This window comes from Anomaloglossus baeobatrachus, chromosome 2 (genome assembly GCF_048569485.1).
Source record: "Anomaloglossus baeobatrachus isolate aAnoBae1 chromosome 2, aAnoBae1.hap1, whole genome shotgun sequence".
NCBI lineage: Eukaryota > Metazoa > Chordata > Amphibia > Anura > Aromobatidae > Anomaloglossus > Anomaloglossus baeobatrachus.
Genome location: NC_134354.1, coordinates 653,144,427 through 653,216,329, shown reverse-complemented (window position 1 = coordinate 653,216,329; position 71,903 = coordinate 653,144,427). Strand labels below are relative to the sequence as shown.

General features: G+C 50.3%; 1 protein-coding gene across 1 annotated transcript; it reads left to right on the top strand.

Annotated features, from left to right (window-relative positions):
* The first annotated feature begins 16,590 nt into the window (after positions 1–16,590).
* PTGES3 (prostaglandin E synthase 3) lies at positions 16,591–62,280 on the top strand. Its single transcript, XM_075337016.1, has 8 exons — positions 16,591–16,713; positions 28,113–28,226; positions 53,907–53,976; positions 54,606–54,704; positions 54,827–54,916; positions 55,008–55,070; positions 60,642–60,666; positions 60,822–62,280. Coding segments are annotated over exons 1-8 (483 nt in total). The 5' UTR covers positions 16,591–16,711; the 3' UTR covers positions 60,842–62,280.
* Positions 62,281–71,903: the final 9,623 nt, after the last annotated feature.

The window sequence follows — 71,903 nt, the reverse complement described above, 5'->3', positions numbered from 1 at the left end:
GTAAGAAGCAGTTCACCCGCAAGTTCACCCCCAGGAATAGAAGTACCTGGTCGGACCGTAAGAAGGATGATAAGGGGTTCTTGTTCAAGGGCCCTTCCCAATCCAAGAAGTCTTCCCAATGACTCCCTTCCCCAGGTGGGGGGGAGATTGACCTACTTTCTTCCGGCCTGGGAACGTATTTCTTCTAGCCCGTGGATTCTCAATATCGTCCGCACAGGTCTGACATTTCCATTCCGCAATGTTCCTCCCAGGCGCTTTCTCCTGACATCCCCGAGGACGTCCCCGAGCGAACAACATGCCCTGGAGGGGGAAGTGACGTCCCTATTGCGCCGGGCGGTCCTGACTGACGTCCCATTGGCGGAAAGGGGAGAGGGGTTTTACTCCCCTCTCTTTTTGGTCGGGAAACCGGACGGCTCCTTTCGGGTCATCATAAACCGCAAAGGCCTGAACAGCCACCTGCAGGTCTTGTCCTTCAAGATGGAATCAATGAAGTCCACAATCAAGTCTCTCTACCCGAATTGTCATATGGCTGTCCTGGATCTGAAAGACGCGTATTATCATGTTCCCATCGCTCCTCCCTTCCAGAAATATCTCAGGGTGGCGGTGATGCTCGAGGGGTCAGTGCGTCATCTGCAGTTCAGGGCCTTACCATTCGGCCTGGCAATTGCGCCCTGTATCTTCACGAAGCTCGTCCTGGAAATCACTGCCCACCTGCGGGAACACAGAATTCTCATTATCCCGTATCTCGACGACTTTCTCGTGGTAGGGGATTCAGCGAACCATTGTACTGCCATGCTTCAGACTGTATGCTCAAAGCTGGAAAGTCTCGGCTGGATTTTGAACAGGGAGAAGTCACGGTTGCTTCCGGCCACGGTGCAAGTCTTTTTGGGGCTTACTTTGGACTCTCTCCTCCAAGAATGTCGTCTACCGCCTTCAAAAGTGGAGAAGATTCGCTCTCTGGTGCAGCAGGCGGCGGCGGTTGCGCACATGTCCCTGCGTCGGGCTATGTCTCTTCTGGGCTCCCTGACCTCTACTCTCCCTGCAGTGTTGTGGGCTCAAGGTCATACCAGAGCCCTCCAGTGGGACATTTTGGGACATCAGTCCTTTCTGGGGGACAGGTTGAACACTCGGATTACTCTGAGCTCCAGCTCCATCGCCTCCCTTCACTGGTGGCTGGTTCCTGCGCACCTCACACGGGGAGTCCCATGGTCTGTCCCGGTGTTCCGTATTGTGACCACGGATGCCAGTGTGTCCGGATGGGGGGCTCACCTGCTGGACCGTCCGATTCAGGGTCTCTGGTCGCCCAGGGAGGCGGCTTCCTCCTCCAATATCAGAGAGCTGCTGGCTGTGGAACGGGCCCTGTCTGGACTTCTCCCTTCACTGACTGGTCACCATACCCGGGTGTTGTCAGACAATCAGGTGACAGTGGCTTATCTGAACCATCAGGGGGGCACGAGATCCAGGTCTCTTATGTTGATAGCCGACAGGATTCTGCTACTGGCAGAAACTCACCTTCTGTCCCTCACTGCTGTTCACATCAGGGGAAAAGACAACCTAGCGGCGGATTTTCTGAGTCGCACTCGCCTGCGCGAGGGGGAGTGGGAGCTCAACCCATCTGTCTTCAACCTCGTCACGGCCAGGTGGGGGGTTCCGGCCATCGATCTTTTTTCCACCAAGCAGAACAGGAAGGTTCCTCAGTTCTGCTCTCTCAATCCCAAGGAACTTCCGTATGCTGTGGATGCCCTGTCAATCCCGTGGGACTTTCCCCTAGCTTATGCATTTCCCCCACTGGTCCTTCTCCCCGCAGTCCTGAAAAAAAATCAGGGACGACGGGGCCAGAGTCCTTCTGATTGCTCCCTTCTGGCCAAAGCGACCATGGTTTTTTTGGCTGGTTCGGATGTCTCTGACCGACCCGTGGGTCCTCCCGGAACTTCCGAATCTCCTGTCCCAGGGACCTGTGTGCCATCCTCCGACTGTCAAGTTGCACCTGATGGCATGGAATTTGAGAGGGCGTTACTGATCAGTAAGGGGTTTTCCCCCAATTTAGTTTCCACACTGTTAGGTTGTAGGAAGCCTGTGACGACAAAGATCTACTGTAGGACTTGGAAAAAGTTCTTATCTTCCTCGGGGCCTAGTGTAACTGGGGAGGTTCCCATCGGTCCCATCCAGGAGTTCCTACAGTGTGGGTTGGACAAGGGGTTGGCGGTTAGCACACTCAAGGTCCAGATCTCCGCGTTAGCAGCACTCTACAATTATGATGTCGCAGGGAACCCTTGGGTGGCTCGGTTTATCAAGGCTTGTTCGCGCCAGCGTCCTAGACGGGTAGTCTCCCTCCCCCCCTTGGGACCTTAACCTGGTTTTGGGGGCCCTAACGGATCCTCCGTTCGAGCCCCTTGACTCCATATCTGCTAAATGTCTTTCCCTTAAGACGGTCCTCCTGGTAGCCCTGACCTCAGCCCGTAGGTTTAGCGACATTCAGGCCCTTTCTATTGACCCGCCTTACACTCAAATACTGGACGATAGGGTACTTTTGCGCCCTGACCCTGCGTACCTCCCCAAGGTTGTTTCTCGGTTTCATACGTCCGAGGAGATTGTATTGCCATCATTTTGCACTAACCCAACGCGTGCGGAGGAACAGCGTTGGCATTGTCTGGATGTACGTCGTTGTCTCATCCAGTATCTTCTGGTCACCAGTTCCTGGAGGAGGGACAAGTCTCTGTTTGTCTCTTTCCAGGGGCCTCAAAAGGGGGTTAAGTGTTCCAAATCCACGCTGGCCAGGTGGATTAGGGACGCCATTGAGTTAGCTTACACGGCTAGGGGTGCTGCTGTTCCGGTAGGTCTGAAGGCACATTCCACGCGGGCTGTAGCATCATCTTGGGCAGAACGGGCGGATGTTTCCATTGCTCAAATTTGTAAAGCTGCCACATGGTCATCACACTCGACCTTTTATAAGCATTATAGGTTGGATCTTTCCTTCTCCAACCTCACCTTTGGGAGGCGTGTTCTACAGGCTGTGGTCCCTCCCTAATTTTTCTTTCGCTGTAATTCTCTCGTGGTGCCGTCATAGGGTGAGGGAAAAATACGTAATTACTTACCGGTAATGTGTTTTTTTCCGAACCCATGACGGCACCCTTATATTCCCACCCTGCACTGGGGATTGTTGGTTGGTTCACCTTCCTTTCTTCCTTCTTCCACAATTTTTTCTGGTGGTGGCCTTCTACTAACCTGTTGGTTTTTTTTGGAGGTCCTCTCATGCTCTGTAATCAAACTGAAGCGGCGAGAGGACCGCCCCTTTTTAACCTGAAGGTTTCCTGTCCTGGATGTGCGGATCCTCTCTCGTGGTGCCATCATGGGTTCGGAAAAAACACATTACCGGTAAGTATAACGTATTTCATGATCATTCCACACCTATAATGCTCAGGTAACATAATATACACCTGGTTATATGCCATATGCGTTCATTCTCCTATTATCTACAGATATTTCATGATCATTCCGCACCTATAATGCTCAGGTAACGTAATATACACCTGGTTATATGCCATATGCGTTCATTCTCCTGTAATCTACAGATATTTCATGATCATTCCACACCTATAATGCTCAGATAACATAATATACACCTGGTTATATGCCATATGCGTTCATTCTCCTATTATCTACAGATATTTCATGATCATTCCACACCTATAATGCTCAGGTAACATAACATATACCTGGTTATATGCCATATGCGTTTATTGTCCTGTAATCTACAGATATTTCATGATCATTCCACACCTATAATGCTCAGGTAACGTAATATACACCTGGTTATATGCCATATACGTTCATTTTCCTATTATCTACAGATATTTCATGATCATTCCACACCTATAATGCTCAGGTAACGTAATATACACCTGGTTATATGCCATATGCATTCATTCTCCTATTATCTACAGATATTTCATGATCATTCCGCACCTATAATGCTCAGGTAACGCAATATACACCTGGTTATATGCCATATGCGTTCATTCTCCTGTAATCTACAGATATTTCATGATCATTCCACACCTATAATGCTCAGGTAACGTAATATACACCTGGTTATATGCCATATGCGTTCATTCTTCTATTATCTACAGATATTTCATGATCATTCCACACCTATAATGCTCAGGTAACATAACATATACCTGGTTATATGCCATATGCGTTTATTGTCCTGTAATCTACAGATATTTCATGATCATTCCACACCTATAATGCTCAGGTAACATAATATACACCTGGTTATATGCCATATGTGTTCATTCTCCTATTATCTACAGATATTTCATGATCATTCCACACCTATAATGCTCATATATAATGTTCATTCCATGTCCAACTTGCCCAAGAAACCTTTTATACATCTACATAATATACACCTAATAAGTTATTATCTTCATTCTTTTTATTTATTCCTTTTCATCATTCTTTTTAGTATGTCCCCCATTTGTACATGCATAAAATACTTTGCAACCCATATATACACATGCTGACATTACTAGTAAACTGCAATGAATACTTCAAAAGTGCAGAAAACTACACTCTCCTGTTTGTGAGTCTCCAGTGTATCTCAAAATGAGTCAGGCCCATTAATACATGCCAAACAAACAATACAAATATCTTTATACTCTGCCTACAGAATGTGCGCATGTAGGTAAAGACAGAGGCAATGCAAATATCTGTACTCACCATATCTATTTTTCTTTCCAGGGGTACATTGAGACCATCCATTCCTAGGGTAGACTAGCTCTGCCACAGACATCCATGCTCGTTCCACCATTAACCTGTCATGATAGCCATTAACACGTGTGTCCCACAGCTCTGGATGCCTCTCCACTTCTCCAATCAGCCTCTCTGTATCGATTCTGGGCGCCATGCTCAGTACCTGTGTTGTTCTCTGTGCTCAAAGTTCCCCTGCAGTGAGAGGACAGGTGCCCAGCTGCTGTCTGGCGTGCAAATGAGACAGGAAATGTATGTTTGCCAGAATTAATGGCCTACAATTGACCTGATAGATTGGTAACAAGTGTTTCAAATTTTGTGATAAAAAACGGACACGGATGATACGTGCTGAACACGGACATACTCCGTGTGCGGTCCGTGCAGGCACGGACCCATAGACTAAAGCGGGTCTGTGCCTGCGTGTTGCCGTCCGTGTTAAAAAGTGCTCACATGTACTTATGACACGGACACACGTTCCGTGTGATTTTACGTACGTGTGCCATCTTCCATTGAATAACATGGGTCTCCGTGTGTACGTGTCACGCTCCCCGGGTCCTCGGCTCCCCTCCCCGGGTCCTCGGCTCCGCTCCCCGGGTCCTCTGCTCCGCTCCCCGGGTCCTCAGCTCCGCTCCCCGGCTCACCTGCCACGCTCCCCGCTCTCCAGCCTCCGGTGCCCGTCCTTCCCAGGCCCCCTGGTCTCCGATCCCGGCGCCCGACGGCTTCCCAGGTCCTGGCCGGCTCCCCTGCGTCCTCCTCTCAGCTTCCTTCCCTGGCTTCTGGCACCCGGGCCGCGCGCATGCGCATTAGGGCGCGCGCGCGGTCACTGACCCTTTCTTAAAGGGCCAGCGTCCATTAACAGGAAATGATGCAAAACAGGTACAGGGTATAAAGGGGTTTATTGTCCAAGGGGGCGGGGCCTGATCTTCGTGTTTCCTAAGCTAGGAGTCAGGTCTCCTGGTGTTTTTGTGATATACTCACCTATCTCTCTTGTAGAGCCGTGCCTGCCTCGCCATCCGGTCCTGACCGAATCCCGAACCCCGAACGCTGTCCATCTGCCATCCTGACAGTCCGTACCATCTCGGATCCCTGCGGTGACCCGTCATCTCGCTCCAAAGGTTCCGGACCCCGCTTGACATCATCTCGGCTTCCGAACCTGAGCTGCGTCACCCGGACTACCACCAGTGACTCCGTGGTCCCAGGGACTTCTCCGTTATCCTCGTGTGCACGGACTGTTCTGCTGTCTATAGTGCTCCAGCTACCGGACCCCTTACCACCATCTAGGAGTTCGGCCCAGTGGATCCACCTCCTGGGTCTGCCCGTCCACCTGGCCCTGACAGTACGTGTCTCCGGTACGTACAAATACGTACCGCACACGTACAAATTACACGGATGTGTGTTGCGGGTCTAACTCATCGTGGTCATGTACCCTTCAACTAGAAAATATGAAAACTTTAATTTTTCATATTTACTACATTAACACCTTCACCCCCGAGCCCGGTTTCGCCTTCATAACCCTGCCATTTTTTGCAATTCTGAACAGTGTCACTTTGACAGGTTAAATCTCTGGAACGCTTCAATGGATCCCAATGAATCTGAGATGTTTTATTTTGTGAAATATTGTACTTCGTGTTAGTTGTAAATTTAGACCAATATTTTTTGTGTTTATTTGTAAAAATATTGGAAATTTTACTGAAATTTCGCCATTTTTAAAATTTGAATTTTTATGCTCTTAAACCAGAAAATTATGTCACACAAAATAGTTACTAAACAACATTTGCAACATGTCTACTTTACATCAGCGCAATATTTGAAACATAATTTTTTTGTTTTCTGTAAGGAAGTTAGAAGGGTTCATCAGGGTTTATCAGCAGTTTCTCATTTTTCCAACAAAATGCAGTGTCGGGGTGTGTGCGGTGATGATGTGGGCGGTAATGTCGGGGTGTGTGCGGTGATGATGTGGGCGGTAATGTCGGGATATGTGCGGTGAAGATGAGGGCGGTAATGTCGGGGTGTGTGCGGTGATGATGTCGGTGGCAGTGTCGGGGTGTGTGCGGTGATGATGTCGGCGGCAGTGTCGGGATGTGTGCAGTGAAGATGAGGGCGGCAGTGTTGAGGTGTGTGCGAGGATGATGTCGGAGGCAGTGTCGGGGTGTGTGCGGTGATGATGTCGGCAGGAGTGTCGGGGTGTGTGCGGTGATGATGTCGGCGGCAGTGTCTGGGTGTGTGCGGTGATGATGTTGTGTCGCCCTGGGCAAGCCAGGGGACACAGATAACAACACCACTACACCCCACACTCCAGGTAGGCACACCTGCTAACCAGAAATCCTTGTTGCCTCCCTCCGGGAGTCTGTGATGCACACCAGGGGGTGGGCCAGGCGGTTGGCTCCGCCCACCAAGGAGCTCACAACTCTGGAGGCAGGAAGTTACCAGGCAGTTTAGCCCGGGGAGGGCAAGAGAGCAGATTAGCTCAGGAGGAGCTTGAGTGAAGAGCAGAGTAGCCCAGGCAGGGGCTAGAGGAAACAACCAGAAGTGAAAGTGAAAGAAAGGAAAGTGGAGAAGGAGGAAAGCAAGAAGTGGTGACAGAGCAGAGAGAAGGAGAAGCCTGAGAGCCCAGCTGTGTGTAGGGCTAGAACAGCAAGGTCAGCGACGGCGGTGACTGTCCGGAGTGGGACAGTTCGGAAGTTCCTGGAAGGACCCCGTTGGCTGTGTGCCCGGTGGTCTGGAGCAGTGTTCCGAAGGACAGTCAGCACCAGGGCAGGGGCCTCTCGGACCCCGGCAAGGCTAGGAGTCGCCCAATTTGCCGAATCCGTCAGTGAAGGGGACGCAGATCCCCCAGCAACAAAGTCCCGATTGACGGCAACAGCCCGACCATTAACGGGGAGACACCGCCAAGGCACCAGTTTCCCCAGGGCCAGCGCCTGCGGGCAAAGTGTAGAGCTCCTCCGGCCCAGATTGCAGTCGGGGAGCGGGTAACCGGAGGGAATCCACCGCTACCATCAGTCAAACAGGTGCAAGGAAGAGAGACGTCACCGTCACCTACCGGGAGTGCAGGTGCAACCGTCTGTGGGACCGTCCTACCAGCCGTTGGTTTACCGTACAAACTGTGTCCGTGTCTCAGGCTGAGTGAGTACCACAGTGCCGCAAGGCATAGCGCTGCCCCCGCGTCCCTGCGCCCTCCAGGCCCTACCCTTCACATCTCTTCACCGGGCCCCGGGAACACCAACCCCTACCCACGGAGGGGCAACACAACACCTGGCTGCTCCCATCACCATCCCCGGGACCCTCATACTGAGCAGCGGTGGTGCCATCACCACAACCGTGGGTGGCGTCACGAACTATAATCCCAACAAACACCCCCTTTTCACTCACGGGCGAGGAGTGTCGCTCGAGACACCCCGGGATCCGGCCCGCAGCTCGAGCCACCAGGAGCAACTGCCGGACCCGAGCAGAAGGGGTGAGCGCGGTGTGCTGACACCCTCCTCCCCGCCCGCGACAACTTGGCGTCACGAACAGGATCTTACCGCTCTGCCGTCAGGTAGAGGTGCGCCTTGTGACCGCCGGAGATATCCGTCAGAAAAATTTCAGAAGCCGCCATCTTTGGCGCGAAAAGTTCCCGCTCGAGCGTCTTCTCGAGCAGTAGAAGCGCGAAGGCCAAAACCCCGCCCCGAGAGAGGAGGGGCCGGAAAGAGCTAAGGGGGACGGAAACAAGATGTCTGCGCCCGACGGAGCCGCTGGAGGAGCGGTGGTCGCAGCCGCAGCGGCACCCGCGGATGGGAATGGGCCTGCCCAGGTCCCGGCCGTACTGGCGGGAGGTGCCGCGGCCCCCGCGCTTGCTCAGGTCATGCCGTTTTCCTTGCCCTATGCGCCCGGAGCTGCCTGGCTACCGCAGTATGACGGGAAACCGGATGCCCTACAGGCCTTCCGGAAAAAGCTTAACCCGTTGCTAGAGCTGTACCCCCTGACTGATAAGCAACGTGCAGCGATAGTGCTAGGCCAGTTAACCGGTGCGGCGGAACAGGAAGCGGAGACCTGGGCCGAGGGGGACCGGCTCTCTGTAGCCACCATCTTCGAGAAGCTACAGACTGCCTTCGAGACCCGGACAGAAGCTGAGCTGAGGATGCAGTTTTACCAGTGCCGGCAGCGAGCTGGGGATAGCATTCGGGACTATGCTCTACGTCTGCAGACCGCCCTCCGCACGCTGAAGCGGATGAACTCTATTAATGAGGCGGATAGCAACAAGATGTTAGTGGAGCAATTTGCGCAGGGGATGAGGTCCCCTGAGGATCGTAAACAACTCCGGCTGTGGGCCCTGGAACACCCTGATGTGGACTTTGCCGTGTTAAAGGAGCGGGCTATCAAAGCACTACAGCCCCCAGCTGCTGAAATTCTGGAACCCGTCCCGTGGCCCGTCGAAACAGCTCCCGTTGTGGCGGCCCCAGCCAAACCAACCTCCTTACTACCTGCAGCCTCGAGCAGTACAGTGGAAGAACTGGCAGCCCAGGTCCGTCGCCTGGACGGAGACCTTGCCAAAATCCTTGCTGCACTACAACCTCTGACCAGACCTCAACCCCCAGCACAGATACAGCTTGCTGACAGTCCCGAGGATGTTCCCTGGATGCAGCGGAAAAGCACTACCAACCCGCGGAGCAGACTTCCAATCTGCTACAAGTGCCGTAAGCCGGGCCATGTTTACCGACAGTGCCCGTTAAACGAGCAACCCCTGGGGCCCCGGGCCAATCCTCAGGAGTAGAACACCGTGGCCCCCCGGACTGGCGAGACCGATATGTCGGGGCCCGCCCTATCATCCCTGTGGCTGTGGACGGCATACCCGTGATGGCTCTCCTGGACACTGGATCACAGGTAACTACCATACCGTATACCTTGTACCAGCAGTATTGGGCCACAGACGAGCTGGCGCCTCCAGACCCTAGTATAAATTTGATTGCCGCTAATGGACTTCCATTGACCCAGGTGGGGTATAAAGAAGTGGCTATGACAGTGGGGCAAGCTGAACTGCAACATCAGGGCAAGATTGTGATCATGAATGAACCCAGTGATCATAACCCGAAAATAGTGCTGGGAACCAATGTGATGGAACACTGCATGGCTGATGTGTTGAACCTTTTGCAACGGCTAGCCGCCACGGCAGCGGGGAGCCGGCAGAGGGCTGTGCAGCGTGAGATCCGCGCTCTGATGTACCGCCAGCATGTAAGCTCAACCGGAGGGGAGATTGGTGGAGTGCGAGTGATGGATGCTGCTCCATTGACTGTGCCCCCTAGGAGTGAGATGATGATCTGGTGTAGGGCAGCGGTAGGGCCTCAGGGGCGTGACTACCCTGCGATGATGGAACCCATGCCTTCCGAGCACTGGCCCACTGTAGTGGCCGCCCGAGGGGTGGTAGATGTGAAGAAAGGGAGAGTGCCTGTGAGAGTGTTGAACTGTGGGGAGGAAGAAGTCAGGCTCCCCCGGTATGCCACCATTGCCAAACTGCTCACCCTAGACCCTCACACTATCCAGGAAGCCCGTCCATCCACACTCCCACCTACCACCAGCACTTCCCCACCCCAGGGGGACACCAAGGAGTGGCACCAACAGCTACATGTGGGCACTGATGATACCCCTACACATCACAGGGCAGGGGTACACAGGGTAGTGCAGGAGTACGAACAAGTTTTCAGTAAGCACCCCCTAGACTTTGGGCAGATCAAGGGGGTCCAACACCACATTCCCACGGGTGAACATCCCCCTATCAAAGAGAGGTATAGACCTATTCCCCCTGCACATTACCAGTGTGCCAAAGATATGTTGAAGAATATGAAGGAGGCAGGGGTTATTCGGGACAGTTGTAGTCCCTGGGCCGCTCCGTTGGTACTGGTCAAGAAGAAAGATGGTACCATGCAGATGTGTGTGGACTACCGGAAGATCAACCAGATAACCCATAAAGATGCCTATCCCTTGCCTCGTATCGAAGAATCTTTGGCTGCACTGAGAACTGCAAACTACTTCTCGACCCTTGACCTCACCAGCGGATACTGGCAAGTGGCCGTGGCCCCCGAGGACCGGGAGAAGACCGCCTTCACCACCCCGATGGGGCTCTGCGAATTCAATAGCATGCCGTTTGGGCTGTGCAATGCCCCCGGGACCTTCCAACGGCTGATGGAGTGCTGTTTGGGACATTTAAACTTCGAGACCGTCCTGCTGTATTTGGACGATGTGATTGTTTATTCCCAGACGTATGAAGCCCATCTGGAGCACCTGGCCGAGGTGTTCGCGTCCCTTGCCAAGTTCGGGATGAAGTTGAAGCCCTCGAAGTGCCATCTGCTGAAACCCAGGGTACAGTATCTAGGGCATGTGGTGAGTGCGGATGGTGTTGCCCCCGACCCTGAGAAGATCACTGCCATCCAGAGCTGGCCGAGACCAACCACAGTGAGGGAAGTAAGGCAGTTCCTGGGCCTGGTGGGGTACTATCGGCGTTTTATAAAGGGGTACACGAAGATGGCTGCCCCCATGCAAGATCTCCTCGTGGGACAGACCAAAGGTGGTAGACCCGTTGTAGCCCCACTGTTGTGGGAGGACCAGCATGAAGAGTCCTTTGGCCAGTTGAAAGCGGCCTTGACCGGAGAAGAGGTCTTGGCGTACCCCGACTATGGGCGCCCGTTCATTCTCCACACGGACGCCAGTAACGTGGGGCTAGGAGCGGTCTTGTCCCAGCTCCAGGATGGAAAGGAGAAGGTGATTGCCTACGCCAGCCGGAAACTCCGGCCGACCGAAAGGAACCCTGAGAACTATAGCTCCTTCAAGCTCGAGCTATTGGCGTTGGTGTGGGCTATCACCGAGCGGTTTCGCCACTACCTGGCGGCAGCAAAATTCACCGCGTTTACGGACAACAATCCGTTAACTCACCTGAACACGGCCAAGTTGGGCGCGCTGGAGCAGCGGTGGGTAGCTCGGTTAGCCAACTATGATTTCACCATAAAGTACCGAGCTGGTCGTGTCAACATCAATGCAGATGCACTCTCCCGGATGCCCCATTTGTCAGAAGAGGGGTGTGAGGACGACGACCTCGAGGAGATTGAGTTACCTGCGTTTCACCAGCCGCCTACTGAGAGGATACAGGTATGTCAGCAAAGGGTGGATCTGGACCCGCGGCCCAGTCAGGAGTGGCAGGACGCCCAGGACCAAGCGCCGGCTGTCCGCCTTGTCAAGACTCTGGTGGAACAAGGCGCCATGGGAATGGACCCCAGCGCTCCAGCCGAAGCCCAACGCTTGTGGAAAGAACGGAAACGGCTTTACCTACACCAAGGGAGGCTGTACCGTGAGATGATCAACCCGAAGACCCATGAGAAAATATGCCAGTTAATCGTTCCTCAGGCTGATGTCGCTACTGTACTGCGGGCATACCATGATGGTGCTGGCCACTTCGGGTGGAAGAAGCTGGAGATGCTGTTGAGGGAGCGGTTCTATTGGAGTGGGATGCGTGAATCGGTGGAAGCCTGGTGTCGAGAGTGCGGTCCTTGTACGCTGAGGAGAAAGGACGAGACTAGCCAGAGGGCGCCGTTACATCCCATCGTCACCCATCAGCCGCTGGAACTGGTCGCCCTAGACCATGTTAAGCTCACCCCTAGCCGAAGTGGGTACACCTACGCATTGACCATGGTAGACCACTACTCAAGGTTTATGGTGGTAGTCCCCGTCAAGGACCTGACTGGTCGAACTGCTGCTCGTGCGTTTCAGGCTTATTTCTGCCGACCTCATGGGTACCCCGAGAAGGTGCTGACTGACCAGGGCCCGGCTTTTGAAGCAGAGGTGTTTCACGAATTCTGCCAGTTGTACGGCTGCAAGAAGATCCGGACCACTCCGTACCATGCCCAAACTAACGGCATGTGCGAGAAAATGAATCACTTGGTCCTGGGGCTCCTCAAGACGCTACCGCTGGAAGAACGGAACATGTGGCCGGAAAAGTTACCCGACTTGGTCGACATGTACAATAACATCCCAACCAGCTCGACGAAGTGTACAGCAGCGTATCTGATGAGGGCTTGGCCTGGCCGCCTGCCGGTGGATCTGGAGATGGGGTTGGAAGCCCCGGAAGCACTCCCTTCAACAGCAGAGTGGGAAAGTCAGAGGAGGGCCCAGTACCGGCAAATCCAGGAGTATGTGGAGAAAAACCTCAGTCGAAGTCGAGAACAGCAAGAGCACCGGTTCAACCAGAAGGCGCCTGCAGGTCCTTTCCAGCCAGGAGATGTGGTGCTGAAACGGAAGAGAAAAGCCCACAAACTGGATGACCAGTGGGAGCAAGTCCCTTACGTCATACAACCCACTGAGTGGGACAATGGGAAGACCTACCTGATCAGTCGTGACCAAGGGGACACCCTGGCCACAGTTTCTCGGGACCATCTAAAGAAATGCCCCCCAGCGCTGAAGGCAGAGGCCGAAGTACCGGTTCCTCCACCAGTGGAAAAGGTAGCAGAGGTAATCCACACTGTAATGGGTGACTTCCCAGCAAACTGGCCTACACAGAACGGCGCGGTGATACTTCCAGTGATACTGTTCCCACAACCCGTGGATGAAGAAGTAGTGGAAGCGGTCAACCGTGAGCCAGAACTAGTGCCAGTGCCCAGGGATGAACCTGTACCCAGCTCCCCTGCACCTCCGCCTGCCCCACACTGTAGCAGGGAGGAGGAACCGATTGTTCCCTCTACCCCACTGTCTAGTACCACTGACACCGGGCCCCGAAGGTCCACCCGTTCCAACCTAGGTAGACCCCCACTTAGGTACAGGGAGACCGTTCTATGAATGAAAAGGGTCCGCGAATGTAAAAGAGTGTTGTTTGATGTTTGAAAGTTCTGCAATGATGAAAGATGATTACCCGAGTTTGTTACCTGATTTGCTGCAGTGATTTGCAACCGGCAGGAGCCGGCGCCGTTGTCCCCGTGGGGACCGTTTAAAATGCATGGGAACTATCCATGGACAAGCCCGTGAACTCTGCAGGGCAACCACAAACGTTAGTGGCTTGTAAAAATGTTGGGTACCGTTACCGTTTCCGCAGGCCGCCTCCGGAGAGGCAGGTTGGAGGGAGGGCCCTGAGCAGAGCAGGCCAGGGCCCAGCCACCAAAGGGACCGGTGGCTACCCTCTGGAGGGAAGGACAGATCCCGCTCGGGTGACTTGTGCTGGACTGTGGGTCAAGGGGTGCTGCCTGGGTTTTAGGGGCAGCATCAGGGCCAGGTTGCTTGGGTGGGAGAGAGCGGAAACCGTGACCGTACACCGTTGAAACGTTAAAAGAAAATGTGCCTCCCGTCTTGGGAAGAGTTGATTGAAAATGCTTATGTTATGTTTAACCCTGTTATCCCCTTTTTACAGAAAAATAAAACCGGTGTAGGACGGCAGCCCGCGGACGGTCTGCATTTTGCTAAGGGGGAATGTGTCGCCCTGGGCAAGCCAGGGGACACAGATAACACCACCACTACACCCCACACTCCAGGTAGGCACACCTGCTAACCAGAAATCCTTGTTGCCTCCCTCCGGGAGTCTGTGATGCACACCAGGGGGTGGGCCAGGCGGTTGGCTCCGCCCACCAAGGAGCTCACAACTCTGGAGGCAGGAAGTTACCAGGCAGTTTAGCCCGGGGAGGGCAAGAGAGCAGATTAGCTCAGGAGGAGCTTGAGTGAAGAGCAGAGTAGCCCAGGCAGGGGCTAGAGGAAACAACCAGAAGTGAAAGTGAAAGAAAGGAAAGTGGAGAAGGAGGAAAGCAAGAAGTGGTGACAGAGCAGAGAGAAGGAGAAGCCTGAGAGCCCAGCTGTGTGTAGGGCTAGAACAGCAAGGTCAGCGACGGCGGTGACTGTCCGGAGTGGGACAGTTCGGAAGTTCCTGGAAGGACCCCGTTGGCTGTGTGCCCGGTGGTCTGGAGCAGTGTTCCGAAGGACAGTCAGCACCAGGGCAGGGGCCTCTCGGACCCCGGCAAGGCTAGGAGTCGCCCAATTTGCCGAATCCGTCAGTGAAGGGGACGCAGATCCCCCAGCAACAAAGTCCCGATTGACGGCAACAGCCCGACCATTAACGGGGAGACACCGCCACCGCACCAGTTTCCTCAGGGCCAGCGCCTGCGGGCAAAGTGTAGAGCTCCTCCGGCCCAGATTGCAGTCGGGGAGCGGGTAACCGGAGGGAATCCACCGCTACCATCAGTCAAACAGGTGCAAGGAAGAGAGACGTCACCGTCACCTACCGGGAGTGCAGGTGCAACCGTCTGTGGGACCGTCCTACCAGCCGTTGGTTTACCGTACAAACTGTGTCCGTGTCTCAGGCTGAGTGAGTACCACAGTGCCGCAAGGCATAGCGCTGCCCCCGCGTCCCTGCGCCCTCCAGGCCCTACCCTTCACCGGGCCCCGGGAACACCAACCCCTACCCACGGAGGGGCAACACAACACCTGGCTGCTCCCATCACCATCCCCGGGACCCTCATACTGAGCAGCGGTGGTGCCATCACCACAACCGTGGGTGGCGTCACGAACTATAATCCCAACAAACACCCCCTTTTCACTCACGGGCGAGGAGTGTCGCTCGAGACACCCCGGGATCCGGCCCGCAGCTCGAGCCACCAGGAGCAACTGCCGGACCCGAGCAGAAGGGGTGAGCGCGGTGTGCTGACACCCTCCTCCCCGCCCGCGACAATGTCGGCGGCAGTGTCTGGGTGTGTGCGGTGATGATGTCGGCGGCAGTGTCGGGGTGTGTGCGGTGATGATGTCGGCGGCAGTGTCGGGGTGTGTGCGGTGATGATGTCGGCGGCAGTGTCGGGGTGTGTGCGGTGATGATGTCGGCGGCAGTGTCGGGGTGTGTGCGGTGATGATGTCGGCGGCAGTGTCGGGGTGTGTGCGGTGATGATGTCGGCGGCAGTGTCGGGGTGTGTGCGGTGATGATGTCGGCGGCAGTGTCGGGGTGTGTGCGGTGATGATGTCGGCGGCAGTGTCTGGGTGTGTGCGGTGATGATGTCGGCGGCAGTGTCGGGGTGTGTGCGGTGATGATGTCGGCGGCAGTGTCGGGGTGTGTGCGGTGATGATGTCGGCGGCAGTGTCGGGGTGTGTGCGGTGATGATGTCGGCGGCAGTGTCGGGGTGTGTGCGGTGATGATGTCGGCGGCAGTGTCTGGGTGTGTGCGGTGATGATGTCGGCGGCAGTGTCGGGGTGTGTGCGGTGATGATGTCGGCGGCAGTGTCGGGGTGTGTGCGGTGATGATGGGGGATCTCTCTCTCGGCTAAAGAAAACTTAACGGAACGTGTTATTTCTGAGGAATCCGTGGCCTTTCTTATCACACTATTTGCAAGGCATCCGTCACATGCGTTACACAATGCAAGTGTGAAACCGGCCTTACTGGACTAGTAGATGTAGAGCCTGGCTAGTATAAAGATTAATTCATGTGTACATGCGTCCCACTCCCCAGTAACTGTTATGCCCCCCCCAACACATGCTGTTTATTACCTTAATATTGTATTGTATTTTTTTTATTATTATTATTTAGGGGGGGGCATTCAGACTTTTGCTATGGGGCCCCATGATTTCTATGTACGCCCCTGGTCCACACCTCATACATTTACAGAGGCTTTTCCATCCGTCGAACGCTACACTACAGGCATCACCAGATAAAAACCTGTGCGCTGTGAGGAGACAATAGGGGCGACCTCAGCACACGGCATCATGAGGTAATTGCGCCCGTCACAGCCGTTAGCGGAGGAGGAGCTGCGGGGACGCGCGCGCCACCTCGCCCCGCCCCCTCTCCGCCTTTGTGTTGCCGCGAGATCACGCGCGCTTCCTCCTCCTCAGAGTGAGGCTGTAGCAGGCTCCACCCTCCGCCGGTGACGTCACGCAGCAGGCCCGGGAGAGCTGGAGGAGGAGCTGAGCGGCGTGTGGCGGACACGACGAGAGAAAGCAGCGTGGAGCGGAAAGCCGGGAGCAGCTTAGCAACATGTGAGTGGCCGGAGCGGGAGGGCGCGGAGGGGCTGGCGGCCTTCGACTGCTACATCCGAGGAGCCGGCGGACTTTAGCCGGGCGAGCCTTCCCAGCATGGCGGCCGCTCTCCAGACCTTTACCCGTTTGTGTCTCTCGCAGCTCGGTTACTGGAGGAGGCGCCTCCCCGGCAGACCCCGGCCCTGTGTCCAGAAGCCTCTGAGCCGCCGAGCTGTAATCCGCTTACTCCATTCATTGCAGTGCGCATCTCCCATTACTGCGCCGTCACCTGTGCTCTGTGCGTGCGGGGCAGGTGGGGGCAGCCGGGAGGCTCCGAGTCATTCCGGCCCGTCAGTGCCTTGTATTGGAGTGCCCCTGGGGTAGGTGTACGGGAGGGGAGGGAGGAGGGGTGGTCTTCTGGGGCCACCGGAGTTAAAGCCGTGTACAGGGAGGGGGGCTCCTGGGGCCTTCCGGGGTCTGGGCCGTGTACGGTTGAGGGGCTCTTTGGGCCTTCCGGGGTCTGGGCCGTGTACGGTTGAGGGGCTCTTTGGGCCTTCCGGGGTCTGGGCCGTGTACGGTTGAGGGGCTCTTTGGGCCGACGGGGTCTGGGCCGTGTACGGTTGAGGGGCTCTTTGGGCCTTCCGGGGTCTGGGCCGTGGACGGTTGAGGGGCTCTTTGGGCCTTCCGGGGTCTGGGCCGTGGACGGTTGAGGGGCTCTTTGGGCCGACGGGGTCTGGGCCGTGGACGGTTGAGGGGCTCTTTGGGCCGACGGGGTCTGGGCCGTGGACGGTTGAGGGGCTCTTTGGGCCGACGGGGTCTGGGCCGTGGACGGTTGAGGGGCTCTTTGGGCCGACGGGGTCTGGGCCGTGGACGGTTGAGGGGCTCTTTGGGCCGACGGGGTCTGGGCCGTGGACGGTTGAGGGGCTCTTTGGGCCGACGGGGTCTGGGCCGTGGACGGTTGAGGGGCTCTTTGGGCCGACGGGGTCTGGGCCGTGGACGGTTGAGGGGCTCTTTGGGCCGACGGGGTCTGGGCCGTGGACGGTTGAGGGGCTCTTTGGGCCGACGGGGTCTGGGCCGTGGACGGTTGAGGGGCTCTTTGGGCCGACGGGGTCTGGGCCGTGGACGGTTGAGGGGCTCTTTGGGCCGACGGGGTCTGGGCCGTGGACGGTTGAGGGGCTCTTTGGGCCGACGGGGTCTGGGCCGTGGACGGTTGAGGGGCTCTTTGGGCCGACGGGGTCTGGGCCGTGGACGGTTGAGGGGCTCTTTGGGCCGACGGGGTCTGGGCCGTGGACGGTTGAGGGGCTCTTTGGGCCGACGGGGTCTGGGCCGTGGACGGTTGAGGGGCTCTTTGGGCCGACGGGGTCTGGGCCGTGGACGGTTGAGGGGCTCTTTGGGCCGACGGGGTCTGGGCCGTGGACGGTTGAGGGGCTCTTTGGGCCGACGGGGTCTGGGCCGTGGACGGTTGAGGGGCTCTTTGGGCCGACGGGGTCTGGGCCGTGGACGGTTGAGGGGCTCTTTGGGCCGACGGGGTCTGGGCCGTGGACGGGTGAGGGGCTCTTTGGGCCGACGGGGTCTGGGCCGTGGACGGGTGAGGGGCTCTTTGGGCCGACGGGGTCTGGGCCGTGGACGGGTGAGGGGCTCTTTGGGCCGACGGGGTCTGGGCCGTGGACGGGTGAGGGGCTCTTTGGGCCGACGGGGTCTGGGCCGTGGACGGGTGAGGGGCTCTTTGGGCCGACGGGGTCTGGGCCGTGGACGGGTGAGGGGCTCTTTGGGCCGACGGGGTCTGGGCCGTGGACGGGTGAGGGGCTCTTTGGGCCGACGGGGTCTGGGCCGTGGACGGGTGAGGGGCTCTTTGGGCCGACGGGGTCTGGGCCGTGGACGGGTGAGGGGCTCTTTGGGCCGACGGGGTCTGGGCCGTGGACTGGGCGGACAGCTCCCGGGGCCACAGTCAGGTGATTAGTTCAGACTTCAGTACATCCTGAACCATCCCCCTACATCTGTCTGCCATGTAAATATTTGGTGATGGTAAATGCTGCATAACTCCTTCATGACCTGGCCATATTCAATCTGCTTTTTCTTTTTTCCCCTCCTTGTTCTAACGGCCAGGACTTTCTTTCTATTTGACAGTTAATATCGCCAACAGGGCTTTTGTTTGTTTTTTGTAAGACTGCTTGCTGTGAATGACACCATTCACTTTACTAAATAATAAAAAATGTGAACTTTGGTGAAGGGGCGGGGCAATTCTGCCTCTGCCAGGCATGGTGTGGCCTTCAGGTGCAGAGCTCACTCCATACACAACCATATGACGTAAATGTTTTGTGGTCACAGAAGGGATAATAAAGAGGCTGTAGAATAAGTACATACAACTCCTTTCCTTCAGTTTTCAAATTTTTCAGCTGGAGGCTCTCAGTAAGATCAACCCTCCTAAGCCGTCTATATGGACATGTAGGTCATGGGAAGGTGAATAAAATGGTACTTTATATGTAATGTCATCCAGACAAATCCTTAAAGGGGTCCTCTACTTGGACAACCCCCTATATCTGCCTTCAGTAATATTCCATCACACTCCCTTGCAGTGCAGACGCCGTACCTGTGTTGTCGGCTCTCTCCCGGTGATTGATAAATCACGCTATCTCTGCGGTCCATCAGCGCTGGCTTCACTTTCCGCGCCTTAGGACGAATCGAATATAACTGCTGCAGCTCTCTGAATATTCAGAAGCCGACATCGAAGCTCTGCAATGTGAATGCTTCCTCCAAGGGAACGATTATAATTTATGTAGGGAAAATGAGTGGTTTTCTTAATAAATTGCACGTCACCACCCTCATCTTTTAAAAAACATACCTTGTGTAAGTACTTTATTATAACATGTTTTAGTTTACCTAAAGTGGAGATGGTCATGTGTCAAACTCTTTTGTAGAAGGACCAGAGTCACTATGCATAGCGTAGCCTTAGGCTGCTTTCACACATCCGGTTTTTGCAGTGCGGCACAATCCGGCTCTTTGCAGAAAAATCGTAACCGTTTTTTTTTTTTTTTTTTGCCGCTGGTTGCGTTTTTCCCGCATAGACTTTCATTAGTGCCGGATTGTGCCGCATGGCCTTGCGTTCGGTCCGGTTTTTGCCGGATGCGGCATATTTAGCCCATGCGGCGGCCGGATGGAACGTTGCCTGGCACGGGTTTTTGTCCGGCAAAAAAAGCCAGATCCGGCCGATGCGGCGCTTTTTCCGATGCATGCCTATGGACGTCGGATGCGGCGCGATGCGGCAAAAAACGCATCCGGCCTCCGCATGTGATTTTTTTTTTTTTTTTGCACTGCGCATGCTCAGTAGCGTGCCGCAACCGGCAAAAACCGGACGGGCCGCATGTAAAAACTTATGCAAAGGATGCGGTTTTTTTTCGCCGCATCCGTTGCATTGGTTTTAGAGCCGGATTTAGCCGCACTGCAAAAACCGGATGTGTGAAAGCAGCCTTAAAGGAGTTGTCCGACATAAAATTTTTTGTTAAGCTAATCTGTGCTGTATTGTCATATAAATCCCCCCTACATTATTTTTTGTTTTCTAACTTTTGTTCCTCTTGAATTATCCCTTTATTCTCTGCAGCGCTCTGTTTACATTCAGCACAAGCAAACATGACCACTTCCTGTGCTAAACCTCCCAGTAACAGCTGGCACCGCCCGGCTTCAGTGTCCAGCCCCTCCCCAGTGTCCAGCCCTCACTGTCCAGCCTCGCCCCCTGCACACATTCCTTGTCTGTATTCTTCCCCAGCACCTGACCTGTTATCACTACAGCATTGCAAATAACAGCCCCACATCGGGCTCTGCACCGCGCACGCACACAGGGCTCTGCACCGCGCACGCACACAGGGCTCTGCACCGCGCACGCACACAGGGCTCTGCACCGCGCACGCACACAGGGCTCTGCACCGCGCACGCACACAGGGCTCTGCACCGCGCACGCACACAGGGCTCTGCACCGCGCACGCACACAGGGCTCTGCACCGCGCACGCACACAGGGCTCTGCACCGCGCACGCACACAGGGCTCTGCACCGCGCACGCACACAGGGCTCTGCACCGCGCACGCACACAGGGCTCTGCACCGCGCACGCACACAGGGCTCTGCACCGCGCACGCACACAGGGCTCTGCACCGCGCACGCACACAGGGCTCTGCACCGCGCACGCACACAGGGCTCTGCACCGCGCACGCACACAGGGCTCTGCACCGCGCACGCACACAGGGCTCTGCACCGCGCACGCACACAGGGCTCTGCACAGCGCACGCACACAGGGCTCTGCACAGCGCACGCACACAGGGCTCTGCACCGCGCACGCACACAGGGCTCTGCACCGACCCCCCCCCCCCCCCCCCATAGGGAACACATGTAGGGAATACATACTCACCCGTCCTCGGTCCCCGCCGCTCCTGCACGTTCGCACGCTGTCTGTGCTCTGGACATATCAGCACAGTAGTGACGTCACCGCTGTGCTGAAGAGAGCACAGACAGCGGGACAGTGATGAAAAGCAGCGCTGCTTCTCATCAGCGCTTTCAAATGTACCGTGATCTGTGATGCCGGTACATTTGAATGTGCGATCCTGAGCAGGGGCCCGGTGCTGGCGCTGACAGGCCCCTCCCCCAGGTGACGGATCCCACAGCAGTGCAGGGGGAGAGTGCGGGGGAATGTGTGGGAGGGGGCAGGGAAGGGGGCGGGGGAATGTGTGGGAGGGTGCAGGGAAGGGGGCGGGGCTCATCGCACTGCAGCCGCCCAGCCGGGACGCGACATGCTGTTCCAGATTTGCATGTCAACATGGTCCTGCCCATGTTGACATGAAATGACCGGAAGCAGCAAAATCGTGGCAGGAGCGGTCACATGACCACTCTGAGCCGGGGGAGAGGGGCTGACAGCAGGGCAGGTAAGTGCTCGCTATCTACTTACCTGCCCCAATGTAGCCCAATAGGGTAATAAAAAAAAAAAAAGTCAAAAGAAGCCGGATAACCCCTTTAATTATCTAGAATGTTCCAGAAAGTCAAACTTGGTTAATCAATGGTCATAGTATTTTGAGCTTTGAACAGCTTCCTGCAGTATCAAGTACATGTATGTTAGGGGAAGAGTCCCCTTGTTGCCTGAAGTGCATGTGATGGTGTTTGTGCCTTCACCATCATTTGCTACTAGAGTATGGCTGTGATTAATGTCCATGACTGAAATAAACTCTGAAGAAATTGTAAAATGGCAGCGATCAGACAGTTATTAATTTAGATTGCGTAGTTGACAAAGGAAAACGTGCTCTGTCCCTTCCCAGTTCCATTATTCTGATCTTCAGGGTTTTTGTTTCATACTGTCAGCTTGAAGCCTGTAAGAGATTCCCAAACTTGTATAGCATAGGACCCAGGGTGGCTGTAAGCACATTATACAATAAACGCTATTAATTTATTTTTTTAATCATTTAAAGTATTTGTCCAGATGTATCTTATGTTTTCAGTCACTCAGTGTGCCTCTGTAGAGACCAAGCAGTCATGTGACCACAAGCATCTGATATGCTTACCCCGCCACATTCCGACTAAACCTTCCCAGCCGCTCTCATTTTGCTTGCATTGAGCGATGCTTCGCATGTCTAGTCGAAATGTGGCTGGGAGACTGTATGGATATTGCATGCTTGCAGTCACATAACATCTGTCTCTCCATTGACAGTAGAGAATAAACCCAGCGCATGCTGTATTTGATGTGAGGATTCAAAGGTTTGCAGTAACATAGTGACTGCAGATTTTCATGAACAACCTGGCAACACCTTTTTAAGTGGTTATCCACCCTAGGTGATATATCTGACAATTGCTGCAGCTTGCAGAATCCTAAGTCTGTAATGCCCACACTGTTTAAATTCGGCTGCGCTTGACCGTTCCATTGGTTGCCACATGGTGCAAGTATGTAATATATTTGAGTCCACATACCGGCTGTTGTCTCACACGTTTCTCTTAATAGAACATTGCAAGATATGACTAAGGGTAGATGCCCACGATTAGGACCTGCTGAGTCCTGGATGTAAGCAGGTCCTGACCTGCGGGGCCACGCGTCTTCTCCGCAGGAGACCGCAGCTGCTCATGCCCACGATCAGTGTTCTGGGTGCTGCGGTCTCTCTCCTGTTCTCTCTGCGGACGATGCTTGTGACTCCGCTGCAAAGAATTGACATGCTTGCGGCTCGGAAAGCTGCACCGCAGGTCAGTTTTCGCTGCTGGCCATACACGCACAGTGGGCATGGGATTTTTAGAAATCCCATCCATTGTGCTTTTACTATACGACACAGCGTTTTGTACGCAGCTGAAACACTGCATCCGAAACACTGCCAACACTGATCGTGGGCACGCACCCTAAGACTCGTCGGTACATGATTGTAGGTGTGGAAATCTCACTTGTGGTTACGTGACAACCACTGGGACTGGCAAGGAGAGCAAAGACAGTGTGTGCATTATAAATCATTTGGCAAGTTGCAGCGCTTGCCAAAAATTTCACCGGGAAAGGATCTAGTGAACCCCGTAATGCTAATTGCATACCTGTATGTGATTGCAAGAGTGGAGAGCTCAGGAGACAGTATGGGCTGGCGCCTGATTCTTTGAGAGGTTAAAGAGGACCAACCACCAGGATTTTGCAATATGAACTTAAGGCAGTGCCATGCTGGCACTAAGATGCTGAATCTAGGCATATCTGTTGTAGAAAGATGGGATGCTTGGTTGATGAAATATTTTTAATCAAAGTTGCAGAAATGCACCTGCAGTAATTCTGTGTTCATTAAAATGGTACATGCGCGTACCACAATCTCCGGCTGTGTTTTCGTGAAGACTGAGAGGCATCGGCACTTGCGCAGATTTTTATTTTCATCTGCGTACTGGCCCCTGCCTCCTCAGCCTTCACTGCAGTGTCTTCAATAAAATGGCGCTGGAGATAATGGTTCGCACATGCGCGGACTCGGCTCCATTTTAATGAAGACAGAATAACTGTGGCAATGCTCATGCACTGCCAACAACAGCAATGATGGAGCGATATTCAATTCAACAAAAGGGGGCAAGCCAGGAGGATGCCTGAGGAGGAATAAATGCCGAGGACGTGACCCTCGAAGACCTGTCCCCATTGCACGTATCAAAGTGTAGTGCATTTCTGCAACTTTGATTAATGATATTTCAAGCATCAGATATATTACTACAACAGGTATGTCTCGATTGGCACTGCCTTTAGTTCATATAGCAAAATCCTGGTGTTTGGTTCTCTAATTATTACCCTACCTGTTTTATTACCTAAGCTAGTGTTTCTGCCGCATCTCCAGCTATTTGAGCTCATAATTGGTCAATGAGGTAACAGTTCTGGCTGTCACTAAGCTTAAGCTTATAGTGTGTCCACCCATGTACTGTCCACAGCCATTAACTTGAGAACGGCGGCACCTATAGGCATAGAAGTGATGTCTAGGTACAGGAAAGTAGTCATGCGCTACGCATTGGAACCACCTATAGCGCCATCTGGTGGAAAACAATGGAGTTAGCATTTTTATCGAAAGTGGAACCATATAGAGGGGGAAAAAAAGTGAATTAAAAAATTGTAGGACATCATCAATTCAATACGAATCGACATCTTGCATACAGAAATGCTATGATCTGAAACCCATGACACCCCCCCCCCCCCAACAATGCTGCAAGGTCAGTTTTACTATATAGTGACCGTAAGTGAAAAAGGAAAAAAAAATGTGGAATTGAACTTTGTTTTGCAATTTCACTGCACTTGGAATTTTTTTGTTTTTCCTATTGTCCAGTACACTATATGGTAAAACGAATGGTTCATTCAAAAATACTACTCCTCCTGCAGAAACAAGCCCTAATATGGCTATATTGACAGAAAAATAAAAAGTTGTGGCTCTTGGAAGAAGGGGAGGAAAAATGAAATAAAAAATATAAATGGAAAATGGCCATGATGTGAAATTTGTGATGCGCATTTGCATTCAGCCCCTTGTTGTCGAAGTAAAATAAAATCCTGAGTAACAAATTGACTCCAGAAGTCACCTACTTAGTATATATGAGTCAACATGTGTAATTTCTCAGTATAACTACAGCTGTTCTGTGAGGGACTCAAAAATGGTTGTAATGGCATCATGGTGTGGGGAGGCTTTTTTTTTTTGCACAGACTGTGAAGCTGGTCAGAGTTGATAGAAAGATGGATAGAGCTAAATACAGGGCAATCCTGAAGGTAAACATGCCATAACTGTAGAAAAAAACCGCACATCCAAAAATCATACATTGATCTAATCCCGCTATGTAAAAATTTATACAACTGAACATGAAGTTCTTAGTTTAACATTCTGATCACTCGGTACAAAGCCCACTGCCATGTCATGGCAAATCTCTACGTGGGTTCCTAATTTCTAATAGCCTTAAAGGTGCAGCACAATGTGCCAACCACAGCGACAGTGCATCAGCAGAGCAGGTGACCTGGTGCCCCACAACACCCATGCTGCAAGGCTGAGTACCCATGACTCTAGGCCAGTGTTCCCCCAACTCCGGTCCTCAGGGCCCACCAACATTGCATGTTTTCAGGATTTTCTTTGTATAATTTTATCACCTGCACAGGGGATGATTCCAACACCAGTGCAATGGTAAGGAAATCCTGAAAACCTGCACTGTTGGTGAGCTTGAGGACTGGAGTTATATATATATATATATATATATATATATATATAAGTGCACCGCTGGAGAGGTTCTTTAAATCGAAGTCCTCTGCATTATAATCTCCTTCTGGCAGCTGCACCTTCCATCGCCGCTGCTTCGGTCGGTCTCAGCAATTTGTGACCTGCTCCAGTGTTTGCTGAAACGCGCTGGAGATCACAAATCAATATGTCTGAGTCTCCTTCTGGATCCCATGGAGATGCATTGGGAGCTTGTGACGTAACGTCTGGACTTCCGGCTATCGGAGCTGCGTCAGAAAAGATAGACTCCGGACAGTGAGTAGTATAATACAAGAAACGAGGCTTACATTTAGAGCACGACTCCAGCGCATGAAACCTTAACCCTAACCCCCCCTTGCTGGAATGGTGCTTTAATGCTGCAATTTTTGAAGGCTGTATTCATTCAATGTTCTCATTTCGGTCTTGGCTCACATTGCTTAAAAAATAAACTTAATTGATCTGTAAGTAATTCTGTGACATTGTCTCAATCAAACCAATATGTTGTATTTCATGGGGAATATAATGAGCACATATGATCTGTAAAATCAACCTAATTATTTCTAAATGGCACCCACATAAAATGTTACTACTTAACCTCTTGCAAGGTCAAATGGGATCAGTTTTTCTTTGTCCCTCTGCTCTGCAGTTTTGTTTTTGTTTTGTTTTTTTATTTCAGAGATGAGATCTGTTTACTTAGTATTTTTTTTTTGGCCTTTTTTCATGGGCACGTTGCCATCTTGATTCTCTGGGACACTGTCCTTAAGGTACCTTCACACTAAGCGACGCTCCAGTGATCCCACCAGCGACCTGGCAGGGATTGCTGGAGCGTCGCTACACGGGTTGCTGGTGAGCTGTCAAACAGGCAGATCTCACCAGTGACCAGCTCCCAGCCAGCAGCGACGCGTGGAAGCGATGCTGCGCTTGGTGACTAAGGTAAATATCGGGTAACCAACCAGATATTTACCTTGGTTACCAGCGCACACCGCTTAGCGCTGGCTCCCTGCACTCCTAGCCACAGTACACATCGGGTTAATTACCCGATGTGTAGTCTGGCTACGTGTGTAGGGAGCCGGCACTGGCAGCGTGAGAGCGGCGGGCGCTGGTAACTAAGGTAAATATCGGGTAACCAAGGAAAGGGCTTCTTGGTTACCCGATATTTACATTGGTTACCAGCGTCCGCAGAAGCCGGCTCCCTGCTCACTGCACATTTAGTTGTTGCTCTGTCGCTGTCACACACAGCGATGTGCGCTTCACAGCGGGAGAGCAACGACTAAAAAATGGTCCAGGACATTCGGCAACAATCAGCGACTTCACAGCAGGGGCCAGGTTGTTGCTGGATGTCACACACAGCAACATCGCTGTTACGTCACAAAAGTTGTGCCTCAGCAGCGATGTTTATAGCGATGTTGCTTAGTGAGACGTGGCCTTTAGGCTTTTTTGCAGTAGTACCCCATGACCAACGCCCCCTTGTAAAGACCATAAAAATTTGTACAAAATAAAATATCTCACGTTTCTTAACCTGTATGGGTTATTTAAAAAATAAATAAAAAAAATGTAGTATATAAATGACAAAATCTAATTCTAATCCTTTTTGACCTGATGACAGGTGTTTTTAAAGGAGACAAACTATATATTAAAGGGAACCTTTCACCAGGATTTTCATCTATAACCTAAAGCCAGTGCTATACGTGCACTATCAGACTGATTCTCTACATATCTTTAGTGGTCAGCTGGGATGTATGGGTTTTGAAATCCAAGAAAGGAAAATTTTTATAAAATGAACTCAGCACAGGGTTCTGCAAGTCAAAGTAAATCGATGGATGATACTTTATGCTAATTCTAATGGAGGGAGGGGATATCTGAATACCCCCCATATTTGATCCTCAGCTGCTGTCACTCAAGAAGCTAATGATTTTATAAAAACTTTACTTTCTTGGATTTCAAAACCCAAACATCCGAGCTGACCACTAAAGACATGTAGAGAATCAGTCTGATAGTGCAAGTATAGCACTGGCATTAGGTTATATACGAAAATCCTGGTGATTGGTTTCCTTTAAAGGGGTTGTCCACTGCTTGAACAACCACTTTTCATTCCCCATATTTGACCCATTAACATAAAAGCGCTTATACTCTCCGCACCAGCGTCAATCCAGTAGTATCGGCGCTCGCATTCCTGGGGCTCACGTGAGATTGTGACTAGTTATAAGCAGTCACTAACATGCTCTGTACTCGTTACGAGCAGTTGGATACTCGGATGGACAAGACTCAAATACTCGATTTATAATAATGGAAGTTAATGGGAAACTAATATAATTTTTCCAGAAGATTTCCTGGAAAAATGCTGGTCTTCCATTATACTTGAGTAGTGTCCAATCGAGCATCCTCGTAACAAGCATATTAGTGCTTTCTCAGCACTAGTTCTAACGTCTTGTGAGCCCAGTGACCACTGGCTTCTCTCTCCCTGCCTTCAGACAAATGATTGATAATCAGGAAGTACACGGCAGCTGCAGCTCTCCCTTCCAAAGGCGGACAGAGAAGCCATTGGTGATTGGGCATGGGACTCGCAAGGAACGTCACTGGAGGGGAGAATAAGGTTTTTTATATATATATAATTTATTTATTGGGCCAACCCCTTTAATATTTACTACGGTGTTTATTTTATACCATTTTTATTATCATGCAATTGTTATAAATGTTTTTTAATTCATTTATTTATGTATACAGGCAACCAGCCTCTGCAAAGTGGTACGATAGGAGGGATTATGTCTTTATCGAATTCTGTGTTGAGGACAGCAAAGAAGTGAAAGTAGACTTTCAAAAAGATAAATTAGGCTTCAGGTAAGTGCTGTCATTAAAAACAAACTCTGAAAATTGTAATGTTCGGACATAATGACAAGAACCTTGCAATACTAAATGCCTCATTAACTGATTGGTTAAAGGAGTTGTCCGACATAAATGCCAACATTTTTTTAAGCTAATCTGTGCTGTATTGTCATATAAAATATCCCTACGTTATTTTTTTTTTTTTTTTCTGGTTTCTAACTTTTGGTCCTCTTGACTTATCACTTTCTCTGCAGCTCTTTGTTTACATGCAGCTCAACCAAACATGACATCTTCCTATGACTTCACAGTCAGAGCTGGCACTGCCCGACCTCACTGATCCAGCCCCGCCTTCTGCCCACCTTCTGCACACACATTCCCTGTCAGCATTCTGCCCCAGCACCTGATATAAATAAATGCTATGTAATGAAGACTATATATAGCCCCTAATGTGAGTCTATAGGATATATATATATATATATATATATACTCTTGCACCCACCCCCACACCTAGAGTTGTCCCCCCTCATGCACTCTTCTCTGCCGCCCCTCCCCCGCTCTCTCTCACCCGTGCACGGTGTTCTCTCCCCCTGCACTCTTCTCTGCCACCCCCCCTCCCCCTGCTTTTCTGTATCTCACCCATGCACTCTTTCTCACCATGCACTCTGTTCTCTGCCCCCCCTCTCTTACCCATGCTTTATCTTCTCCGTGCTGTGATGAGTGCAGCCTGCTTACAGCTAGGTGATGCAGAGTTCAGTGTCGTTGTTTGCTGGTGTCAGGTGACGTCTCTGCTCCTGGCTGTATTGAAAAGCCGGAGGCTGCCGTTTGCTGCATTCATCAGTGTGAGGAGAGTGACAGCGCACGGGGGAGGGGAGACACAGTTACCCGGGCACCATACATCACAATTACCTGTGGCAAACAGCGCTGACGGTGTCCTAGACAGAGAGGGCAACCCTGTTTGTCCAGACCCGGGCACATATAGAGCACAAATAACAGCACACAGGGAGCGGGGGAGAGTACAAAATGTGGGGAGGGGGCAAGAAATAAAATTGCCTCCATCAGATCCTCCTCCATAGATGACCTCAATTTAAGGCTATAGAACAACCTCTCTACACTAACTTGGGTTGGAGGCAAAGCCATAACCACATGGGCAACATCTCTAGCAATTTCTGGGTATAAAGGAATTGCCTCATGCACAGTCAGTTTTGATAAACCGTTGAATTTTTCTATTTCTTTAAGAGCCAGTGAAAAATTTTGCTGAAATATGGTCAATCTGCTTGCTATAGGAGACGGAGTGTAATCTTTTTCCTTGCGACAATGCTTTGCCTGCTCCATGTCATCTAAATACTTGTCAAAGTTAAACTCATCTGATGAGAATGACGATATGGCAGCAGTAGCACTGTCAGGACCCAAGTCCTCTTGTGCCTGGCAGTCCTGTAGGCCTCTCCTCCTAACTGCTACCTCAGTCAGAGCTTCTTTTCCTTTAGTAAGCTGTTGATCATCAAGCAGTATACGATGAATAGGGTTCACATAAACAGCTGCCAGAATAATTTTATTTTCCAATAGCTGTGTCTCCCTCTGTTTCATTGAAGCAGAAATGCCATCTGCGATTAAACCGCTCTGGGACAGGCAAAATAGCAAGTTCTTCCACTCCCTTATGAAAATGCCAGGGGTTAAATCCTCAACTTGTAAATTTTTAGTCACGGTAAATGGGTGATTAAGCAATTCCTTCAATTCAGCCACCTGTGTCCATTGACCTTCATTTAGGGTTACCTGAGGGTTCGTGATATTTGTAAGAAACAGATTTAGTTCAAGCAATCCCTCAATCATTAAATAATTGCTGCCCCACCGAGTGGCATGATCGACAATTGCCCCTTTCCCAGCATGTCTCTTCAAGATGGAATCAATTTTAGGAGTTCTGGTGGCAATAACTAATTTCCTCACTTTTCCAATCAGATTCCAGCATGTCCCTCTTGCAGACTATCTCTTATTGCCAGCTGCAGCGAGTGCACAACACAGCGCATGTGATGAATATGAAAGTGTTTTGAAGCAGCTTCAACAAGATCATCTAATTCTAAAGTATCATTTTGCTGTTCTTCTGTTGTAATATCTATTTGTTCCTCAGTTACATGAACAGCACTGTGGCCTTCCATCTCTAACATACTGAATCCTAAATTTTCTTCTAGCTGTTGTTCATTACTCTCATTCATCAGTTTAATTGTACTTATCATGTTTGAAGCTGTGAGGTAAATCCTGGGATATGAAGAGGAATTATGACTAGAAGTCATAATTGCTCTCATCACTCCCTGGCAGTGCCCCCCTCCCTTCTTGTGCTCAAATGTCCAGCATCTGTGAAGGTGTCACATCCCACTTACACCTCCAACAGCCATCTCCTCTGATATGGAGATGAGATGATGTGCGGACAATGGACACAGGATGGCTCCCTGCCGTCACCCTGTAACAAGAGTTGTATCTCATTAGCAAGGCTTGGAAGTAGCCAGACAGAACGACTCCAGTAAAAAATGGTTCATATCTCGCAAGCCATATCTCCGATAAATATGGCAACCATAAAAATGGTGTTTGCGCAGGCGGACGATGCTGGCACACCTTTTTTATGGAAGGGGGAGCTTGGGAAATACCCCAGGCGTGATATCAGCCATATGGGAACTCGTAGACAGGTCATGAGTCCCCTCGTTCTGTAGCTAAATTCATAACTGTCACAATGAGAGCATTGGCGTCTGCCTACGACGCTCCCAGGCAAAGTTATGGCCAATATCCCCTTTGCTGGATAATTCTGATCCATGCAGGGGGAGTGGCAGTGCTTCCCTGTGAGGTCACTAAGGTAGGAGGGGACCTGGATTGCCCAGGCTGATAACCCTACTTCGGCCATTTTCCAGTGTTCTTCTGCTCGGGGGCCTGGTTGGGAAAGACCTGTGAGAGAGTTCCTGGAAACCTGGTCTACAGCGCCCCCCTGTGGCCAGACACACAAGGTAACTGATGTAATTGTATACCTGTTTGTAACCCATGCTTTATCTGTAACTGTACTCTGACATATGTATATTCTGTAGATTCCCTATTGTATATATTGTAGTTTCTAGTGTGCTTTAGGCGATTAAATTATATAATTAATCTTGAGCTGTTCTGTTATCTCGATCTCGAATCCCACGTCCGTGTGTTCGGCTAATAGTTACCGTGAAGCGGTTGGTGGCAGCGAGTTGTGCCAAGGATTATTGTGGGGAGGCCAGTGAGATTCGGGAAGATATTATATATTCCGCCCGCGGAGGTCGGGGGAATATATACCTTACTCTCACCGGGGACCCTTCAATAATCGGCATAAGTAGTATAGCGGCCTCCTTGCTTATTGTCGGGCAATTCCATAATTGGCCTGACTATAAGAGGGGCGCTAGAGAGCGCGTCACGTGCTCTGTCTGTCGGTCGGGAGGTATAAAGTAGGGGTGACCCCCACTTGTTACCCCCCGATTGTGACGTACTGGTAGCCAGCGCGGGGTATTTCTGAGTGACCCCCCCCGGTGGTTTGTGACATATTGGTGGCAAGCGGTGGGATCGAGATAATAGTGTGTGTGAGTGTGAGACCCATACTCCCAGACACTAAAGACTGCCTGCAGCAGCTGTGGCTGCTGGGGTCTTCAGACTAGCTCAACACTAGAGTGTCAGAGTGCAGATACTGTAAGGTGTGTGGAGGCATCAGGTGTCAGTTCTGTGTCAGTGACCAAAAGTCTGCAAGAATGGCTGAGAGCACCAGGAGCAAAGCCAAAGGAATGGCCGATGCTAAGGCCAGAGACGATGAGGAGGTTGTCCACGAGTCCTCCAGGAGCTCGACGCCAGAAAACAGCTCTGCAGAGGACATTGCACAACCGGGCACTGCTGGACAAGATGAGGAGCAGCTCGCCCAAGGGTCCTCAACGAGCCAGGTGCCAGCCCTCCGCTCTGCAATGGACAGTGAATCACCAGGCTCCGCAGCGGGCCGCAGATCACCACGTGCCATTCCACCGAGCCTGGGAGGCTCGGATAGCCTTCTTCAAATGGCTATGGCCCTACGCCAGGCTGGAGACCGGGAGGGCTACAAGGAACTCATGGCCGAGCGTGAGCGGCAAGCAGCGCGTGAAGAGCGCCAGGCAGAGCGTAACTACCAGCTGCAGCTAGCTCAGCTCCGGCCCTCATCAGCCACCCGTGACCTTCCAGACACCAAACTTCCAAAGGTCCGTGTTGAGGACTTCCCAGTGCTGGAGAAGGATGGAGACTTGGACTCTTTCTTGACTGCTTTTGAACGGACTTGCTTGCAGCACCATCTGGACAAGGACCAGTGGGCCAAATACCTGACCCCCCGTTTAAGGGGTAAGGCCCTGGATGTCCTTGGGGACTTGCCTGCTGAGGCAGATCAGGGCTACGACACCATCAAGCGGGCCCTGATCCAACAGTACAACCTCACCCCGGAGTCCTACCGCAAGAAGTTCCGGACGCTGCAGAAGGGACCAAAGGACTCCTGGGCTGACCACCGGCGGGCACTTGCCCGAGCTGCCGACCACTGGACCCAAGGCCTGCAGCTTTCCACCGGACCGGAGATCCTGGACTTGTTCATCACGGAGCAACTCTTGTGGAACTGCCCTGAGGATCTCCGCCAGTTCATCCGAGACCAGAAGCCAAAGGGGTCCACGGCTACAGCTGCCCTTGCCGATGACTACACCAACAACCGGGCCCCTGAGGCCAGGAGAGCGGCCACCAGCAGCACCTGGAGAGGGGGTAAGATGAATTCTGCGACTGCCCCACCTGCCCCTAGACTGCAGGGGGTGTCCCCCTCAACTCCCCTCTCCAGGCCCGTGGCAGAACCAAGACGGTGCCACCAGTGCAACCTACCTGGACACTTCAAGGCCATGTGCCCTCAGCGTCCCAAGGCCCCGGCTCCGTCCCCGTCCCAAGGGCCGCCCAAGGTGTATTGTGTGGGTGGGGGTGGTGGTAGGTCCCTGGACAGCTTCCAACCTGTCACCGTCGGCCGGTCTGTGACCATAGGACTGCGAGACAGCGCCTCGGAGGTGACTCTGGTGCGGCCTGAGATGGTGTCCCCCCAAGACTTGATCCCTGGAAAAACCCTCGCTGTCTCCGGGATTGGAGGCATTGACCCGGCGCTGCCTGTTGCTGACATTTATGTGGACTGGGGCGCAGGGCGAGGGGTGAGGGAGGTGGGGGTAACTGATCGGATCCCTGCAAACGTGCTACTTGGGACAGATTTGGGGCAAATAACCTCCCAGTTTGGCCCCGCCCCAAAGGCTGAACCTTCAGCCAGTGCTGACGTGCCTCCGGACCATGTTAATGTGTTATCTATGAATGATGTAAGGGAGGAGGGAGTGAACTCTGATATTTCTGCTTGCATAGACACCATAGACACACACTCAGCTGCAGCTGTGACAGGGGAGGGGGTCAGAGAAAGGTGTGACCATGCCTCTACAAGTAACCAGCCTGTGAGCTGGGATCTGTTGCCCTCTGCAGGGATAAGCAGAGAGCAGGGTGCTGCAGGGGGAGGACCAGTGTGTGGGGTGGGGGCTACCACAGCAAATGTGGGGTCCCCAGAGATTTCACAGCGGGGTTCTGTTGCTGCAGAGGGGGAACAGGCAGGTGAGATTGGGGCCGGTCCAGGAGCGGAAGTGCTCCCAGGTAAGATCTCGGTGCAGGGTTCCCCCACAACCGGGGTGTCAGGAAGCCAGGTAGGTCTGCCTGAACCGGCGACTTGGTCAGGAACGGAGGAGGAGCAGGCACGACCCACGGTCGCAGCGGCTGTGGCCGCTGTCACCCGCAGTGGGAGTGCTGGAAGCCAAGGGGCCTCCCGGAGGTCCGATAGCTCTTCCCCTTCTGACCAAGTGGCAGCCGAGTCAGGTGGAGGCCAGGACACAGGTCCCGGGGTACTGACCGAAGATGTGACAGTCTCGTCGATTCTGGCCACATCTAGTCAGGGGTTTCAGGCAGCGTTAGAAGCTGACGACAGCCTGAAAGCTCTAAAGGAGCAGGCGGCACAGCCTCCCTCGGACTCGGACCCGGAGCGAGTGGTCTGGGACCAAGGACGGCTGTACCGGGCCACGGTCCAGCAGGGTTCACCGGAGGCGTGGCCCAGGGACCGACAGTTGGTGGTACCCTATCCGTTCCGGACGGAGTTGTTGCGGATCGCACATGAGATTCCGATGGCCGGACACCTAGGGATCGCTAAGACCAAGGCCAGGTTAAACCAGCATTTCTACTGGCCAAAAATGGGGGCCGATGTGGCTGCCTACTGCCGTTCGTGTGAAACCTGTCAGAGAGTGGGGAAGGCGGGGCCACACCCCAAAGCCCCACTAGTATCTCTGCCAATCATCGATGAGCCTTTCAGGAGGGTGGCTGTGGATCTGGTCGGCCCGCTGGCCATCCCCAGCAGCTCCGGGAAACGCTTCATACTGACGGTAGTTGACTATGCCACCCGGTACCCAGAAGCAGTGGCCTTGTCGTCCATTCGGGCTGACAAGGTGGCCACCGCATTGCTGGAGATTTTCTCCCGAGTGGGTTTTCCCCAGGAAATGCTCACCGACCGGGGGACCCAATTCATGTCCCAGCTGATGGAGACCCTCTGTAAGCAAGTCCAGGTGCGACATCTGGTGGCCAGCCCGTACCATCCACAGACTAATGGCCTGTGCGAGCGGTTCAATGGCACCTTAAAGCAGATGCTTAAGATGTTGGTCGACTCCCATGGGCGTGACTGGGAGCGGTATCTCCCACACCTGTTATTTGCTTACCGGGAGGTTCCACAGGCCTCAACAGGATTCTCACCGTTTGAGCTCCTGTACGGGCGACGTGTGCGGGGCCCCCTGGCTCTGGTGAAAGAGGCTTGGGAAGGGGATTTGGCCACCCCTGGAGTGTCGGTTATCGAGTATGTCATGCGCTTCCGGGACAAAATGCAGGCCTTGACGCAACTGGTACACGACAATATGGCTCAAGCCCAGGCCGATCAGAAGCGTTGGTACGACCAGAACGCTTGTGAGAGGACCTACCAAGTGGGTCAAGAGGTGTGGGTACTGGTCCCCGTACCACAGGACAAGCTTCAGGCAGCCTGGGAAGGCCCATACCTCGTGTACCAGCAGCTCAACCCTGTGACGTACCTGGTCACCCTGGACCCTGCCCGTGGAAGGCGGAAGCCCTTCCATGTGAACATGATGAAGGCACATCATGAGCGGGAGGCATGTGCGCTCCCCGTGTGCAACCTGCCCGAGGAGGGAGAAGCGGAAACCCTCTTGGATATGCTAGCCCAGGTTAGGGCAGGCGGATCCATTGAGGATGTGGAGGTTGGCCACCAGCTCTTGGAGGACCAACGGTCCCAGCTGTGGGCCACCCTACACCCCTTCCGGGGGTTGTTTACCAACCAGCCCGGAAGGACTGACTTGGCTGTCCATCACGTGGACACTGGGGATCATCCCCCGATCCGGCGTTCAGCATATCGGGTCTCCCTGGAGGTGCAGCAACACATGCGCCAGGAGATTGACGAGATGCTGGAGCTGGGGGTGATCCAGGCATCCAACAGCGCTTGGGCCTCGCCTGTAGTCCTCGTCCCTAAGAAGGACCGAACCACTCGGTTCTGCGTGGACTACAGGGGGCTCAATGCTGTCACGGTCGCCGATGCGTACCCAATGCCACGCATCGATGACCTGCTCGATCAGTTGGCCGGGGCTCAGTACCTGACCATCATGGACCTGAGCCGGGGATATTGGCAGATCCCCCTGACTCGCAAGGCCAGGGAACGCTCTGCCTTTATTACCCCATTTGGACTGTACGAGTCCACGGTGATGCCATTCGGGATGAGGAATGCCCCTGCCACTTTCCAGCGGATGGTCAACACCCTGCTCAAGGGACTTGAAGGGTACGCGGCCGCGTACCTGGATGACATTGCCGTCTTCAGTCCCACCTGGGAGGACCACCTAGAGCATCTAGCACAGGTGCTCAGGCGGATCCACCGGGCAGGTTTGACCATCAAGCCGGGAAAGTGTCAGCTGGCCATGAGCGAGGTCCAGTACCTCGGTCACCGGGTAGGTGGGGGAACGCTGAAGCCCGAGCCTGAGAAAGTGGAGGCCATCGCATCCTGGCCCACCCCCAGGACCAAGAAGCAGGTGATGTCCTTCTTGGGGACCGCTGGGTACTATAGGAGGTTTGTTCCATGCTATAGTAGCCTGGCAAAGCCCTTGACGGACCTTACCAAGAAGAAGCTGCCCTCTGCAGTCGATTGGACAATGGACTGCGAGACAGCCTTCCGGGCCCTAAAGGACGCCCTGTCCAGCCCGCCCGTGCTACAGGCAGCCGACTTCACGCGGCCGTTTGTAGTACAGACCGACGCCAGTGACTTCGGCCTCGGTGCGGTGCTCAGCCAGGTGGACTCTGCGAGCCAAGAGCACCCAGTCTTGTACCTGAGCAGGAAGCTGTTACCAAGGGAAGTGGCCTATTCTACAATGGAGAAGGAGTGCCTGGCCATAGTGTGGGCCCTGCAGCGTCTGCAACCCTATCTATACGGGCGCCACTTCATCGTGGAGACGGACCACAATCCCCTCAGCTGGTTGCACACCGTCTCTGGGACGAATGGGCGATTGTTGCGATGGAGCCTTGCGCTCCAGCAATACGACTTCACCATTCGCCACAAAAGGGGCCGTGACCACGGTAACGCAGACGGGCTGTCCCGACAAGGAGAGGTCGCGGACGGGCGCACGGGGGAACACCGGAGTGTGCTGCCCCCTAGCGCCCTCAAAAGGGGGGAGGTGTGAGGTAAATCCTGGGATATGAAGAGGAATTATGACTAGAAGTCATAATTGCTCTCATCACTCCCTGGCAGTGCCCCCCTCCCTTCTTGTGCTCAAATGTCCAGCATCTGTGAAGGTGTCACATCCCACTTACACCTCCAACAGCCATCTCCTCTGATATGGAGATGAGATGATGTGCGGACAATGGACACAGGATGGCTCCCTGCCGTCACCCTGTAACAAGAGTTGTATCTCATTAGCAAGGCTTGGAAGTAGCCAGACAGAACGACTCCAGTAAAAAATGGTTCATATCTCGCAAGCCATATCTCCGATAAATATGGCAACCATAAAAATGGTGTTTGCGCAGGCGGACGATGCTGGCACACCTTTTTTATGGAAGGGGGAGCTTGGGAAATACCCCAGGCGTGATATCAGCCATATGGGAACTCGTAGACAGGTCATGAGTCCCCTCGTTCTGTAGCTAAATTCATAACTGTCACAATGAGAGCATTGGCGTCTGCCTACGACGCTCCCAGGCAAAGTTATGGCCAATATCCCCTTTGCTGGATAATTCTGATCCATGCAGGGGGAGTGGCAGTGCTTCCCTGTGAGGTCACTAAGGTAGGAGGGGACCTGGATTGCCCAGGCTGATAACCCTACTTCGGCCATTTTCCAGTGTTCTTCTGCTCGGGGGCCTGGTTGGGAAAGACCTGTGAGAGAGTTCCTGGAAACCTGGTCTACAGCGCCCCCCTGTGGCCAGACACACAAGGTAACTGATGTAATTGTATACCTGTTTGTAACCCATGCTTTATCTGTAACTGTACTCTGACATATGTATATTCTGTAGATTCCCTATTGTATATATTGTAGTTTCTAGTGTGCTTTAGGCGATTAAATTATATAATTAATCTTGAGCTGTTCTGTTATCTCGATCTCGAATCCCACGTCCGTGTGTTCGGCTAATAGTTACCGTGAAGCGGTTGGTGGCAGCGAGTTGTGCCAAGGATTATTGTGGGGAGGCCAGTGAGATTCGGGAAGATATTATATATTCCGCCCGCGGAGGTCGGGGGAATATATACCTTACTCTCACCGGGGACCCTTCAATAATCGGCATAAGTAGTATAGCGGCCTCCTTGCTTATTGTCGGGCAATTCCATAATTGGCCTGACTATAAGAGGGGCGCTAGAGAGCGCGTCACGTGCTCTGTCTGTCGGTCGGGAGGTATAAAGTAGGGGTGACCCCCACTTGTTACCCCCCGATTGTGACGTACTGGTAGCCAGCGCGGGGGATTTCTGAGTGACCCCCCCGGTGGTTTGTGACAGAAGCATTGTCCTTTATTTTTCTAATCTGCTTTTGCTATTGACAACATCTATGAGCTCAAAAACCTTTCAGGTGATGCGGGTTTTAAAAAGCTGATCTGCTTTTGAAGCTGAAAAACGTATCAAACGCTATGTGGGAATGTAACCCTAGATCAGGAATAGAACAAATATTTAAAGGACATTTCATAACTTTCCCAAATTCCTATGAAAAAATATTCAGCACATTATGTATTAAACTACTGTACCCAATGTATTAATATTTTAGGAGTCGATCCATTTTATACCGACTCCAACTCCACCAAAATGAACAGACTCCACGACTCCGACTCCACAGCCCTGCTTGGGATTGTGTTGCAGCCAACGGCAAGGGGAACATTTCACTGGTTGAGGGAAGAATGGATTCCATGAAATTTCAACAAATTCTTGATGCAAACATAACTCTCATCTGTAAAAAAAGCTGAAGTTGAAAAGTTTGGCTTCTACAAATGGATAATAATTCTAAACACACAAAATCCACAATAGATGACCTCCAAAAGGCTCAAGCTCCAGGTTTTACAATGGCACTCAGTCCTTGATCTGAACATCATTGAAAATTTGTGGCTAGACCTCAAAGGATCAGTGCATGCAAGATGACCCAAAGATACCAATGCAAATTTCACAAAAATGTATAGGGTAATAAAAATGGGTTTTCTGGTTTTGGAAAAACCCTGTCACCAGGGTTCAGGGATTTTTTTGTTCTGTTTTCCTCATCCTCACCAGGAGTTGTAAGATGCTTTCACTGCTCCCATGTCTTTAGGCTATGTGCCCACGGGCGCTCATACCTGCGGATGTGCACACGGGCGCTCGTACCTGCGGATGTATCCGCAGGTACGAGCGCATGTTTCCCGCAGCTGCTCGTCTGCGTCCGCAGCTATTTTTAGCTGCGAGATTCCAGCGGAATAGCTGCGGGAAACATGCGAACATTCATGCAGCTTACCTGCAGACGTCCCGGCCTCTATCTCCATAGCAGAGGGCCGGGACATCCGCAGGTAAATGCGCATGAATAATTGACATGCAATAATACATGCGGATGCGGACATCCGCAGCATGTTCGGCAGCCGCACTTTCCGCAGCGTGGACACAGCACTCCCCATGTCCCATAGGATAACATAGGGAGTGACTGTACATGCTAAAACCGGATTTATCTGGAAAATCCAGAAAAATCCGCAGAAACAAGCTCCCGTGGGCACATAGCCTAAAGGCCCAGTCACACACATCGACTTACCATGGATCCCGAAAACGATGCGATCTGATAGGGATCGCTGATAAGTTGCTGGGAGGTCGCAGGTGAGATGTCACACAGAACCTTACCAGCGATGCAGGAACAATACAGGTCGCAGTAGCGACCTGTATAACTATCTCAGCAGTCACTGTGACCCTGTCACACAGTGTCAAACATAGCGAGGTGTCCTGCCCAGCAGGACATCGCCTTTGAAGAAAATGGCCTGCACCATTCTGCAACGACTAGAGATCTCACAGCAGGGGCCTGATCGCTGGTAGATGTCACACATAACAAGATCGCTAACGGGATCGCTACTGCGTCACGGAAACCGTGACTCAGCAGCGATCTCGCTAGCGATCTCGTTATGTGTGACGGTACCTTAAGTCTAGTTAGCTGCAGCCAATAAGTGAGTTGAGTAGTTCTGTTGAGTAGTTGGTGTGAGTCGCTGACCTCAGTTACCGGCTGCAGTGGTATCTGTGTGACATAAACACTGCGGTCACCAGTGGCGGAGCGCAAGTCAAGAGCAGGTTTTTAAAGAGACTTTTTAATTGTAAATATTAGCCAGGAGTCTGTTTTGAATGTTTCCAGCACATTTGGTCAACTGACTGTGAAGGGGCTGCAACATTCAGTAAATCAGTGCGAGCACCCTCTTCCCCCGATTTTATAAGGTCGTGTGGTGTGACAAAATCCATTCGATTTAGATTTTATATTGAGGGCTCCTGTTACAATGGCAGTGAGCCAAAAGTTTTTGTATTTCTCATGTAAGTTGTAAGTATTCTGCAATAAGATCACCGATTTTCAACCCAATGAGTATCCAGAATTGGAGAGTAGCCCATATTTGCCTTTTCTGTTATCGCTCCTGAACTTCTCTCATTACATGCATCGGATCCCAGAGGTCTCCTGTTATTGTTAGTTAAACCTGTGTGCAACACTAGAAGCCATTTTATAAAGCTATCCACCATGACCGTGTATCTGTCCTGCCTCCCAGTACCTCCTTCATGCTTGTACACTAATTGCAATGTTCTCTGTGGTTTTCACACTGCAACTGTCTTCATTAAGCTGTTCCCCTTGTGATCTGGGTGTTTTGCAGTTAAGTCTCTTGACATTTGCAGCAACAGTGTTCAGAGAATCTGTAATATCAGACTGTGACACTAGCAGCAATAAAGAACATTACTTGATTCTGGAATCTAGAACACAATTCATACTAAAGTTGGCTATATAGACTTAGTCGCCCTACAGTCAAAACTAAAGATGATATATGGCAAATGCACAATCAACATAATTTGTACTTTCCTATTGAATTTTCAGTTTTGACTGAAGGGTCGCTTTAAAGGTTTATTTCCATTTTATAAAGTGATGCTATATTTCTTTGTCGCTCCATTGGGAGACCCAGACAATTGGGTTGTATAGCTATGCCTCCGGAGGCCACACAAAGCATTACACTAAAAGTGTAAAGCCCCTCCCCTTCTGCCTATACACCCCCCGTGCTCACGGGCTCCTCAGTTTTTTTGCTTTGTGCGAAGGAGGCAGACATCCACGCATAGCTCCACTGCTTGGTCAGCAGCAGCTGCTGACTAGGTCGGATGGAAGAAAAGAGGGCCCATAACAGGGCCCCCAGCATGCTCCCTTTTCACCCCACTCTTGTCGGCGGTGTTGTTAAGGTTGAGGTGCCCATTGCGGGTACACAGGCAGGAGCCACATGCTGTTTTCCTTCCCTATCCCTTAATGGGCTCTGGGTGAAGTGGGATCCGGATCGGTCTCCAGGCACTGGGACCGTGCTCCCTCCGCAGCCCTTGGGAATCTGCAGGATAGAAGCTGGATATCGTCAGGGACAAAGCCCTGCTACTATGAGGTACTCTGTGTCTCCTTGGGGACCGCGCATGGAGCGCTGGTCCCATACACATTGCAGCTCTGCTGGGTGTGTTAGTGCGCCGGACATGGAGTGCTTGTGCCAGACACTTTCCAGCTCTGCTGGGTTTGTTAGTGCGCCGGACATGAAACGTTAGTGCCATACACTTTCCAGCACTGCTGGAGGTGTTAGTGCGCCGGGGGACTACGCGCGGCCGCGCTTATTGCCGGCCGCGCTTATAACTTTAGTCCCCGGCTTCTGCGGCCTAGTGTCGTTCTTTCCCGCCCACAGGCCTGCCATTCAGGGGAGGGGCGGGAAGCTGCACGGATCGTCAGCAGAGGGCTGGAGCATACATTAGTATCCTCCTCCCTCCTCACTCAGTACAGTGGGGCGCTGGATTCCTGCACTTTTCTTGGGCACGCCCACGGTCTCCTCCTCCTCACAGAACGCCGGCAGCCATTCCTGTCAGCGATTCAGACGCTGAGGAGGAGAGGCAACACAGGGAGACCCAGGCAGGGAATCTGGCGACCACACAACCGCTCTAAGCTGGCCCCACTGAGTACCGAAGTGTGTATGATATATATATATATATATATATATATATATATATATATATATATATATATATATATATATATATATAGGCTTTTAGGCTATACATTGCACTGTACGGTCGCTCTGTTGAGTTTTGGCTATATACCCTCCTGGTTGTTCTCAGAGGAGACATGTCATCTGCAAAAAGCAAGGGTGCCACAGCACGGACGTATTTTGCAACCTGTACCTCATGTACAGCTGTACTACCGGCAGGGTCCACTGACCCTCATTGTGTGCAATGCTCGGCCCCGGTTGCGCTTACTCAGCCGGAGCCTCTGCTATAAGTGGCCCAGGTGGATCCACCTGCTACCACTGTCCAGGTGACAGGGACGGAGTTTGCAGCCTTTGCTGACAAGCTGTCTGACACTATGGATAAATGGTCTGCTAAAATACTGGAAGCTTTGCAGTCCAGACCGGTGATTCAGGCCCCGGGCTCTATCCAATCCTTGCAATGTGCCCCGGGGGTAACCCACAGGTCCCAGGGTGAGGTCTCTGACACGGACCGCAGTCCCAGGCCGCCCAAGCGGGGTCGCTGGGAAATTCCCTCCACTTCATCACACTGTTCAGGGTCCCAGCAGGGGGACTCTCTGGAGGATGAAGCGGAGGTCTCAGATCAGGATTCTGATACTGAAGCCGCTCTCAACCTAGATACACCTGAAGGTGACGCAGTAGTGAATGACCTTATAGCGACCATCAATCAGGTGTTGGATATTTCTCCCCCAGCTCCTCCAATTGAGGAGTCTGCTTCTCAGGAGAAATTCCGTTTCAGGTTTCCAAAGCGTACATTAAATATGTTTCTGGATCACTCTGAGAGGCAATCCAGAAAAACCGGGACTACCCAGACAAGCGTTTTTCCAAGCGCCTTAAGGACACACGTTATCCCTTCCCCCCCCGAGGTTGTCAAGGGCTGGACTCAGTGTCCTAAGGTGGATCCTCCAATCTCCAGACTGGCGGCTAGATCCATAGTTGCAGTGGAAGACGGGGCTTCACTCAAAGATGCCACTGATAGACAGATGGAGCTATGGTTGAAATCCATCTATGAAGCTATCGGCGCGTCTTTTGCTCCTGCATTCGCAGCCGTATGGGCACTCCAAGCTATCTCAGCTTGTCAGGCGCAGATTCATGCGGTAACACGTACATCTGCCCCACAAGTGGTGTCCTTAACCAATCAGGCGTCGGCGTTTGCGTCCTACGCCATTAATGCTATCCTCGACTCTGCGAGCCGTACGGCGGTGGCATCCGCCAACTCGGTGGTACTCCGCAGGGCCATGTGGCTACTTGAATGGAAGGCAGACTCTGCTTCCAAAAAGTTCTTAACCGGTTTGCCATTGGCTAGCGACCGCTTGTTTGGTGAGCGATTGGATGAAATCATTAAACAATCCAAGGGAAAGGATTCATCCTTACCCCAGTCCAAACCAAACAGACCTCAACCACGGAAGGTACAATCGAGGTTTCGGTCCTTTCGGACCGCGGGCAGATCTCAATTTTCCTCGTCCAAAAGGCCTCAAAGATCAGAGGAACTCAGATGCATGGCGGTCTAAGTCACGTCCTAAAAAGACCGCCGGAGGCACCGCTCCCAAAGCGGCCTCCTCATGACTTTCGGCCTCTTCAAACCGCATCCTCGGTCGGTGGCAGGCTCTCCCGCTTTTGCGACATCTGGCTGCCACAAGTAAAAGACCGATGGGTGAGAGACATTCTATCTCACGGTTACAGGATAGAGTTCAACTCTCGTCCTCCGACTCGTTTCTTCAGAACATCTCCACCCCCCGACAGAGCCGAGGCTCTTATGCAGGCGGTGGGCACCCTGAAGGCGGAAGGAGTGGTGATCCCGGTTCCTCTTCAGCAACTGGGTCACTGTTTTTACTCCAACTTGTTCGTGGTGCCAAAAAAGGACGGATCCTTCCGTCCCGTTCTGGACCTAAAGCTGCTCAACAAGCATGTGAAAACCAGGCGGTTCCGGATGGAATCGCTTCGCTCCGTCATCGCCTCCATGTCCCAAGGAGATTTCCTGGCATCAATAGACATCAAAGATGCTTATCTCCACGTACCGATTGCGCCAGAGCTTCAGCGCTTCCTGCGCTTCGCCATAGGGGACGAACACCTTCAGTTCGTGGCACTACCTTTTGGCCTGGCAACAGCCCCACGGGTCTTCACCAAGGTCATGGCAACAGTGGTGGCAATCCTACACTCTCAGGGACACTCGGTGATCCCTTACTTAGACGATCTACTGGTCAAGGCACCCTCTCAAGGGGCATGCCAACACAGCCTGAACATTGCTCTGGAAACTCTCCAGAGTTTCGGGTGGATCATCAATTTTCCAAAGTCAAATCTGACACCGGCCCAATCACTGACATATCTTGGCATGGAGTTTCATACTCTCTCAGCGATAGTGAAGCTTCCGCTGAACAAACAGCGTTCACTACAGACAGGGGTGCAATCTCTCCTTCATGGTCAGTCACACCCCCTGAGGCGCCTCATGCACTTCCTAGGGAAGATGGTGGCAGCAATGGAGGCAGTTCCTTTTGCACAGTTTCATCTGCGCCCACTTCAATGGGACATTCTCCGCAAATGGGACAGGAAGTCGACGTCCCTCGACAGGAACGTCTCCCTTTCTCGGGCAGCCAAAGCTTCCCTTCAGTGGTGGCTTCTTCCCACTTCTCTGTCGAAGGGGAAATCATTCCTGCCCCCATCCTGGGCTGTGGTCACGACGGACGCGAGCCTGTCAGGGTGGGGAGCGGTCTTTCTCCACCACAGGGCTCAGGGGACTTGGACTCAGACAGTCCTCCCTTCAGATCAATGTTCTGGAGATAAGGGCAGTGTATCTTGCCCTAAAAGCATTCCAGCCGTGGCTGGAAGGCAAACGGATCCGAATTCAGTCGGACAACTCCACAGCGGTGGCATACATCAACCACCAAGGCGGGACACGCAGTCGGCAAGCCTTCCAGGAGGTCCGGCGGATTCTGCTATGGGTGGAAGCCACAGCCTCCACCATATCCGCAGTTCACATCCCGGGCGTAGAAAACTGGGAAGCAGATTTTCTCAGTCGCCAGGGCATGGACGCAGGGGAATGGTCCCTTCACCCGGACGTGTTTCAGGAGATCTGTTGCCGCTGGGGCATGCCGGACGTCGACCTAATGGCGTCCCGGCACAACAACAAGGTCCCGACGTTCATGGCACGGTCTCAAGATCACAGAGCTCTGGCGGCAGACGCCTTAGTTCAGGATTGGTCGCAGTTTCAACTCCCTTATGTGTTTCCTCCTCTGGCACTGTTGCCCAGAGTGTTACGCAAGATCAGGGCCGACTGCCGTCGCGCCATCCTCGTCGCTCCAGACTGGCCGAGGAGGTCGTGGTACCTGGATCTGTGGCATCTCACGGTGGGCCAACCGTGGGCACTCCCAGACCGACCAGACTTGCTGTCTCAAGGGCCGTTTTTCCATCTGAATTCTGCGGCCCTGAACCTGACTGTGTGGCCATTGAGTCCTGGATCCTAGCGTCTTCAGGTTTATCTCAAGAGGTCATTGCCACCATGAGACAGGCTAGGAAACCAACGTCCGCCAAGATCTACCACAGGACTTGGAAAATTTTCCTGTCGTGGTGCTCTGCTCAGGGCGTTGCTCCCTGGCCGTTTACCTTGCCCACTTTTCTGTCCTTTCTTCAATCCGGATTAGAAAAGGGTTTGTCACTAGGCTCCCTTAAGGGACAAGTCTCCGCGCTCTCTGTCTTTTTTCAGAAGCGCCTAGCCAGACTTCCACAGGTACGCACGTTCCTGCAGGGGGTTTGTCACATCGTACCTCCTTACAGGCGTCCGTTAGAACCCTGGGATCTGAACAGGGTGCTGATGGTTCTTCAGAAACCACCGTTCGAGCCAATGAGGGATATCTCTCTCTCGCGCCTTTCACAAAAGGTGGTCTTCCTAGTGGCAGTCACATCACTTCGGAGAGTGTCTGAGCTAGCAGCGCGGTCATGCAAAGCCCCCTTCCTGGTGTTTCACCAGGACAAGGTGGTTCTGCGTCCGGTTCCGGAATTTCTCCCTAAGGTGGTATCCCCTTTCATCTCAATCAGGATATCTCCTTACCCTCTTTTTTTCCTCATCCAGTTCACCAATGTGAAAAGGATTTGCACTTGTTAGATCTGGTGAGAGCACTCAGATTCTACATTTCTCGTACGGCGCCCCTGCGCCGCTCGGATGCACTCTTTGTCCTTGTCGCTGGCCAGCGTAAAGGGACACAAGCTTCCAAATCAACCCTGGCTCGGTGGATCAAGGAACCAATTCTCGAGGCTTATCGTTCCTCCGGGCTTCCGGTTCCCTCGGGCTGAAGGCCCATTCTACCAGGGCCGTGGGAGCGTCCTGGGCTTTGCGGCACCAGGCTACGGCTCAGCAGGTGTCAGGCGGCTACCTGGTCGAGCCTGCATACTTTCACGAAACACTATCAGGTGCATACCTATGCTTCGGCAGATGCCAGCCTAGGTAGGCGAGTCCTTCAGGCGGCGGTTGCCCACCTGTAGGACGGAGCCGGTTACGGCTCTATTATGAGGTATTATTTACCCACCCAGGGACTGCTTTTGGACGTCCCAATTGTCTGGGTCTCCCAATGGAGCGACAAAGAAGGGAATTTTGTTTACTTACCGTAAATTCCTTTTCTTCTAGCTCCAATTGGGAGACCCAGCACCCGCCCCTGTTTTTTGTGTACACATGTTGTTCATGTTGAATGGTTTCAGTTCTCCGATATTCCTTCGGATTGAATTTACTTTAAACCAGTTATAATTTTTTCCTCCTTCTTGCTTTTGCACCAAAACTGAGGAGCCCGTGAGCACGGGGGGTGTATAGGCAGAAGGGGAGGGGCTTTACACTTTTAGTGTAATGCTTTGTGTGGCCTCCGGAGGCATAGCTATACAACCCAATTGTCTGGGTCTCCCAATTGGAGCTAGAAGAAAAGGAATTTACGGTAAGTAAACAAAATTCCCTTCTTCTCGGATATATGATCGTAGAGGTCTAAAGTTTGGGTTTATCACAATCCTTACAATGAAGGGATCACAATACACCTAGTCATACATATTACTGTCTGCCAATATACCAATATCTTTACTTCAGCCGACTTTAGTCTGTGTATGGACTTTTACACCTGGTGTAAGGCCTACAGTGGAGATGTATGACGCGGATTCTCTTTAAAAGGAACCTGTCACCACTTTTTTGGCCTATAAGCTGCGGCCACCACCACCGGGCTCTTATAAACAGTATTCTAACATGCTGTATATAAGAGCCCAGGCCGGGGGTATAACATAAAAAACACTTTATAATACTTACCTAACGGTCGCGCTGTGGGCCTTATGGGCGTCTCCATTGTCCGCTGCCGGCACCGCCTCTTTCAGCCATATCGTCCTCTTTCTGAAGCCTGGGTGCATGACACAGCTGCGTCATACACACTCGCCAGTCCCACGCAGGCGCACTACAATATTTTGATCTGCCCTGCTCAGGACCTGAATGCCAGCGAGTGTGTATAACGTCGGACCCGTCATGCACCGCGGCTAGAGAAGGAGCACAAAGATGGACAAGAGTCGGCACCGGATGACTAAGACGCCCATAAGGCCCACCGCGCGATCGTTAGGTAAGTATTCTAAAGTGTTTTTTATGTTATGCCCCCAGCCTGGGCTCTTATATACAGCATGTTAGAATGCTGCCCGGTGGTGGTGGCCACAGCTTATAGGTCAAAAAAGTAGTGACAGGTTCCCTTTAATGTCATGCAACACGGCCTCCTTCCTTACACCATGCATCAATGTAATTGTGCTTGTAATCTAATGCGCATTAACTAGGAAAGTTGGAAGTAAGGTGAACAATAAAAATACTCATTGTTGACTCCTTCAGTGCTGAATGTCCACTAATATTTGAGGTTTATTAATGCCTCCTTTCTTTATGGTTCCTTTGGGAGACCCAGACCATGGGTGTTTAGCTTCTGCCTCCGGAGGACACACAAAGTACTACACTAAAAAGTGTAGCTCCTCCCTCTGAGCTTATACACCCCCTGGTAGGCAGTCCTAGCCAGTTAATTGCTTTGTGTCAGGAGGCATAAATCCACACATGCATTCTCATCTGATTTGTTTGACTTTTGGAAAGAGTTTGAAGAAAAGCGGGTCCATGTCTGGACTCCCGGCATGTCCCTTCTCACCCCACTGTGTCGGCGGTGTTGTTAAGGTTGATTTACAAGGCTGCAGCCATACATGCCGCGCCCCTTCACCATCCCTTCTGGGCTCTGGCTTGAAGTGGGAGCCAGCACGGTCTCCATGCCTGTCAGGAGTCCGGTCTCCATCCACAGCCCCTTGAGGATTCTGTTGGACCGGAGCACTCATCCCCAGGGACATGGCCCTGCGTCTCAGCAGCTAAGTACCTGAGACGTTTATGTTGGGGGTCCCGGTTCTTTATTGTAAGGGGGGAGTATGCTGTATGTGATTGTTTTAACTTTTCCGGCGGGTTCTCTAGCTTTTGCCTGAGAACCGCGCCGATGGTGCCTGCTTGTCGGCCTCGCCGCTTAAATTTAGGCCCCGGCTTCACCGGAGGCCTAGTTTCGTTTTCCTGCCCTCGCATGTCACTCATGCAGAGGGACAGGTTCGGCTCCTCCCGGCGGCCGTTCTACACAGGGGAGGGACACTCCCCACTGCTGGGGCGTCCCTTCTTCCCTGCAGGTCTCTATAGCCCTCCAGTTCCCGCTCTTTTATAGGAACGCCCCTGGTCCCGCCCCCTCTCTTCGCTCCGGCGCTCATTTCTCAGGCAGAGTTCACTCTGCTCTGGGACATCCTGCATTCTGCATCTCTGCTGAGGTGCTGCGACTGGGGGACCGTGTTTCGTGATCTGGAGGGCACACAACACCGCGCTCAGCGGTCTGGTAAGCCACAGCCGGTCTCTGGTTGTGGACCTCTGTATATTCTCCCTGGGGTTCATTCTCTGCAAAGCCCCCACTCCAGCAGCATGTCTCACACAAGGAGCAAGGCTCCAAAGCTTTATTCTACATGCACTGCATGTAAGCTCCTGCTGCCTGAGCCGAGCACCTATCCACATTGTGATGTCTGCTCTAACTTGGCGGTGCCACAGCCTGGAGTCTCACCCCCAGTGGTCTCTCAGGCTGCTGCTGCACCTGTGATTGAACCCCCGGCCTGGGTAGAGTCTTTTTCTAGGTCCATATCACAGTCATTTGCTGAGTCCATGGGGCTTTTGTCCAGGACTTTGATGAATATGCATCAGCCCCCCTCACAGGGTGCCTCTAATACCCTTGACAGAGGACTCCTATCCTCTGACCTCTGTCCATCGGAGCTCACGGAGGATTCATCATCTGATCCCAGACCCCGTCCTTCTAAGAGAAGGCGCAGGGTTTCCTCCCCCTCCCCATCCCACGGCTCTGTCTCAAGAGCTGACTCTCAAGATGAGGAGGATGCCCTCACTGGGGGCTCGGAGGCTATGTATCCCATCGATTTCTCTGAGGGTGACTCAGATCTTAGTGATTTGATTGCTTCTTTTAATTCTGTGCTGGATCTCAATCCGCCAGTGTCAGAGGAGCAACTCTCTTTGGCAGACAAACATCAGTTTACCTCGCCTAAGAGAGTGAAGAGTGTGTTCTTTAACCACTCCAGTTTTCAGACCGCCGTGACCAAACCCAGGGCCTGCCCTGACAAACGCTTTCCAAAGCGTGGTTCTGATGACTGGTTTCCATTTCCACCTGAGGTGGTCAAGGAGTGGTCTCACTCCCCAAAGGTAGACCCTCCGGTGTCTAGGCTATCAGCCCGGACCGTTGTGTCGGTGGCTGACTGCACCTCACTTAAGGATTCCACTGACCGTCAGATTGACCTTCTGGCCAAATCTGTGTATGAAGCTGCGGGGGCCGCGTTTTCCCCGACTTTTGCAGCAGTGTGGGCTCTCAAAGCCATCTCTGCTTCTCTAGAGGAGATGCATTCCCTCACCAAGGAATCTATGCCTGAGATGGTTACCTTAACTGCTCAGGCTTCAGCTTTTTCATCCTATGCCATGTCTGCCATGCTAGAGGCTGCTCACCGCACTGCGGTGGCTTCAGCTAATTCTCTTGTTATCCGCAGGATTTTGTGGCTTCGAGAGTGGAAGGCAGATGCTTCTTCCAAGAAGTTTCTTGCTGGGCTCCCTTTTGCTGGTTCACGGCTGTTTGTTGAACAGCTGGATGAAATCATTAAAGAAGCTACTGGCGGGAAGAGTACTTCCATGCCACAAACCAAGACCAGGAAACCCGCCCAGGGTAGGAATCAATCGAGGTTTCGTTCCTTTCGTTCCTCCAACTGGTCATTCTCTAAGCCTTCCGCCTCGTCCGCTAACTCGGCCAAGGATCAGAAATCCAACTGGCGCCCAAAAGCGCGTCCGCAGAAGACCGCAGGAGGTTCTGCCACTAAGGCAGCTTCCTCATGACTCTCGGCCCGCTCCAGCCACGTCCTTAGTCGGTGGCAGGCTCTCCCACTTTGGCGACGCTTGGTTAAAGCAAGTCTCCGATCAGTGGGTGAGAGACATCATATCTCACGGCTACAGGATAGAATTCTCTTCCAGCCCTCCAAACAGATTTTTTTTCTCTCAACTCCCCCCTGCTCCAAGGCCGCCGCCTTCTCGCAGACCGTGGCGTCCTTGCAGGCAAACGGAGTGATTGTCCCAGTTCCCGCTCAGGAACGGTTCAGAGGTTTTTACTCAAATCTCTTCCTAGTTCCAAAAAAGGACGGTACCTTCCGGCCCATCCTGGATCTCAAGCTTCTCAACAAGCATGTCCGGGTGCGGCATTTTCGCATGGAGTCTCTGCGATCAGTCATTGCCTCTATGACCCAAGGGGAGTTCCTGGCGTCCATCGACATCAGAGATGCCTATCTACATGTGCCAATCGCAGTGTCACATCAGCGTTGGTTACGTTTTGCGATAGGAGAGGATCATTTCCAATTCGTGGCTCTCACCTTCGGGTTAGCCACGGCCCTTCGGGTATTCACCAAGGTCATGGCGGCAGTGATTGCGGTCCTGCACTTCAAGGGGTTAGCAGTGCTTCCTTATCTGGACGACCTTCTGGTCAAGGGTCCATCCAGCGCAGACTGTCAGCGGAGTGTTTCGCTCACTCTCGCCACCCTAGCCCAATTCGGGTGGATTGTCAATCTTCCCAAATCCACTCTGACTCCGACCCAGAGTCTCACGTACCTAGGGATGCAGTTCGAGACTTTGCCGGCACTTGTGAAGTTGCCCTTAGACAAACAGTTGTCACTCCGGTTGGCGGTGCGCTCTCTCCTGAGGCCCCGCCGTTATACCCTCAGGCGTCTGATGCAGGTGCTGGGTCAAATGGTGGCCTCCATGCAGGCGGTTCCCTTTGCCCAGTTCCATCTGCGTCCTCTGCAGCTGGACATTCTCCGCTGTTGGGACAAGCGGCCTTCCTCCTTACAGAGGTTAGTGGCTCTGTCGCCACGGACCAGGAGCTCTCTTCAGTGATGGCTTCGACCCCTCTCCCTGTCCCAAGGGCGCTCCTTCCTGACTCCGTCCTGGGTGATTCTCACCACGGATGCCAGCCTATCCGGCTAGGGAGCGGTACATCTCCACCACAGAGCACAGGGCACTTGGACTCCGTCCGAGTCAGCCCTTTCAATCAATGTGCTGGAAAGCAGAGCTGTGCTTCTAGCTCTCCTAGCCTTTCACCACCTGTTGGTGAGCAGGCACATTCGAGTCCAGTCAGACAACGCGACAGCGGTTGCCTACATCAATCACCAAGGCGGGACACGCAGCCGCCTGGCAATGTTGGAGGTCCAACGCATTCTTCAATGGGCGGAGGACTCCAAGTCCACCATATCCGCAGTCCACATCCCTGGCGTAGAAAACTGGGAGGCAGATTATCTCAGCCGTCAATCCGTGGCCGGTGGTGAGTGGTCTCTGCACCCGGCAGTGTTTCAGTCAATCTGCCGCAAGTGGGGCACTCCGGACGTGGACCTAATGGCATCCCGTCACAACAACAAGGTTCCGGTTTACGTGGCTTGCTCCCACGATCCTCAGGCCTTCGCCGCGGACGCTCTGGTTCAAGACTGGTCCCAGTTTCGTCTGTCCTACGTGTTTTCCCCTCTAGCTCTCTTGCCCAGAGTCCTGCGCAAGATCAGAATGGAGGGCCGTCGAGTCATCCTCATTGCACCGGACTGGCCCAGGCGAGCTTGGTATCCGGACCTGCTCCAACTGTCCGTGGAGATGCCGTGGCATCTTCCGGACCGTCCAGACCTGCTCTCGCAAGGTCCGTTTTTCCGCCCGAATTCTGCGGCACTCAAATTGACAGCGTGGCTCTTGAGTCCTGGATTTTGACGGCTTCTGGTATTCCTCCTGAAGTCATCTCCACTATGACTCGGGCCCGTAAGTCTTCCTCCGTCAAGATCTATCACAGGACTTGGAAAATTTTCCTGTCCTGGTGTCGCTCTTCCGGCTATTCTCCTTGGCCGTTCTCGTTGCCGACCCTTCTGTCTTTTTTACAGTCCGGTCTGCAGATAGGACTGTCCCTCAACTCTCTCAAGGGACAAGTCTCAGCTCTATCAGTGCTGTTCCAGCGGCGTCTCGCCCGGCTGGCTCAGATCCGCACCTTCATGCAAGGTGCGTCTCACATCATTCCGCCTTATCGGCGGCCCTTGGATCCCTGGGACCTTAACTTGGTCCTCACGGTATTGCAGAAACCCCCTTTCGAGCCCCTTAGGGAGGTTTCTTTGTATCATCTTTCTCAAAAGGTGGCCTTTCTAGTTGCCATAACTTCTCTCAGGAGAGTCTCTGATTTGGCTGCGCTCTCCTCTGAGTCACCTTTTTTGGTTTTTCACCAAGACAAGGTAGTTCTCCGTCTGACTCCGGACTTTCTTCCTAAGGTGGTCTCTCCCTTCCACCTTAACCAGGATATTTCCTTGCCTTCCTTCTGTCCGGCCCCTGTTCATCGCTTTGAGAAAGCGCTGCATACTCTAGATCTGGTGCGCGGTCTCCGGATCTATGTGTCTCGCACCGCTGCGCTTAGGCGGTGCACCTCTCTTTTTGTGCTAACCACAGGGCGGCGCAAGGGTCTCTCTGCTTCTAAGCCGACCTTGGCCCGTTGGATTAGATCGACCATTTCGGACGCCTACCAGAGTACTCAGGTGCCTCCCCCGCCGGGGATCAAAGCACACTCGACCAGAGCTGTCGGTGCCTCTTGGGCTTTTAGGCACCAGGCTACGGCTCAACAAGTCTGTCAGGCTGCCACTTGGACTAGCCTGCATACCTTTTCGAAGCACTACTAAGTGCATGCTCATGCTTCGGCAGATGCGAGCTTGGGCAGACGCATCCTTCAGGCGGCTGTCGCCCACTTGTGAAGTTAGGCTCCGCCTACTTAGTTTTTTCTGTTTATTCCCACCCAGGGACAGCTTTGGAACGTCCCATGGTCTGGGTCTCCCAAAGGAACGATAAAGAAAAAGAGAATTTTGTTACTTACCGTAAATTCTTTTTCTTATAGTTCCGTATTGGGGGACTTGGCTCCCTCCCTGTTGCCTGTTGGCAATTTTCTTGTTCCGTGTGTTATCACCGGCTGTTGTCGTGGACAGAGTCTCCGGTTGTTCCGGTTCTTACTCGGTTCTACTTGTGGGTGGCTATTCTCTTTCAGCTTTTGCACTAAACTGGCTAGGACTGGCTACCAGGGGGTGTATAAGCTCAGAGGGAGGAGCTACACTTTTAAGTGTAGTACTTTGTGTGTCCTCCGGAGGCAGAAGCTAAACACCCATGGGCTGGGTCTCCCAATACGGAACTATAAGAAAAAGAATTTACGGTAAGTAACAAAATTCTCTTTTTTTGTATTTCTTGCCTTTGACATAATTGTATTCATTTCTTGATTGCAGGAAATACTTTTAGCTGTCCTGCGCTTGTATTCACTTTGTCTCCCCATCATTTTGCAGTTGTCTGGGAGGACCCGATAACATTAAACACTTCAATGAAGTCGACCTGTATCAGTCTATTGATCCCAATGTGAGTTCATTTATTATTTTTTTTATTTATTCACTTGGCAAAAACGGCAGATTTAGTAACTGGATGTAGATATTAATGTACTATTCTGGGGCTTGTTTATTTTTTGTAATTTCACTGTTTGCCATCATTACTGTATGTTTAGTGTGTGCATTAAAATACTTACAGGTTGCATTTGCACTGCTGCACCAGTCCTTTCCTGGATCACATGACCACAGTTGTGAGTAGGCTGCTGCTTACTCCCAATGGCTCTGTACCACTAAAGTCACTTTCGCAATATAAATCAGAGACTCAGAATGAGGTTCCCATAGACTTGTACTAAGAGAGGAAGTGACTGTCTGCCGTCACAGGATGGCAGAGAGGCACCTGAACAGCACTGGAAACGGCAGGAGACTGTGATCAGTAAGTATTTGACTGCACACAATTGGATGCAGGAAAAAAAACAAACCCCTCTTTAATAACTACAGTGTTTGGTTAATACATGGCTGGACGATGTGCTTGTATTATGGCTGGAAAATCAGTCCATGAACCATTGTGTAGAATACCTAACTCTAGTATATCAATTCTTCTACTTATTAACATTAGAAGTGAAAGTTTTTTGTTGAGCTCACGGTTTTCTTTTCTCTTCATAGGAGTCTAAACATAAAAGAACAGACAGATCTGTCCTCTGCTGTTTACGAAAAGCAGAATCTGGCCAGTCGTGGCCAAGACTGACAAAAGATAAGGCAAAGGTAGCGCTGTTTTTTTTTTCTTGACCATAATCTGCTAAACTGTGCCTATTTTTTTTTGTGTATCAGCATGTAGTAAGACCAGTTGCTGCAGCATTATATCACATTGTTCCTTTTATTTACAGCTCAATTGGCTTAGTGTGGACTTCAACAACTGGAAAGATTGGGAAGATGACTCAGATGAAGACATGTCCAACTTCGACCGCTTTTCAGAGGTTAGAGACAGTTCTAGTTTTTCTTTTGGGGATTTTCATGCAGAGCAGTGTTAATCTATGGTTTCCCCTTTATAACTGTTACATTTTACAGATGATGAACAATATGGGAGGAGATGAAGATGTAGACTTACCAGAAGTAGATGGTGCAGATGATGTAAGTTAGTGTGTTTAAAACTTTAAAAACAAATTCAGAGATTTTTCAAGATTCATTGATAACATTTAGGGCCCGATTCATCAAAGCTTTCATTCCTAGATTCTGGTGCAAAAGGATAAAGGTTCCAAATTTTAGGCGTAAGACTTGAGTTGCACCTACATTTTGTGACCGTAGGCGTTTTCACACCAGCTTGTCTCAGCTCTTACAAAATAAGCAGCACAGATGAAATACAGAAGCTGTATCATTCCCTACTCTAGCACTGATGGAAGTGAGGTTTCTGGAATGGCACACGCCCAGGTCAGACACACACACTTCACGAAGAGGCATAGGCATATCTTCAGAAATCAAGCTTAGTGTAGTTTTGCTAAAATCACTGTTTAATCAGCAGTTTATTATCATTAGAGGACTACTTGGCATGTTGCCTGATAGTCCAGAATATCCATGAGCTCTGTGTAACTGCTAGATCTGCAGCAGAAAAACATTGATTTTATCTAAATGACAGCTGAGCAAGTGACACATTGCTGAAATCAGGGTCTCTGTCTCTACATTATGCTGCTCTCAGATGAGGTAGCAAAAATATGGAGACAGATTTGCTTTAAGTCCCCGCTATGGGAACAGTTGCTGCAGTTACTTGTGACAATCTCCTATTGCGGCTCATCTCAGAATTCTTGCAGTTAGTGGGGAATCATTTTGGTTTTAGAGAAGCTAGGCCTACAACCCTTCATTTGTGTATTAGTTTCCTATAGTGCACAGAAAAGTTGGTGCAGCGTTACACTGCTGAAATGTTTTACATTTGTGGGGAATACATTCTGCAGTAGATAAAGTATGCTTTTTATAGTTCAATAAGGTTTAATGAAACATCACAGAACTTTAAATAATGGGAGGTTCATTCCTAATAGCAAAACATACCTTCCACATAACACAAAGTAGTAGTCACCAAGTACACTACATTGGCAGTTTTAGGCTACTTTCACACATCAGTTTTTTCCCATCAGGTACAATCCGAAAAAAAACGGGTAAAACGGATCCGGTACCGCATCCGTTTTATCCCCATAGATTTGCATTGTTACCGGATTGTACCTGATGGCTTTGCGTTGCATCCGTTTTTTTCCGGATGCGGCAAAATGTATCAAAGCGGCGGCCGGAGGCAACGTGTCTTGCAACGTTTTTTTGTCCGGCAAAAAAAACCGCATCGCGCCGCATCCGGCCGCTGCGGCGCATTTTCAATGCATGCCTATGGACACCGGATGCGGCGCGATGCGGAAAAAAACGCATCCGGCCGCCGCATGCGGTTTCTTCCACTGCGCATGCTCAGTAGCGTGCCGCAACCGGAAAAAAACGCACCGGCCGCATGTAAAAACTTATGCAAAGGATGCGGTGTTTTCGCCGCATCCGTTACATAGGTTTCACAGCCGGATTGAGCCGCAGTGCTCAAACCGGATGTGTGAAAGTAGCCTAAAAGAGAGTGGACATAAGATTTCTTGAATGTGTCCCAGTACTAAACACAATGTAGTAATGGTAACCCTCAAAGGGAAGGAAACAAAGGAAGATTTCTGTAAGAAAAAATGTGGTAGCCGAAAACTTATAGGCGTAAAAAATTCCTCCAGCCAGTGTACCATGCCAATAGCTCTTCCATCTGCTGACTGCTGGGAAGCTCTGACATCCACGCTTTCAGCAATGGGGCGTGCCTAGATTTCTAGTGTATTTCCCAGCAACTTGGAAAAATAAGCATTCGATGCCTCTTCTTTTTCAAAGGAGATAAAACCTGGCAGCATGTTAATGAGTCCTGATTGTACATAGTTACATAGGTTGAAAAAAGACCTAGGGCCATCTAGTTCAACCTTCCCTCCACCAATTCTACATTTTGTCATTTATAACCAACAATGTTGTGTACTGAGGAAATCATCCAGTCCTTTTTTAAAAGCTGTTATAGTATCTGCCATTACTACCTCTTGTGGTAGGATATTCCACAGTCTGACTGCTCTAACTGTAAAGAACCCTTTCCTATTTAGCTGCTGGAATCGCTTTTCTTCCACTCGCAGTGAAATGCCCCCTGGTCCTTAGTATTGTCTTTGGAAGAAATAAGTCATGTGCCAGTCCTTTATATTGACCACACATGTATTTTATACATATTAATGAGATCTCCTCTGAGATCTAAAGAGCTGGCTCAGCAATGATATTACATGACCATCATATGTGTAGGTGTGTGCCCACTTCCTCCCCACAACGCCAGCACCTCTACAGGCAATGTAGGTAGATTCAATGCAGATGTTCTGTACCTCATAATAGTAGTTTACTTAAATCTGCAGTTTCCTGTAATAGTAAAAGCCCTCAACTAGGTCTAAGAAAAAAAGATTGCTTCAAATTTGTTTCCCTAGCATGTATGAAAGGAGCTGGAAATGTAGTCTTTGCCTCCGTGACAGAATTTAAAAGTGACACTAGGTGAATGAGAGAGAATGCTTGATTGCAAAAAGACTGAAGTGTAATCTCTAAAAATTGTGGAAGTTTGTCCTAATTTAGATATGACCCAGGCCCCTCTGGATAGCTTCCCAGAGAAAATGGATTTAGGTTGTAGAGGATGTGTCCCCTGGAAAAAAAAAATCCTGTGTCTGTCTGCAGAACAAGGTATACCGAACAGATGGTAGGGTTACTCAAATGGGGCGCACACAGAAGCGGAAATACAGACGCAACGCAACAGCTTGTCTATTCCAAAAACTCTACGGCTATGTGCACACTTGGTGTCTTGTTTTTTGTTTTTTTTCTAGCTTTTTTTCCTTGCTACTTTTAATCAATAAAAGCAAGAAGAAAGCATCCCAGCAAAGTCTGAGAATTGTGACTTGCTATGCACACGCTGCTTCTTTTTTCCTTTTGCAGATTTTGATGCTGAAAAAAGCCACAGCATGTCAATTGTTTGTATTTTTTTTTTTTCCATCGTTTCTATAATCCCCTTCAGAGCTTATATCACTACAGTGGTTTATAGCGCAGCACTTCACCTCAGTAGCTCAGTAACCCAGGGCCATCATGGTAACGACCCTGGGTTGCACTGGCAGTGATTAGGTCCCTGTGATTGCATTGCAGGGACCCAATCGCTGGGAAGGGGTAAGCGACTCCTCTCCCTGTCTTCTGAATGCTGCATTCAAAGAGTTTAACTGCTGGGAGCAGCGCGGGCACCACTCAGGGCAGTGAGAGCCGGGTCCCGGCTGTAACATTAGTCGAAGACTTGGCGGTGATCGTGAGGGTAGAGTGCCTGAACCGCCAAAGCCATGACTTAAAAAAAAAAAAAAAAAAAAAAGGGGGGGGGGGGCAGAAACGTGCAAACGCAATAAAAATGCATGTGGTTTTTTCCTGCCCAAAACCGGCTGCTTTTTTTTCTGTGCAATCGTGGAAATGCTGTATAGGGAATACTGATCCCTACATCTGGCAAGTGAAGGCTATCAAAACAAATGAGACTAAGGCTGCTTTCACACTACGTTTTTTTAACATCCGTCATGAACGTTTTTTTAACGCAAAAGCGGATCCAGTGCAAATGCGTTTTCATTTCAATGCATTTGCAATGGACTCGTGTTAACATGTGTTCACCTGCGTTTGCATGCGTTATAGTGAGGATCCAGCGACTTGCAGTTTTTTAACATTTTTCAAAAACTACTTGTAGCGTTTTTGAGCTGCGTCCAAATACTACAAATTGCTGGATCCTGACTAAACAGCATGCAAACGCATGTGAACGCTGGCATGCTGATAGACAGGATCCGGCTTGCTCCACTGAGCATGCACAGAAACCAGTCTCGGGTGATCAGTCCCTCTCTCTCCTCCCTCTCTCTCCTCCCTCTCACCCTCTCCCTCCACCCTCTCATTCCTCCCTCTCCCCCTCCCTCTCCCCCTCCCTCTCCTGTCTTTCTCTCCCACCTGAGAGCTGCGGACACTCGTAACCAAGGTAAATATCGGGTAACCACTTCTCTTAGTTACCCGATGTTTACGTTGGTTACGTGTACAGACGCTCGTAACCAAGATAAATATCGGGTATCCAAGCAAGTTACCCGATGTTTACCTTGGTTACGAACCTCCGCAGTTGTAAGAAGCCGTCTCCCAGTCTGGCACGTTTTAGTTCCCCTCACTCCCGATCACATGACTCCAATGCCCGCCCCTAAACATCCAGTGACAGGATCCTGCAAAATAACACATGCGTTAGCATGCGTTTTTTGCTGTAAAAGCAGGATCCGCTTTTACAGCAAAAAAACGTTCATGACGCATGTTAAAGAAACGTAGTGTGAAAGCAGCCTTAAAAAGACTACTGCTTTCTCTTCCCATGGTGGAACAAATGAAGGACACAACAAGTCTTTCTGCCATATAATATTTTTACACATTATAAAGATCTAATCTCAATTATGGTTTCCCTTGATGAATGGTTGTTTCAATCAGACTAAAATGAACAAACAATGAGCAGCAGAAAGAAGCTCCTTGGTATATGGCTAGGGACACTTGGAAATAAATATAAAATATATGGGAGAATATTCTTGTGCCAGTCCAGGAAATCTGTTCTGCCTTTTGAAAACGTAATGGTTCCAAAAGCCAGAAAAGTGCAAGTGAAACAGGTTCTCCAAATTAGCAAGGATATGAGCACTTGTATGTGATATGGGATAGTCTGTAATTGTTCCATTTCATCTCTCTCCACACAGTTTTTTTTAGGATTATAAGGCACACTTTTCCTTCCAAAAATTTGGGATGAAAATGAGGGGTGCATTTTCTAATCTGAATGTAGCTTTCCAGGGTGGTGGAGAGGGGTTGCAAAAGGCCGGGGGAAGGCTATGGCGTCTGTGCACTGTGCCATAGCAACTGTGCGGGTTCTGCTGAGGCTATGTGGGGTCTGTGAAGGCTGGGGTCGGTGGGGGGGCTGTGTGGGGTCTCTGGCGGCCGGTGCTGCAGAGGTTGTGTGGGGTCTCCGGTGGCTGGACTGGCGCTGCAGGGCCAAGCAGTGAGGACTTCAAATAATGCCGCCCGGAGTAGGCGTGTGCGCAGATGAAGCTCACAGCTCAAGCTTTCATCTGCGCACGCACCACCTCCGACCCATTGATCTCTCAGAGGACCTAAGGAAAATGGCGCCTGGAGGTGGCGCTTGCGCGGATGAGATCTCGACTTGCCATTGAGCCAAAAGTTCAATCTGTGTGACTCTGGGCGCCATATCTTTGAAGCACTCACCAGCTGCCGCAGCCCGAGCCCCAGCACAGCTATCCATTTCTTGAATACCCACCGCCCCTACCTCCTGTGACTCCACTCCGCCACCGCTGCTGCCCTCCTCAGGTAAGACACCACTGGATTATAAGATGGACCCCATTTTTATTTTCATTTTTTTTTCTCTGAATATGGGGTGCATCTTATAAACTGAAAAATAGTCTCTTTTCTGCACAAATGTGAAATCGGGAGCTTCAATATTTCACAATGAGATGAGTGAAATCCAAAGAATAAAGGATAAATGTATCCTTTTTTTTCCTAATCATGCATTTGTTAATCTCAAAGGGTTTTCTCGATGCTTTGTCACAAGTGTTAATCAGTGTTTTGTTTTTTTTTCTCTTTTAGGACTCGCCAGACAGTGATGATGAAAGTAAGTTGTAGTCTCAGAATTCTAGGATCAGACATAAGTAATTTGAGATTTGTGCACTATTCCTATAATGTTTTTCTGTATATTAAAAATTTTGGATTTCACAATGTAATTTAGAATTTATTTTTTTTAACTCATACTTTTTTAATTTCTTCTAGAAATGCCTGACCTGGAGTAAGAATAAACAGAATCCTAAAACTGTGGGAGGAGGGTGGGAGAATGGGTGGAAAGAATATTTCAACACTCTGCAGCAGTTGCCGATACCCAAGTTGTAAATACAGAGTACTTCCAGTCAGCCTTGTACGTGTATCACCGAATGGCGCTTACCAGGGGTTAGCAGTTACAATTGTACAGGACATCCTTGAAACCTTAATACTAAGGAGCTGCTATTTAAAATGGTCATAACTATTATAGATTTGCAAATATTGTCTATCCCTTATGACTTGTGGTTTGTCAGTTTTCATTAACTCTTGGTTTACATGAGAATATGCTTTCTCAAGAATGAAACTATGAAGAAAAAAAAAATGTAATCAGCTGTGGTGATCAGAGTGCTGTCCTCCTCAGCCAAAGGAGTGCTTTCTGCATTTCTACCACTGCTACTGACCGATAATGATTTGTGGCACCTAAATCTTAAACTCTTTAGACATAATATTGAAATTGATATTTATAAGGGAATTATTTTTATTTTATCATTGACTTCTAGAATGCTCCCAGTACTGGTTTACATGTTCTTACTCAAACTAGTATACTTAAAGAGGGCTGTCTGGGACGTAATTAATGACCCATCTGTATAAGATTAGTGGAGGATCTGACACCCAGCGATAAGATAAAATCTGCTCTTTTAGGGGCCATATATGTGATCTACAGAATGAAACTCTATATACTGCTTAGTGGTCTGATACAGAGTACGGCTGTTTGTTTCCCATTTACATAATTGGTATATAAATGGCAGTACTTGTCAGTGGCCACTTGGTAATCTACGAGGCTGTGGATTATATCTGGTCACTCCTGGAGCATTTTTCAGCTGAAAGGATGGGGCGTCTGATCCCCGAACAATCTCATATTGATTACCTAAGTCCAAACAAGCTCTTAAAGTAATGATTCCTTCAGTAGATGTACATTTTTTATTTTTTTCTTCCTCTTTTATATACACAATAATTAAGCGTTTCTGGATAAGGCTAGATTCATAAATTCATACCTCGTGGTCCGAGCATGGATTGCAATGCATGAAGTGTCTGCTGCTCAGGCCAGGATACCCTCCGTGCATAATTGTCCATGCTGGGATCATAAAGTGGAGATGTGTGTATCTGGTCTATTGTGTATGAGACTATCCCATTTGTAATCACGAGTCCTGTACAATTGGTCTAACCCTTTGCATTTCCACCTTGGAAGAGTGTAGACAGCTGTACATTGTTTCTCTCATCAGTCTGTACATTTAGACCAAATTGTATTTGCACTGTCACAGTATATATTAAAAAGGAAAGAGTAACAATGTTAATACACTATACTGTTTTGTTTGTTTTTCTTTAATTGGGTGAAAAACCTAAGTTGTATTGGAATTGATGGGGATTTTTTTAATTGTCTGCATTATTTCTAATAAACTATTAAGAGACTTAAGTATGATTATTTTCTTTATGTATTAAAGTATTTCACCTGGTCTTATTTCAGTCTGCCTTTTTAACAATATAAGGCTCACACATACAGGTTGATGTAGACAATAGTAGGTTCTCATATGATGATCTTATTGTTCTTTTTGAACATTAAAGATTTAGATATAGTGAGGCAGATTTACTAATTCTGTGCCATAGTTGGTGCAAATTTAGACTTGACAGTCTTAAAATGCACCAGATTTATCAATCATGCTGGATAATAGATTTGACAACGTTTGTGTAACTTTATACCACTTTGTGGGTACACTTATTTTCCACCTAACATTTTGTGCACATTGTCACATGTTGGGCCAAACCTCTTTCAGCTATGCCTTTCCACAAGCTATATTAAGCCGCATGGTGTTTTCAATTTTAAGATTTTATTGATTTTCATTCAACAACAAGCATTTAACAATACAGCATATGGAAAGCTATTGTAGACATGTATACCTGAATATGTGCCTATAAATTAGTGAGAGAGAGAGAAACAGGAAAGGGAAGAAAAAACTAAGTAACTAGAGACAAAGGGAAAAATGTCCACCTCGGCATATCCGATTATATTGTTTGAATTCTAGACACTCAAATCCACCACCTCAAATAATGAGCTCCATGAGAACCCCTGGGATGCAGCCACAGCTCAGATAACCCTCTATCTCAGGACCGTCCGATCTAGTAGGAAGGAGAGGAAAGCCTCCCAGTGGAACCATTTGGTGGAAAAACTGGCCTGTTCCTAATGGGATTGGGCCACCAAAGTCTCCATACGGTAAGTTATAGAAATCTCCTCAAACCACTCCTCTAAAAAGGGTGGGTCAGTGGATCTCCAGTGGCGAGGAATTGTCTTTGCTGCTTGTAATAAGTGCCACAATAGAGACTTTTTATAGCTGGCCTTAGACATGGGGAACATAAATAGAAGCTCCGCCAGATGCCGATACTGACACATCCATGATTTATTTTATTACCCTGAGTACTCCCTGCCAAAACGCTCGAAATATTGGACAAGACAACCATATATGCGACATAGTGCCCTCCTCCAACCCGCAACGCCAGCAAAGACTCAACACCCACAGCCCCGGGAACCACCCATGCAGTTTCGGGTGTACCATCGAGGGACAATCTTATAACTTGTCTCCTGACCTTTTGTCGCCATTACGGACTTATGGACAGAAAGAAACACTTATCCCATTGTTCCTGTGTAAAAGTGGTATTAAGTTCAAGTTCCCAAGCTCTGCAAAAGGGGAGGGGTGTCCTCCGTCTCTTTAAATAATGAACTGTAAAGGACTGATTATGGAGTGAGCTGGCTTAGAAGCAGCAGTGCATAGTTCTTCGAATGCCGATAAAGGGTGTCCAATCTCAGGACTGTTTACGAGTTTGGAGAAGAAATGCTGAAGATGTATATATTGAAATGCATAATGGGCCAGGACCGGACAATCCCCCAGGATTGCTTGCAGGGGAGGAGGGCCTCTTTAGGCGCCACATGATACCTGCGGAGTGGCTTCCTTCTAGAACTATATAAGAATGTACGTGTGGAAGTGCCAGGCGGAAATTTCGGTGTATCCACTAGTGGTTGCAATGATCCCTTGGGGTCTATCAAAACTCCTCTGACCGATGGGGTATGTATAATTTTCATTATTTGTCAAGTCGACAAGTACATGGGAATATTAACTCTGGAGAGAGACGACCAGGTCTATTGAACCGTGGCTACTGAAAGGGGACATTCATCTTGGGCCAAGCGAACTCATAATTTCGACGCGTGGCAATGTATTAGGTCGAGTACTTTCGCATGCTCTGTGGCAAAATAGTAATATTTACAGTCCGGAAGCCCAATTCCTGCTAATTTAGAACGGGTGATAACGTCGTAACAGAGTCTAGGTCTCTTAGAGGCCCAAACAGCCCCCAAAAGCACGCTGAACTTTGATCCAAAAGTAAGAGGGAATGTGTAATGGAATAGTTTGGAGGTGGTATAGAAGCCTGGGGAGAACAGTCCGCTTCAGAATACTTTTTCTACCGAACCATGAAAATTCCATTCTGTCCCAAATGGCCCAACCCCCCCCCCCCTCCCCTCCAAATCTGGTAAGCCAGGGTTGAAAATTAAGATTAAACAATTGAGAGGTTTGACAGGATAAGAGTGCCCAAGTAACTTATAGCCTCACCGGAGGGCTACTGGAAAGGGTATTCCGCTTTCAGGGTCTCGATTAGTTGTGAAGAAAGGGACACGCCTAGAGCCTGAGATTTGTCCAAGTTCAATTTAAAATTGGACGAATCTCCAAATCGTCCGATAATGGACATCCGAGATGGCAGGGAAGCCAGCGGGTCCGTAACATACACCAATAGGTCATCAGCGAAGGCTGAACATTTGTACTCCACCCCTGACACCCGTGATGCCCGGGTCTTCGCGAATTGCATGGAGAAGATGCTCCATCACTAACACACACAGTGGCGATAAAGAGCAGGCCTGGAGTGTGCCATTGCTTATTGTAAAGGGATCGGACAGTGCACCGTTAATTTTATTTTTTTTGCCGAAGGGGAATGATAGAGGGCAAGTATTTTGGATGAGAACCACGGACCCAGGCCGATATTTCTCAGTGTTTGAGAGATGGAAGAACAAGAAATCCGGTCGAAGGCCTTTTCTGCGTCCAACAACAACACAATCAATTTAACCCCTTTACGACCGCCGATACGCCTTTTAACGGCGGTAAATAAGGGTACTTTTTCCGATCCGCCGCTTTTTAACGGCGGTCGGAAAAAAGGGTCTAGCGCCCCCCAGAGTCAGAAAATTTCCGGGGTCTCAGCTGCCGGGGGTAGCTGAGACCCTGGAGATCATGATTCGGGCCGGTTTTTCCGGTCCCCGCTCACCTGATGACCGGTATACACCGTATACCGATCATCAAGTTATAGTAAATGACCGCGCCGGTAAAAAATGATTTATCTCCCATCTGGCATGATCAAACATGCCAGATGGGAGATAAATCTTTTTCCCGGTTCCCTCCGGTCCCCCGGTGTCCCCAAAGTGCCCCCCCCGACCCCCAACCCCCTCCCGAAAATCCAAGATGGCCGCGCGCACCGGCGATCACAGCAGCGCGCCGGCCGCATTTCCACTGTTCCTATGGTTTCTGTCGTATGTGCCATAACACATACGACAGAAACCTGCTCCCTAGGCCCCGCCGGGTCCCCCCCTACCCCCCCCTGGTGTCCCCCGGTGTCATACATACCTGTCGGAGCCCTGATCCCCGCGGCCCCCTCCTCCGGCTCCTTCTCTGCAGACTCCGGTCACATGAGCAGAGCGCAGCTGTCAGCTTCCTGTGTTCAGGACGCTGGCTGCTCGCACTCTGCAGCTGTGACCCAGGGAGGGTGGGTGCAGATTCTTTGCACCCACTCTCCTCAAATGGAGGGTCTGCCCTCCTAGAAAATGGGGGATACGTTCCCTGAACGTGTCCCCCATATTCTAGAAGGTCCAGAGGCGACGTGGGACATCCAAATGGATTATTGTGGATTTTTTTTTTTTCTTTTCAATAAATTGGTCAATCAGGGAATGTTTGGGGGAGTGTTTTTTCAAATAAATTTTTTTTTGTTGTCAATTTTTTTTTTATTACTGTCAATTAGTTATGTCGGGTATCTGATAGACGCCGTGACATAACTAATTGCTGGGCTTGATGCCAGGTGACATTACACACCTGGTATCAACCCCATTCATTACCCCGTTAGCCAACGCACCAGGGCGCGGGATGAGCTGGGGCGAAGCGCCAGAATTGGCGCATCTAATGGATGCGCCACTTCTGGGGCGGCTGCGGCCTGCTATTTTTAGGCTGGGAAGAGTCCAATAACCGTGGCTCTTCCCATCCTGAGAATACCAGACCCCAGCTGTCAGCTTCACCTTGGCTGGTGATCTAATTTGGGGGGACCCCACGTTTGTTTGTTTTTTTTAATTATTTATTTATAAATAATTAAAAAAAAAAAACAGCTTGGGGAGCCCTCCAAATTGATCACCAGACAAGATGAAGCTGTCAGCTGTGGTTTGCAGGCTACAGCTGTCTGCTTTACCCTAGCTGGCTATCAAAAATAGGGGGGACCCCACGTCATTTATTTTAATTCTTTTTTTTTTTTTTGGGCTAAATACAAGGCTAGGCATCCTTTAGTGTCACATGAAAGGCAGGTAAGGGGAGCTTCCTCGTTCCTGCGGCGTCACACATAGCGATGTGTGCTGCCGCAGGAGCGACGAACTACATCGTTACTGCTGCAGTAACGATAATCGAGAATGGACCCCCATGTCACCGATGAGCGATTTTGCACGTTTTTGCAACGATGCAAAATCGCTCATCGGTGTCACACGCAGCAACATCGCTAATGCGGCCGGATGTGCGTCACCAATTCCGTGACCCTAACGACTCCGCATTAGCGATGTCGCAGCGTGTAAAGCCCCCTTAACAGTGAGAAATTTTTTGATACAGCAACAGTTTTGTGAAGTACCTGTGGATTCAAAATGTTTACTATACTCCTGAATAAAATCCTTGAGGGGTCCAGTTTCCAAAATGAGGTCACTTGTGGGGGGTTTCTGATGTATAGGTGCCCAAGGGGCCCTGCTAATGTGACATGGTGCGCGCAATTTACTTCAACTTTTCCAAAATTCAAATGGTGCTCCTTCCATTCCAAGCCCTCCCATTTATCCAAACAAAGGTTTTTGGCCACATGTGTGGTATCCCTGCGCTCACAAGAAATTAGATAACAACCTGTGGGGTACACGTTTTGTTGTTGCCTCTTGAAAAAGTGAAAAATGTGTCGCTAAATCAACATTTTTGTGAAAAAAATGAAAATTTCAATATGGCAACCTAAGCTTATCAAATTCTGTGAAGTATTCGTGGATTCAAAATGCTCAATATACACCTAGATTAAAGCCTTGAGGGGTCTTATTTCCAGAATGGGGTCACTTGTGGAGGACCTCCACTGCTTAGGCACCTCAGGGGTTCTCCTAATGCAACATGGCGTCCGCTATTGATTCCAGCCAATTTTGCAGTCAAATTGCACTCCTTCTCTTCTGAGCCCTGTAGTGTGCCCAAACAGTTGATTTCCACCACATACAAGATATCAACAAACTCAGGAGAAATTGCGCAATAAATTTCATGGTGATTTTTTTCCTGTTACCCTTGTGAAAAAAAAAGCTACCTGGTTGAAGTAACAATTTTGTGGTAAAATTTTATTTTTTTATTTTCATGGCTCAACGTTATAAACTTCTGTAAAGCACCTGGGGGTTCAGGGTACTCACCAAACATCAAGATAAATTCCTTGAGGGGCCTAGTTTCCAATATGGGGTCACTTGTGGTGTTTTTTTGCTGTTTACGTACCTTAGGGGTCCTCCAAATACGACATGGTGCCCGCAATCTTTTTCAGCCAAATTTCCTTTCCAAAATTCAAATATTGCTCCTTCCGTTCCAAGCCCTCCCATTTCTCCAAACAAAGGTTTCAGACCACAAGTGAGGTATCACCGCGCTCATAAAAAAGTGGGTAACAAACATTGGGGTCACATTTTTGGAATTACCTCTTGAAAAAGTGAAAAAATTGATGCTAAAGCAACATTTTTGAGAAAAAAATGAAAATTTTCAATGTGACAACGTAACGTTATCAAAATCTGTGAAGTACCTGTGGATCCAAAATGCTCACTATACCCCTAGATAGAAGCCTTAAGGGGTCTAGTTTCCAAAATGGTGTCACTTGTAAGGGGTTTCTGCTGTTTAGGTACCTTGGCGGACATGTAAATGCAACATGGTGCCCGCAATCTATTTCAGCCAAATTTGCTTTCCAAAATTCAAATATTGCTCCTTCTGTTCCGAGCCCTCCCATTTGTCCAAACAAAGGTTTCTGACCACATGTGGGGTATCGGCGCGTTCATAAGAAAGTGGGTAACAAGTTTTGGGGTTCATTTTGTTGTGTTATTTCTTCTAAAAGTGAACAAATTTGGGGTAGAGCAACATTTTAGGTAAAATTTTATTTTTTGCTTTTTTTCATTCCACTTTGCTTTAGTTCCTGTGAAGCACCTGAAGGGTTAATAAACTTCTTGGATGTGGTTTTGAGTACTTTGAGGCGTGCTGTTTTGAGAATGGTGTCACTTTTAGGTATTTTCTGTCACTTAGGCCTCTCAAAGTCACTTCAAATGTGATGTGGTCCCTAAAAAAATGGTTTTGTGAATTTTGTTGAAAAAATGGGAAATTGCTGATGAACTTTGACCCCTTCTAACTTCCTAACCCCAAAACATTTTGTTTCAGAAATTGCGCTAATGTAAAGTAGACATGTGGGAAATGTTATTTATTAACTGTTTTGTGTGACATAACTCTCTGGGTTAAGGGCATAAAAATTAAAAGTTTGAAAATTGCAAAATTTTCAAAATTTTCATCAAATTTCCGATTTTTTCACAAATAAAAGCAAAAAATATCGTTCTAAATTTATAACTATCATGAAGTACAATATGTCACGAAAAAACAATGTCAGAATCACCGGGATCCGTTGAAGCGTTCCAGAGTTATGACCTCATAAAGTGACACTGGTCAGAATTGCAAAAAATGGCCTGGTCATTAAGTACAAAACTGGCTTCGTCCTTAAGGGGTTAATCTTATTGACATTAGCGTGGTGTACAATGTCGATTGTTTTGATGGTGTTGTCACAGCCCTTCCTCTCAGGAACAAACCTGGCCTGGTCCGGGTGGATTAATTTGGATAGAAGGGGATTGAGTCTCCTCGACAGCATCTTGGCATACACCTTCAAATCAACGTTTAATAGAGAGATTGGCCGATAACTTGCATACGATTTCAGGTCTTTTCCCGATTTAGGAATCACCGAAATAAAGGCAGTAGTAGCTTGGTGTGGAAAAGGAGATTAATCTGTCACGGATTTGAAGGCCGCTAATATCAGTGGAGCCACCTGCTCCCCGAATGTTTGTTTTATAAAATTTAGAGGTGAAGCCATCAGGGCCAGGACTCTGATTACCCGGGAGATCGAAGATTACCATGGCTAGCTCCTGCGGTGAAAAAGGGGGCCTCCAACTCCGAAACTACCTCTGGGTCCAAAGACTGAAATGGGGAGGGTAGATCAAGGGACGAGCCGACAGAGAGGGCAAATTATATAACCTAGCATAATAGCTTTTGAATACATCCAAAATTTCTGGATTTGAATTCACCATTATATTTTGTGTTCTTTATACAGGGCACATTGTTTTGGGTGGTTTTGGCTTTGGCTTTTAATGCCCTGGCCAACATGTTGCCCGGCTTGTTGCCGTATTCATAAAACCGGCTACGACCCACCTGAAGGAGACTACTAAAGGAAGCCTCCAACAGTCGTTTTACATCCAGCCTAGCCCCCAGCAGATCCCGAAGAGTCTCAGTGGAGAGGGCACGTTTATGTACCATCTCCAATCGACTCATGTTTTAGAGCGCTGACGCTAATTCTTGGGCCCTTTCTCTCTTACGCCTGGCTCCGAACTTGATATACACCCCCCTAAGCACGCATTTTAATGCTTCCCATTTTATACTAGGGGCGGTGTCATTGCTCCCGTGATCCAGGAGAAAATTAGAAATAGAATTACTGATCACTATACAAGTTGAATCAAGCTGCAGCGTCTCATTCAGCCTCCAGGGGATTGATGATTTAGAGGAGGGCACCCAGTGGAAGCAGTATATTGGGGCATGGTCCGACCACAGAATATTACCGATGCTGGGCAAAGCGAGCCAATGAGGGGCGTTATGTTGTAGTAGAATTTAGTCTATCCTACTATAAGACTCATGAGGTGGAGAATAGTAACTTTAGTCTCTGTCAGCTGGGTGTTGGATTCTCCAGGCATCGCATACCTGTAGCTTAAGCAGGGCCTTTTTAATACGTTTAATGGCCATATACGAAAGATGAGATCTTTTTTTGAAGTTATCCAAGACCGGGTCTAATGTAATGTTCAAATCAGCACACAAAATAACTGTGCCACTGACTAGAGGGGAAATCAAGTCAGTCATGTTAGGGATGTATTTTGCCTGGTCCTGATTAGGAGCATATAGATTAACTATTGTGAATAACTGCCCTACTATTGACAATGTAACGACTAGATACCTGGCTTCTGTATCGCTGGTGCATTTTATATGTTGATGGGTGAGGGATTTATGTATAACTATTGCAACCCGTTTTGACTGTGCCATGGGGTTATTGGCAAAATGCCAGGTCGCGTAGTGTTTGTTTTGATCGTGGGTGAGTTACTGGCTTTGAAGTGTGTTTCCTGAAAAGAAATATGTGCCTGTCGTTGATGAAACTGGAGGAGGATCTGCGCACGTTTCTCAGGACTGTTAAGGCCCTTGACATTAAACGAGGCTACATTTAAATTCGCCATTCATACACCGCTGGAAGCATTTGTTTGAGGTGATGAGGTGGATTCACGCGTCCGAAGTTGGGAGGGAAAGAAACAGAGTTTGTTAAAGGAGAGAAAAAAAGAGTATAAAAACAAAAAAAGCAGAGGGATAGCCTCTGCAACCAGATTTATTTCACTACTAATATTAAACAGGAGTATGATTGGTCCTGCAGGACCAAGCAGGGGCTCCCAACCTATTGGGGGGGAAAAGAGAGGTTAGACATGCAGAGGTTTTTACTTTTGAGCATAGGGACAAGCAAATAATTCAATCTCATCAGATTCCCATTAAACTATTAAATAAGACTGTGGGCATTACATTATAACTTGCAACTAATAGAAAACATTGAGACTTATTTTGAGGAGAGCCTGACATTCCTCGAGGATGTCCCACCCCTACCCGATGCTAACACGTGCATGACTTTTTTTTTCCCTCCCACTACGGCTCCGGCCCTCAAAAGATGGATCTCGACGGAGTCTCAACTCATGTTGGATAGGGGGAAAGCTCTGGCCCCTGTTCGGTCCAGTGGTCCCGCAAGGACCTCAGGCCATTTTGGCAGTATTAAATTTGGTAAGTTCCAGCCAGAAAAGAAGGATGGTAGGTCTTCTGGTGTCCGCAACATGAACATACGAGGGCCTCTTCTCACCATCAGCGAAAAAGGGAACCCCCACGTGAAGGGTATGCCTCTTTCATGAAGCAGATCTAATACCAGCTTGACTGCAGTGCGCTGACGGAGGGCGAGTCCAGATCCGGAATTATTCTAATCTGGTGGCCATTATATGCAATCTTCTGCTTTTTGCGGAATGCTTGGAGGATATCCTCTTTAATGGCGTAGGAATGAATGCAGCAAATGATATTTTTGGGGCGAGGGTCCTTGCGATCTGGTTGACATAAAGCCCTGTGAGCTCTGTCTATTTTGATGTGTGCCCCTGGAGGGCATCCCAGAAGGCCGTTGAAAATAGACATAAGTACAGAAGGAATATCTGCTGGGATGATGGACTCCAGCACCCCTAAGTTGTTTCTACGGTTGTGGTTTTCAAGATTGTCCAAATTCTGTTGGAACTCTCAGATCTGTGAGGCCTGCTGTGAAACAGTCTCTGTCAAGGTTCTGCCACAGGTGTCGTTTGATTCTTGGGTTTGAGAGAGGGTGTTAAATTTGGTTTTGAGAGAACTTAACTCCATGTGGAACTGTGCAAACGCCTCTTTGCAGTCTGCAATTATT

Bases quoted from the DNA above. Each gene is read 5' to 3' on its own strand.
- PTGES3 (XM_075337016.1), top strand. The intron at 54,705-54,826 runs GTAGCGCTGTTT...TTTTATTTACAG, and splicing joins TGACAAAAGATAAGGCAAAG to CTCAATTGGCTTAGTGTGGA. The intron at 55,071-60,641 runs GTAAGTTAGTGT...TTTCTCTTTTAG, and splicing joins AAGTAGATGGTGCAGATGAT to GACTCGCCAGACAGTGATGA.